General features: G+C 36.3%; 2 protein-coding genes and 1 long non-coding RNA gene across 3 annotated transcripts; 1 reads left to right on the plus strand and 2 right to left on the minus strand.

Annotated features, from left to right (window-relative positions):
- The first annotated feature begins 24,802 nt into the window (after positions 1–24,802).
- On the plus strand, positions 24,803–36,392 carry LOC120074377 (extradiol ring-cleavage dioxygenase-like). The gene is made up of 4 exons (XM_039027478.1): positions 24,803–25,195; positions 25,983–26,359; positions 26,817–27,075; positions 36,153–36,392. The coding sequence occupies exons 1-3, from the start codon at positions 24,959–24,961 to the stop codon at positions 27,031–27,033; spliced, it is 831 nt and encodes a 276-aa protein (XP_038883406.1). The 5' UTR covers positions 24,803–24,958; the 3' UTR covers positions 27,034–27,075; positions 36,153–36,392.
- A 14,115-nt stretch (positions 36,393–50,507) lies between these two features.
- Positions 50,508–52,621, minus strand: LOC120072524. Its single transcript, XR_005480513.1, has 2 exons — positions 52,371–52,621; positions 50,508–50,938 (listed from the first exon to the last, which is right to left on the minus strand). It is a non-coding gene; the product is annotated as an uncharacterized LOC120072524 (long non-coding RNA).
- Positions 52,622–54,637: 2,016 nt separating this feature from the next.
- LOC120073294 (PHD finger protein At1g33420) lies at positions 54,638–59,886 on the minus strand. Its single transcript, XM_039026047.1, has 5 exons — positions 59,262–59,886; positions 58,287–58,413; positions 57,506–57,721; positions 55,826–56,434; positions 54,638–55,712 (listed from the first exon to the last, which is right to left on the minus strand). Exons 1-5 carry the CDS (start codon positions 59,635–59,637, stop codon positions 54,914–54,916), a joined length of 2,127 nt encoding a protein of 708 aa, XP_038881975.1. The 5' UTR covers positions 59,638–59,886; the 3' UTR covers positions 54,638–54,913.
- Positions 59,887–72,089: the final 12,203 nt, after the last annotated feature.

Below are 72,089 nucleotides of genomic sequence, written 5' to 3' on the forward strand. Positions count from 1 at the left end.
ACTTATGTTCATTAGAGGGATCAGTAGTACTTAAGAAGTTAGATGTAACTACAGGGGCAAAATGGTAAATTGGCCCAGCTGTACATATGAGCTATCTGTGAAGGGTTATCGCACTGTTGATTGGTTGATATGGACACAAAATATACTTGTAGTGAGGACAGTACAGCTATCGGTCTTTAGTGGAGTGCCCGTCAGTTAACGAATGGTAGATCCCGTGACTAAAGAGTTTAGTCAATTATTCACGTATGTTGGAGCTTCAAGCTATAGGTTCATAAGGTCCCCTTGGTAGCTTAATGGATTCAAGTTGAGAATTAATTCTTAGGGTTGATTTAAAATGTTCAAATTGACAAGAGAAAATTCAATTATATTGATATAATTGGTGTGATATATGAGATACATCAAGTGGGGGATTAATGCAAATATGATTTACATTCAGTACCATAAGAAAGAAAAAGAACTATGGTTTATATGTTTCATGAGATGAAATATTAAAACTATAGGTTATAAATATAATAAGGTAAGTTGGTTAACATATTTATTTATAATAATAATAATTATTTGATAATTACCTCTTTTTCTCTAATAACCAATTGAGTGGGAGGTTATTGGTGATTTTATGGTAACTGTGAGATAAAAGAAAATATATTTTCCTAAAATTAGAAGTTAGTTGATTCAAAAAGAAACTCACACTAAGGCTATCAAGTGAAATTGTTTCACTAAGCAATAGCTAGTAGAGAGACTAAACGCTCGTGGATCAAAACTATACGATAGTTTTTTCAGCTGGTTGATGCTTGAATTTTATGAAGTGGAAATTATGGATGATATGTGTTGGTGGATTGCGTTGTGCACTCAAGTTTCCCCAGAGGAATCCAAGTGTAAATTCCTCTGAGTTTCCTAGTAAGTCCAGGGTCGAACACAGGGACTTGTGAAAATAGTTGCGTTGGAGATTTTTATGAAAACTTGCGGTAACCAGTTGAATAAATAAGTGTTGGGTTGTTGTTGCATTAATGAAAATAATACCGAATGCGACAGAGTTCGAAAAGAGTTGGTAAACAGGAAATACGATGAATATGCGGTGAATGGGTTGAGAAGGGTTTCGGCTAACACTCCCTAGGACGCATTCATGCCTTGCGATCATGCAACATGCATACAATAGTAAACCACCTCTCGGTGTGAATGCCACGGCTTCTAAGGCTAGAACACATGCGATAAATATGCTATAAGTCTACAGGGTTTACACATAAACCTCTATCTTTATTTATGCGATGACAACATAACATTCACACAAATATGCGACCACATAATATCATTCCTATTCCTAGGATGCATGCGATGCAAGTTGACAAACAGAGCTTATCTCTAAGTCCCTATCTCTTGTTTATGCAAGCCTAATCTTGCTCTTTCGAGTCCAGATTCTAACCTAGCTCTCTCGAGACATTAGGTTCCTTTCTTTAGATTCTCTCTCGAGTAACTCTAAAGGGGTATTTTGCACAACATTAAAATAAGACAATCGCAAGCAATAATAACTTCACTAGATCATGTTTAGCTTAGTTCCTCTCAACCCATTCAACTAGTTTAGCTACTCATGTATATTAAGAGAGTGAGTAGATGTAGAAATAGAACTTCCATTGAATAGATATAAGATGAAGTACAGAATAACAATGCAAGTATAGTAAAGAGCCTGGAGCAATTTCTTGCTGCCAGGCGTTACACTGTTTCTACTCGTGCTCTAAAGATAGTCTCGCTTTCCCGAGAGTCAGCCCGCTCTCTGCTCTTACGCCCCAAGGTTATCTCTCGAGCTACCTTGGACAATCTTCGGCGTCACCACTCTTCTCTTGCCCCACCGTAAAGTGGAAAATAAAACTATGAATAAAGGTATCAACTTGTAATGGTGATGAGGTAATCGACTGCTTAACCCCTTCTCTGAAGAATGCACTTGGTATTTTTAGGCATCAAAGGTGAAAGATGGCTTCTCTCTCCTAGTTGTACAGATGGGACAGCTTTAATTCCTGACTGATGCGCCAGATAATTGTCACCGATAAAGCTAGATATACTTTATGACCGTTATCGGCTGTCAACTTAATTTGGATTCGATTGCCATCAGCTTTCTGTCCCATTGATCTTAATTTTCCTTTCGTCCGGATGCGCCCACCATGTTGCGTTGATTCTTCTTGGGTGAATGTCTGCGAGCACGATCAACACAAAGTCTTGCGGTGAAGTTGCTCGACCAATGTATTCCTATGATCGCATTCTTTGCATTGCGTTAACGCATTATTCTGCACAAAAATATAAAGATCAACTGCTCTAATGCATTGGATGCATGTGACCGCAATATTATAGAATTTATGCTTGATGGACGTAATTTAACATATTTCATCAACGCAATCGAACATTGTTTAATGATTTAGCACTATGATACCGTGCATTTCTGCCCGTTATCACACCCCCAAATTTAAATAATGCTTGTCTTCAAGCATAAGCTAAAGATTCCTTTTGCAAGTTAGCCGCAAAGTTCTTTCCCTAGATTTCTCAAGGATACTTCGTTCAAATCCTATATGCCAGAATTTTCTTAAGTCTTATTTAAATCTCTTCCTAAAATACTTCTAAGACTTAGGGATTGCAAGCTTAACTTTCAAAAGGATTTTACTGAGTTTTGGAACATTGCATGATTTATTTCAAAAAGAAAATTTTTCACCGGGGTGCCAAATGATTTATCCTTGCACAAAAATTTTCTTCATTGCTATTTTTTTCTGACCTTGCGTCGATCCGAGTGCCTTGCCTTCGTTTTTGCTTGCCCCAATGGGTGTCATGAAGACATCCAACTATGAGCAATGCACTCTTTCTCAGACTAAACTCATACCAACTTGGTAGTGGAGTTGCGGTCATTTATTTATGCGTTGATCCTGGTGACTTACTTCTCGTTTTGGCTTCCTCTTTCTGCAATTAACATTGGTTTTCCATTGCGTTGACAGTGGAGTTGTTATTAAATTTATATATTATATATATATTTTTTTTTTAGCAAGGCGAGAACAAATACCCTCCTCAAATTTAAAATACGGTAATGTCCTCATTGCCCAAAAAAATAAGAATAAGTCATGTGATGGCTCATAGAATCGTTGTAAAGAAAATTTGAAACGAAAGCTAGCAAACCCTAACAACAAGAAAATATTTCATGAGTGACTATCCTAAGATTTACGTTGACTCTAGTATAATCGAAAGAGATAGAAGCATATTTTTCGGCGCAAAAATTTGAAGGATAAGGAAGAGTACACCCCAAATTTAGCGTTGTCGCCCGCATTGTATTGACGCATCCATCTTGCGGCGATCATTCTTCATCGGGTTGCAGTGATGGAATAAGATAAGTGCTGCTTTGCGTAACATTTCTTGCAATCCAGCGCCTCGATCGTTGTAAAGGAAAACAAGAGAGGGTCAAATATATTTTAAACAAAATAAAAGCATTTTTTTTTTTAGAAATAGAAGTGAAAAATGAAAAGATAGTAAAGTAAGGATAATTCGAGTAGTGGAAAAAGAGTTGAAGACTCGAGATTTCCAAAACTTTGCGTCCCTGATAAATTGCAATCATCTGATAATGTAGGGACCACCTACTTCCTTCTTCATTTAAGGTTTCTTAATTCCATGGAGTCGACTTGGTGATACCAGTCTTCTCCATGGTATGCCTTTACTCGCTGCCCATTGACCTTGAATATGTTGGTTCCGTCGTTATTTGATAATTCCACTGCGCCATGCGAAAGTACTTGTCGAATTATGAACGGTCTGGACCAACGAGACTTTAGCTTTCCTGGGAAGAGTCGCATACGTTAATTGAAAAGCAAGACTTTCTACCCAACTTGGAGGTTCTTACTGCATATGCGTTGATCATGCCAGCGCTTGGTGCGCTCTTTATAAATTTTCACATTTTCATGTGTTGTTCCTCCACTCTTCTAGCTCGACCAGTTGCACTTTCCACGCTTCCCCTACTTTCTTCAAATCGAAATTCAGTTTCTTGACTGCCCACAATGCTTTATATTCCAGCTCCAAAAGCAAGTGACATGCCTTGCCGAATACTAATGGATAAGGGGACATACCTATAGGTGTTTTAAATGCGGTCTGGTATGCCCATAACGCATCATCAAGCTTCATTGCCCAATCCTTCCGCTAAGGTTTAACTACCTTCTCAAGTATCAATTTAATTTCCCGATTGGACACTTCAGCTTGGCAATTTGTTTGCAGATGGTATGCGGTGGCCACTTTGTGGAGGATATTGTACTTGCACAGCAACTCCTTGATATTGTGGTCAACAAAGTGTGATCCTTCATCACTTATGATGGCACGGGGAGTGCCAAAACGCGTGAAAAATATTTTTCTTCAGGAACTGGGAGACTACTACCGCATCACTTGCAGTGCATGCAACTGCCTCTACCCACTTGGAGACATAGTCAACGGCTAATAGAATATAGTGCTTACTGTATGAAGGAGGGAATGGTCCTATGAAATCAATCCCCCATACGTCAAATAGTTTCAGCTCCAAGATAGTATTCATTGGCATTGCGTTCTTCCATGAAATGTTATCGGTGCGTTGACACCGATCACATTTCATTGTGTAGTCAGCAGCATCCTTAAATAATGAAGGCTAGAAGAATCCACTTTGTAAAACTTTGGCTGCAGTAAGTTGTCCTCCAAAGTGCCCTCCATATGGCAAATCATGATACTGCGATAATATGTATTGTTGATCAGCATCTGGGACGCATAATCGAATGATTTGATCTGCACCTCTTTTATACAGATTCAGCTCATCCCAATAATAGTGTCTGCATTCATTCTTGAGCTTCTTCTGTTGATGGTAGGTGCAATCTTCAGGAAATTGTTCACAAACCAAATAATTAATGATGTCCACATACCAGGGCAGTTCTTCTATGCGAAACAGCTACTCGTCTGGGAACACGACACTCACTTCAGATTCATTGCGGTCAACCTCAGGAATTTCTAATCTGGATAAATGATCTGCAACTTGATTCTCTGTCCCCTTCCGATCAATTATCTTGATATCAAATTCTTGAAAGAGGAGAACCCATCTGATCAACCTCGACTTTGCATCCTTTTTTGTTATCAAATATTTGATTGTCGAGTGGTCAGTGTGAATGAGTACCTTGGTTCCCAATAGATATGCCCGGAATTTTTCCAATGCAAAAATCACAGCCAGGAGCTCTTTTTCAATGGTGGTACAATTAAGTTGAGCAAGGTTCAGAGTCTTACTCGCATATGCGATGGGGTGCAAAATAGTTTTCTTCTTTCACTCTAATACAGCTCCCATCGCATACCTACTTGCGTCGCACATGAGTTCGAATGGGAGTGCCCAATCCGGTGCAATCAAGACGGGTGCGATAAACAGCGCATCTTTTAAAATTTTGAATGCGTTGAGGCAATTGTTGTCAAATTCAAACTTCCTGTCTGCCTCTAACAACGCACTCAGTGGTCTTGCTGTTTTAGAAAAGTCCTTGACGAATCGTCTATAGAATCCGACATGCCTCAAGAAGCTTCGCACAACCTTCACATTGGTTGGAGGTGGAAGCTTTTCAATTGCGTCAATCTTTGCTTTGTCCACCTCCAACCCTTCTCAGTAGACTTTGTGTCCCAACACTATTCCCTCCTTCACCATGAAGTGACATTTTTCCCAATTGAGCACCAGGTTCGTCTCTTCACATCTTTTCAAAATTTTCTCCAAATTGGCCTGGCAGACTTCATAAGTGTTCCCATAAATGAAGAAGTCATCCATAAATATTTCTACTGAGTCCTCGAGATAATCTGAAAAGATCGCCATCATGCACCTCTGGAACGTGCTTGGCGCATTGCAGAGGCCAAACGACATGCAGCGAAAAGCAAATGTCCCATATGGGCGGGTGAATGTGGTCTTATCTTGGTCTTCAGGAGCTATCATGATCTGATTATACCTGGCATATCCATCCAAGAAGCAATAAAAATCGTTCCCTACTAATCTGTCCAGCATTTGATCGATGAATGGCAAAGGGAAGTGATCTTTCTTTGTGGCCGCATTCAATTTGCGATAGTCCATGCAGATGCGCCATCCAATGATGGTCCTTTGCGGTATTAATTCATTGTTCTCATTTGGGACTACTGTCATTCGTCCCTTCTTCGGCACACATTGCACGGGGCTGACCCACGTGCTATCTACAATGGGATAGATAATGCCCGCATCCAGCCACTTGATAATCTCCTTTTTGACGACCTCCTTCATCGCAGGGTTAAGTCTGCGTTGATTTTCAATGGTTTCTTTGTGGTCGTCCTCAAGACGAATGTGGTGCATGCAGTACGTGGGGCTAATTCCTCTGATATCAATGAGCGTCCAGCCGATTGCTCGCACATGCTTTTTGAGAATGCTCATCAACGCATTCTCTTGATCTGCGTTAAGTGTGGAGGAAATTATCACTGGTAGCTTCTCATTCTGCCCCAGGAATGTGTACTTTAAATGTGTTGGTAGGGTTTTCAATTCAACTGTTGGTGGTTCCACGAGAGAAGGTTGCGTTATTTTTCTTTCTTCTTTCGGCTCTTCTTTTTGCGTTGCGATCAATCCTTCTTCTTTGTTTGTTTTTTCTACGATTGCATTACAGGCAACTACGGATGCGTTTGCATCTTTCTCTTCTTCACACTCTTCATCAGAATTTTCTTCTTCAATCAAATTCAGGTCATCTTCAGAATCTGGTAGGTCTTCCTCATCAGGAAATTTCATGGCACAAATTATGTTAAATTTGAGCTTCTGTCCGTTTATGCTTAAAGTGATTTTTCCCTTGTGCACATCAATTTGAGCACGACCCGTTGATAGGAAAGGTTGCCCCAAAATGATGGGTACTCTTTATTGGCCTCATAATCTAGGATGATGAAGTCAGCTGGCAAAATAAATTTGTCAATCGTGATCAGCACGTCCTTCACCTTACCCTTTGGATGAACCAGAGATCTATCGGCCAGTTGGAGAGTCACGGATGTAGGCGTAAGTTGCCCCACATTTAATTGTCGAAAGATTGACTATGGCATCAAATTTATACTGGCCCCCAAGTCACATAGGGCTTGCCCAATATAGAGTCCTCCTAAGGAGCAAGGAATAGTGAAGCTCCCAGGATCGCTCATCTTCGGTGGGATAATAAATTTGGAACTTTGCGTTAATGCCACCGTGGAAAATTTTCCAGCACCTCTCTTCTTAGTTACCATGTCCTTCAGAAACTTGGCATAGGCAGGCATTTCCTCAATCGCTTCACTGAAAAGAATATTAACATGTAATTTTTTTAATATAGACAAGAAGCGTTGGTGTTGTACCTCTTCATTTTTCTTCTTCCTTAGCCAAGGAAGAGTGGTAACTGAACTTTCACGGTTCCCTTTTCATTTTATTTTGAGGTTGACGCAACCTCAGGTTCTACCGCTTCATTTTCCTTCTCTTCTTCTTGCGTTGCCGCAATTTCAGGCTCAGCTGCGATGGAAATTGTTCTACTCTGGTCCTTTCTTCCTCCTTCCACGGTCTTTCCACTGCATAATGTCACAACCTGACATTGCTCCTTACCTGATCCCCCTGGGTTGCGTGGAAGCTTGGTTGAACTTGGTAACGCCCCTTGCGGTCTACTTTTGAGCTTATTCACCATCTGACCCATTTGTAATTCAAGGTTGCGGATGGAGTAGCCTGACTTTGACGCACTGTCTCGTTTTTCTCTATGTATTGCTTCAATAGGCTTTCTAGAGAAGAAGATTGTTTTGGTTGTTGTGAGCTACTTGCTTGGTTGCTCTGTTGACCGTTACTACGTTGAAAGAATCCTTGTGGCCCTTCTTTTTGCGCCACAAATTGAAAATTTTGTTGTTGATTCTTCCAAGAAAAATTGGGGTGGTTTTTCCACCCAGGGTTGTAGGTGTTGGAAAAGGGGTTGTTCTTTACAAAATATACAGACTGTGGATTTTGTGGGCAATCTTCCATTGCATGCCCATCACCGTAAGTCGCACACCTTGCGGTGTTTTGACTTATTGCGTTAATCTGCCCATCTTGTAGTCATAGGTTGTTGATCGTCATTCCTTGAATCAAATTCATCATTGCGGTCATTGGTTTTGCAATGAGACAATAGCATCGTTATTTGCGTTAGAATCCTTGAGTCTTAATCTATGGTTACTCTCCCTCCAGTCTTCATGATTCTTAGAGATGCGGTCCAGGATATTTTTTGTCTCATCATAAGTCTTGTCAAGCAGACCACCAGCTGTTGCTGCATTAGCAGCAGTCTGCGAAGCAAGATTCAAACCGTGGTAGAAAATTTCCATTTACAGGCAATCTGGTAGCCCATTATGCAGATAGTCTCGGACCAACCTTTTAAACCTCGCCCAAGCATCGTTGAGTGATTCGTCCATATCTTGTTCAAAATTGGTAATAAGCTTTCTTCGTCTTGCATTCTCGGTAGGTGGAAAATATTTCTTTATAAACTTCTCCACCACTTGCTCCCAAGAAATGATCTCTCCTGGTTCGAGCGAATAAGCCCATTTCCTAGCCTGATCATAGAGAGAAAATGGGAAAACGTTAGTCGAACTTCTTCAGCAGAGATGTTCGGGAACACAAAAGTATTGTAGATTTCAATAAAACTTCAGAGATGGGCATGCGGATCCTCACCACACCTTCCTCCGAATTGACCTACAGCCTGAATCATCTGCAGCATCACCGATTTCATTTCAAATCTACTTCCGTCTAAGGTAGGCCTCATGATTCTCAGAGAGAAATCATTGAGGTTTGGCGATGCATAGTCCCTAATGGGGCTATTGCGATCGTTTGCCAACAAAATCGGATTTGCCATGACATTGTTGTTGTTTAGTGCTTCATTCCTAGACTGCTCTGCCATCTCTTCTTTATCGGATTGTAGTTGTTATTGGTAGTCTCTTAGTCTCCTTTGAAATTTTCTCTCAATCTCCGGGTCATAGTTCGCTAAAGATTGAGAGTTCTACAAAGAAATCACAAAAATTACCGTTAACAACTATTTTGCCGAAGTCCCTGACAACGGCGCCAAAAACTTGATGCTTGAATTTTATGAAGTGGAAATTATGGATGATATGTGTTGGTGGATTGTGTTGTGCACTCAAGTTTCCCTAGAGGAATCCAAGCGTAAATTCCTCTGAGTTTTCTGGTAAGTCCAAGGTCGAACACAGGGACTTGTGAAAATAGTTGCGTTGGAGATTTTTATGAAAACTTGCGGTAACCAATTGAATAAATAAGTGTTGGGTTGTTGTTGTGTAATGAAAATAATAACGAATGTGGCAGAGTTCAGAAAGGGTTGGTAAACGGGAAATACGATGAATATGCAATGAACGGGTCGAGAAGGGTTTCGGCTAACACTCCCTAGGACACGTTCATGCCTTGCGATCATGCATGCATACAATAGTAAACCACCTCTCGGTGTGAATGCCACGTTTTCTAAGGCTAGAAACGCATTGCGATACAAATCTAACAGGAGTTTACACACTAAATCCCTTTAGTGATCTTTAATTTTATAAATGACAATCATGACATTTCACACAATAATGCGACCACAATAATAACGAATCTCCCTTAATTCCTGGAGGCATAGGGATGTAAGTGACAAACGCGAGAGCTTATCTCTCAATCACCTTATTCTGCTGTTTATGCCAAGCCTAAATCTTGCTTCCTTTCGAGTCCAAGGATTCTATCATCCAGAATCTCTCGAGACATTAAGGTTTCTTCTTTAGATTCTCTCTCGAGTTAACTCTAAAGGGGGTATTTTGCACAACATAAACAGACAATCGAAGCAATGAACTCCTAGATCAAATGTTAGCGGTTAGTTCTAGCTCAATGCATTCCAACTAGTTTTAGCTACTCAATTGGCGTATTAAGTAGAGGGAGTCAAGTTTAGATTAAAATATGAACTTTGATTGAATTAGTATAAATGTAGTTAAGTACAAAGATATAACAATGGTCAAGTATAGTATATATGAGCTTGATAGTCAATTTCTTTCTTCTCAGGCATTACACTGTTTCTACTCTCGTGCTCTAAAGATAGTCCGTTTTCCCGAGAAATCAGCCCGTCTCTGCTCTACGCCACAAGGTTATCTCCTCGAGCTACCTTGGACAATCTCCGGCGTCACCCTTAATCTCTTCCTCTTGCCCGCTGCGTAAAGTGGAAAATAAAACTATGAACAGAGGTATCAACTTGTTAATGAGTGATGAGGTGAAGTCGATCTTGCTTAACACCCTTCTCTGAAAAATGCACTTGGTATTATAGGGTATGCAAAAGTAGAAAGGCGGCTCTCTCCTTCTGACTTGTCAGATTGAACAGGCTTTTAATTCATGGACTGATACACTGGATAAGCTGGCACCGATAAAGCTGGATGTACTTTGTGACTGTTATCGACTGTCAACTTAATTTGGATCCGACTGCCATCAACTTTCTGTCCCATCGATTTTAATTGTTCTTTCGTCCAGATGCGCCCACCATGTTGTGGTGATTCTTCTTGGGTGAATGTTTGCGAGCACGATCAATGCAAAGTCTTGCGGTGAAGTTGCGCTCGACCAATGTATTCCTATGATCGCATTCTTTGTATTGCGTTAATGCATTATTCTGCACAAAAGTATAAAGATGAACTGCTCTAATGCATTGGACGCATGTGACCGCAATATTATAGAATTTATGCTTGATGGATGCAATTTAACATATTTCATCAATGCAATTCAATATTGTTTAATGATTTAGCACTATGATAACGTGCATTTCTACCCGTTATCACTAGTCATAGCTAAACGATCGTTTGGCATTGTCTATATGATAGGCTGCCATCTTCTACACGATTGAGCACATCATCTATATGATAGACTATGTCATCTCCCACTTGCTCAATCGTCTACACGATTATTGTTCCTCCAGTCTCTTCCTCTAACTAAGATCATATAGAGCCCACAACTTTTTGATTCTCACACCGAGAATACCAAGGTAACCATTGTTGTGGTGTCCTCACTCAACTCAATTGATATCGAGATTCTGGAGGCCATTCATTAGGTTCGTGTGGTTTATGTGGTGTCTGCTGTGGATGGTGTTGTGTTGCGGTCGTTGTGTTCGAGCGTTCTTGTATTGCTGTCTTGGATGCTTGGAGTTTGATCCAGGGAGTTTGAAGAATGAATCATCAAAGGTATGATACTTTATCCCTTGATTATCTTAAAGCATGCTGTAATTTATAGTTGTTACATGACCTGTTAGTTTCCATTACTTGTACTGTAATTGTGTATGTTCAATTTCGAACGAAATTTGGAACGATCATTCCACTGCTCATGAAAATCCTCATGTCTAATTTCCTTCATAAGTAACCCCATTACTGAGATCAGGCTAAGCATCTACGTCATCTAGATGCCACTCTCTAATGGGACATGCATAAACCTCTACTTTCTATGGAATAACCATCTAGTGGATAATTGAACCTGCCCTACTGTAACGACCCGACTTCCTAGGACTCAAGCTAGGCCGTTAGTAAACGCATGCATGCATGAAAGTTAAAACGATATCCTTTTTATAGTGAAATAAATGCTAAATAAATAAAGTCATTTAAAAGATCTTCATTAAATTCAAACATAAAAATCAAATGATAAGGTACCCATAAGTCATAAATGGAAATAAATAAGTCTGAAAAAAAAATCTCAAACGATAAGTTTCAAATGTCAAGACCGAAAGTTAAAAACATCAAAGAACTCTTAAAACATGAGTGGAAGTGTTAAAACTAGTCCCTAGTGGCTCATTCATGGATTCCTCTTGTCATTTGTCGGCGCGTTCCTACCCTTACCTGAAACATAAAAATGAGAAATGGTAAGTATAAAATACTCAGTAAGTAACCCCACTACTAAGGTCAGGCTAGGCATCTATGTCCTCTAGATGTCTATCTCTGGTAGAACGTAAACATTCTCCTAGTCCTCATGGGACACATACATACATGAATAACTTAATTTCATTCTACTGTAGTTAAGTATACCCACTACCTCTCGTAAGTCTCGTAGGACCCACAACCTCTGGTGAACCCCGAAGAAGACACCACCTCCAGTAAATCCCGAAGGAAACACAACCTCTGATGAATCCCAAACGAAAGCACCACCTCTAGTGAATCCCGAAGGAAACATAACTTCTGGTGGACCTCACAGAAAACCACCACCTCTAGTGAATCCCGAAGGAAACACAACCTCTGGTGAATCCCGAAAGAAACACAACCTCTGGTGGATCCCGAAGGAAACCACCACCTCTAGTGAATCCTGAAGTAAAGCACCACCTTTAGTGAATCCTAAAGGACACACAACCTCTAGTGGGCATCTAACTAATCAGTGAGGATACTATCACGATCTCAACATCACAAGTATCATAACATGGTTCTATAACATACATATAAATCTCATCATCATGGTTCTATAACATACATATACATCTCGTCATCCTAGTCCTATAACATACATATACATCTCATCATCATGGTTCTATAACATACATATACATCTCGTCATCCTAGTCCCATAACCTACATTTATATCTCATCATCCTCAGATCAAATAGAAACTCATAGAATAATAATATACTGAAATCATGCTAGCACTCAAATATCTCTATGTGCATCTAGTCTTTTAAATCCTCGTATCAGCAAGGCATACCTAAACATCAAACCATCATCAAATCCTCAGTAAATCATAACTACATTGCCTGGCACGTGGGCAGTTCCAGTAGTAAGATTACTTACCTCGATACTAGATTCAGATTTCGATCCAAGCGACAATTTTCAATAATCAATCTTTGAATTCAATTCCCCATGAAGCTTGAGCACAACCACCCTCAAGATTCCAATCTCCAAAATCTTCCTTCAATCAGACCCTGCTTCCAACTTTTAATCCCTTTCTCTATTAAAATTTTATATTCACAGAGAATTTAACTAACCCCCTTCCACAATAAAATTAATTATTGACAATAATTAAAATTATATTTGTGTGACATAACCCTCTTCCAAAATGAATTTAATTCTTGACATTAATTTCAAATTAAATTTGTGTGACATAACCCCCTTCCTTTGAAATTAATTCTTGACATTAATTTCAAATTAAATTTGTGTGACATAACCTCTTCCAAAGTGAAATTAATTATTGATATTAATTTCAAATTAAATTTGTGTGACATAACCCATTCCAAAATGAAATTAATTCTTGACATTAATTTCCAATTAAATTTGTGTGACATAAAGTCCAATTCCACAATTTCTCTCTAATTAAACAATTAAATTGAAACATCCCTTTCTTAATAATTGAATCTCAGTAATCCAATTAAATTTTCAAAATTGAAAAATGATCTTGGATATTACAAAATACTGAAATTACATTACGAAAAAAATTTTAGGATGTTACATTCTTCCCTCCTTAAAGAACTTTTGTCCTCGAAAGTCATTCCTGAAAAAGCTCTGGGTACTAGGCCCTCATCTCATCCTCTCAGTCCCAGGTAGCCTCCTTGAACTGGTGATTCTATCACAGGACTTTCACAAATGCTATCTCCCTTTTGTGCAATGTCTTTACATCTCCGGTGAGAATTTCTACAGGCTTATCCTCGTAGCTTAAGTTGTCATTCAACTACAATGGCTTAGAGTGAACTCCATGGCATGGATCTATCACATACTTTTTCAGCATCGAAACATGGAAGACCTTATGAACTGAAGAAAGTGATGGAAGCAATGACAATTGGTAAGCTACGAGACCAATTCGCTCCAAGACCTCGAAAGGTCCAATGAACCTCGGGCTCAGCTTCCCTTTCCTTCCAAACCTCATAACACCCTTCATAGGTGCCACCTTTAAGAACACTTTATCACAAGTCTCAAATTCAAGGTCCTTACGTCTCATGTCGGCATAGCTTTTCTGTCTGTTCTAAGCTATTTACATACAAGCCCTGATCTTCTGAATTACCTCATTCGTGGCTTACAGCAGCTCAGGTCCTAGCAATTTCCTCTCTTCTACCTCATCCCAACACACAGGAGACCTGCAGCTCTTCCCATAGAGGCCTTTAAACGGCGACATGCCAATGGTAACCGGATAACTGTTATTATGCGAATTCCATCAAATGGAGGTTAGAATCTCAACTCCTTGAAAACTCTAACGCACAAGTACACAACATTTTCAATGTCTTGTTCAAACATTCTTTATGGCCATCAATTTGTGGGTGAAAAGTTATACTAAAATCCAATCGAGTACCCAATGCTAACTGGAAACTCTTCCAAAAACGAGGGTCGTTGTTTGACATAGCTAAAACTAGTATTATTGGAAGGAAAATTAAGGACGGATGGGGTTATACATGCAATCATGCATTAGACATGGCTTAAGCTATGCGTTTATGCCCATGCGTCTGAGGTCATGCATCGGAATGAAAATGCATTAATCTAGTATGCATTGACCACGCATTCCTATCACAAGTTTTCTTACGCCCACGCCAAGTATAACGCTAATGCAAGTTTCTCGGGTAATCTGAGGTCGAATACAAGGACTTGTCACTCAATAATGCTTGTGAAGCAATGCGTTTGAGGCGATGAATAAAAATAAAAAGAAGTTTAATGGATATACACACTACTACTACTTCTAACTAAACAGATAGAGCAATAAGAGACTTGTGATGAGAATAGGTAGATACACAACAACCGTTAATGCATAGTAATGTTTATTATCTTAAATCGCCCGAGTAATCCCAGCTCATTGCACTAACGCATTAAACACCTCTCGGTGGTCAGCCGCATGACTATATCTCTATAGTGTATGGTTGCGTCGAGCATAAGATTGTGCCTATCTCTAGGAACAATGCATACTTTGCTTTAGTGCGTTCCATCTCTTACCTTCTTAGGCAGTTAGACGCGACTATTTAACTTATAGACAAGCAATGCAACAACCCATAGACAAGCGTTGCTACAGCCTTTCACTAAGCAAAGAGGATTAACTCACTATACTCGTACAACGCAGACCTCTCGGTGGGTTGTTACATGCATCCTATCTTTAGGCTACACGATTAAGTATGCGATCGCCTTTGATACATAAATGCTGAAGATAAACAATGATAGAGATAAAAATGATGAAGAAGATGGCATTGAAGGAATCAAGAGATGCATTGATTTCAAATTGTCTTAATATCTTAAGCTAAAATGTAATACAATACAGAGGTTAGAAGAGAAATGAAGGACTCTACGTCAAGGCTGCCGGTGGGTGGCCATTGGTAAATGGGAGATGTCTCTCTCGAAGCTCTATCTCCAACGAAAAGCTCTGGTCGTCACTCGGTCTTGTTTGTGGAGGTGAAGAATTCTCACTGAAAATCTTGTTCAAGCTCTCATCTATGATCGCAAACCTCTGCCTTGAGGCAGAAGTTCGGATGTCTTGAAATAAAGGTCTAAAAGGCTATTTATAGAGTTTAAATGACGACAGCTATCATGATTGCGTTATAGCTCACTGCTGCTTTTGTCGCGGTATGGGAAATGTCACATCGTTTTATCTTGTTGATATTCCCAAGGTATGCGTCCGAGCTTGCTTCAACTGAAGTATCAACACGTTCTACCCATCTTGCAATCGTCCTTTTAATATGGTTGTCACTCCATGGTCGCAATTTCCAATTAATCACCACATTCGCTTGATCACTGTAACTTTCATGTGATGGATGCATTCGATCCCTACAACTTCCATGCGATGGACGCATTTGATTACCGCAACTTCCATGCGATGGACGCATGCAATCCAACTTTCAGCGCATGCGTTTGTCTTTGCGATCGCATGGCTTCAGTGCATGCGTTTTTCTGCGATTTCTTATTTCAAACACATGCATTTGATTCTTGCGGTAGCTACAAAAATAGACACTTTGGCATGGTATAACATATAATATTGGAGTCAGTGAGGATTTAGGTGCTAATTGACGCAAAACTAAATTTTTCACAAATTCTAAGTATTATCACCACATTTTCTACTTATTAGCCCTCATGATTCTAAATAAAAGGCTTATAATAACTGACATTTCTGCCAGTTATCACACCCCCAAACTTAGAATCATGCTTGTCCTCAAGCATGCATCATACTTAACAAATTCTTACCTCACCTTCCGTCATTTCTTTGCGATGACCAGCCTCTCAGAATATAATTAACTCATACCTCTAACCATGGCTGCAATGCTCTCCTCTACTTTAGCTGCTTCTTCAAAGAGATGTTTTCTATATTGAAATTTGGCAAGCCTTTGCTCAAAAACTTTTTATTCATTCACCGCAACTTTGCGTTCAGCTCTTGAGAATGCGTTCGTTCAAAACAATTGCAGATTATGCGATTACTTACTCAAATGCGATGTTAAATCTAGTTACGCTCTTCATTTTGGCTTACCCCCACGTGTGTCATGCGGGCATCCAACCTCGGTTGCGTTCCATATTCAACTCAACTCATGTCTTGCTTAACTTGGCTTGCGTCCGACAGAGGAGTTGCGCTTATGCATTGATCCTGGTGACTTACCTTCATTTTGGCTTGTCCCCACGGGTGTCATGCGGACATCCAACTATGGGTAAATGCCTTTTACAACTTAACTCTTATCAACATCGGTTTCCCCATTGTATTGATAGTGGAGTTATTATTTTTAAAAAAAAAAAATTGAAGGGAATGACTGCAATGTAATGAACCCAATTCTCCGAGACCACGGCTACCCCTAAACCTAGAGGGTGGCAACATTCTCACTGCAAGCTAAAAAAAAACTCAACAGGAATGTGATGACAAATGTTTGAGCAAGGGTTTGCACAAAATAAAACTATAGACTTTTCCAATTTGAAGAAGCTATTAAAAGTATGGAGACCCTTGCGATACTAGTTAAAGGATGCGGTGAATTATTTGTACCATTATAGATGCATTGCAAAGAACCGCAATCAGACGAGGAGAATTTCAAAAAGATAATGCGTAAAAGATAACAAGAACAGAACCTTAAGTAGAACAACGCATGCGACAATGCGTTGGAATTCATGTGATTGAAGCCATGTGTTGAAGGATGTAGAGGATTCTTTCGTTGTAATTGCTACCGAGGAGAGTTATTATCGCACCTACAAAGAGCAAACGCACCACAACCAAGGAAGCAGCCGCATATCCAAAATAACAATAATTAAAGATAATAAAATAAACTAAGAAAGAAATGTAAAGATAGAGTAGAAGACGTCCTTGGAGAAATTGGAGTGTTGTCACCACAAGGATTCTCCCATGCAGGAGATGGCTCTCAACTGCTTGGGTCAAGGGGCTCGCCCTGACCATTGGAGCTTCCAACAATTGTTGGACGCATGATGGTTGACAGCATCTAACTGCTTTCAGCTCATGTGACGGATAGCCTTTCTATCTCGGGGTCAATATTTGACTTTCAACGCATGCCTATACTTCAAATATTATTTGCAGCTTGGTCGCACAATCTACAATACGCCTAAGATTGAAAGGGTGCCTGCGAAAACACAAAACTTCACAAAACATTAGCTGCCAAATCCCCGGCAACAGCGCCAAAAACTTGTTGGAAGGAAAATTAGGGACGGATGGGGTTGTACATGCAATCATGCGTTAGACATGGCTTAAGCTATGCGTTTATGCCCATGCGTCTGAGGTCATGCATCAGAATGAAAATGCATTAATCTAGTATGCATTGACCACGCATTCCTATCACAAGTTTTCTTACGCCCACGCCAAGTATAACGCTAACGCAAGTTTCTCGGGTAATCCGAGGTCAAATACAAGGACTTGTCACTCAATAATGCTTGTGAAGCAATGCGTTTGAGGCGATGAATAAAAATAAAAAGAAGTTTAATGGATATACACACTACTTCTATTCCAAACTAAACAGATAGAGCAATAGGAGACTTGCGATGAGAATAGGTAGATACACAACAACCGTTAATGCATAGTAATGTTTATTATCTTAAATCGCCCGGGTAATCCCAGCTCATTGCACTAACACATCGAACACCTCTCGGTGGTCAGCCACATGACTATATCTCTATAGTGCATGGTTGCGTCGAGCATAAGATTGTGCCTATCTCTAAGAACAATGCATACTTTTCTTTAATGCATTCCATCTCTTACCTTCTCAGGCAGTTAGACGCGACTATTTAACTTATAGACAAGCAATGCAAGAACCAATAGACAAGCGTTGCTACAGCCTTTCACCAAGCAAAGAGGATTAATTCACTATACTCGCACAACGCACACCTCTCGGTGGGTTGCTACATGCGTCCTATCTCTAGGCTACACGATTAAGTATGCAATCGCCTTTGATAAATAAACGTTGAAGATAAACAATGATAGAGATAAAGATGATGAAGAAGATGGCATTGAAGGAATCAAGTGATGCATTGATTTCAAATTGTCTTAATATCTTAAGCTAAAATTTAATACAATACAAAGGTTAGAAGAGAAATGAAGGACTCTGTGTCAAGGCTGCCGGTGGTGCCATGGATGAATGGTGGAGATGTCTCTCTCGAGCTCTATCTCCGGCGAAAGCTCCGGTCGTCACTCGGTCTTGTTTGTGGAGGTGAAGAATTCTCACTAAAAATCTTGTACAAGCTCTCATCTGTGATTGCAAACCTCTGCCTTGAGGCAGAAGTTCGGATGTCTTGAAATGAAGGTCTAAAAGGCTATTTATAGAGTTTAAACGCTGACAGCTATCATGATTGCGTTATGGCTCACTGCTACTTTTGTTGCGGTATGGGAAATGTCACATCGTCTTATCTTGTTGATACTCCCAAGGTATGCGTTTGAGCTTACTTCAGCTGAAGTATCAACGCGTTCTACCCATCTTGCAATCGTCTTTCTAATATGGTTGTCACTCCGTGGCTGCAATTTCCAATTGATCACCCCATTCGCTTGGTCACTGCAACTTTCATGCGATGGGTGCATTCGATCACCGCAACTTCCATGCGATGGATACATTTGATCACCACAACTTTCATGTGATGGACGCATTTGATCACCGCAACTTCCATGTGATGGATGCATTCGATCACCGCAACTTCCATACGATGGACGCATGCGATCAAACTTTCAGCGCATGCGTTTGTCTTTGCGATCACCTGGCTTCAGCACATGCGTTTGTCTTTGCAATCGCCTGGCTTCAGCGCATGCGTTTGTCTACGACTGCTTATTTCAAATGCATGCATTTGATTCCTGCGATAGCTACAAAAATAGACACTTTGGCATAGAGTAACGCATAATATTGGGGTCAGTGAGGATTTAGGTGCTAATCTAAAAAAAACTAAATTTTCCGCAAATTCTAAGTATTATCATCGCATTTTCCTACTTATTAGCCCTCATGATTCTAAATAAAAGGCTTATAATAACTAGCGTTTCTGCCAGTTATCAAGTATCAAAAGAGGTGTAACAACCCCTTCCATATATAACTATGAAACTTAAGATGTTAAAAACCAACAATACTTTAACACGTTCAAGCTGAGAAAACTTTATATGTGTAGTGAAGAAACTGGTCATGCTATATAATGCGTCATCTGAAGATACGTACCAGAACAAATCTGGTCAACTGAAATTTTCTTCTACTCTAGAAGCGCCGACTGTGATGTCTTTCTTAGGGTCTACATGTCTAAGAATAACTCTGTCTAATAAAGTCTCACATTCATGAGAAACTCATCATGAGGCTCTATACCATCATGGGTTATAAAACTTGCTTGAACCAATCCTCATATTATTCTTTAGCCTTAAAACAATCACATATCATTACTTAGACCCTGTTGCGGATGAGTCTAAAATTCCCTCTGAAAATGAGGTTTTGAAGTCCCTGAACGCTAAAGTATCAGTCAATTGATAACACATTTTCATAACCTCGTAATAACCATAATTGATCCCTGACGTTAGTTTTTACGATAAAACCTTCTTGATTAATAAGTCATAGCTTGAATTACTCGTACTCCCTAAAGCTAGTTAACTCATTGCCTATGCAAGGGAAAACATACTATCCTGTACTGCTCTAAACCCACCCATAGCAACTTCTTGTTATCAACTCAACTTTCTTACCAGTCTATCCTTTATGCCAATGGTGATATTGGAAGACCCAACTTACTTACTTTTGTTCATATACCACTTTTGTCTATGTAACGACCCGACCCCCTAGGACCTAGGTAAGGTCGTTACTAAAATAAATGCATGCAAAAAATTTAAAATAACGCTCAATCATTTGAAATAAATTCTAATTAAAAACAAGAGAAGTTCAAAAGACATTTATTAAATGCAGTTGTTAAAAACAATAATAGGGTACCCATAAATCATAAAGGTTAATAAGTACATATGAAAACAATTCTTAATAATAAGTTTAAAACATCAAAACTAAACATTAATGGAAACATGAAAAGAACTCTAAATCTCATGATGCGGAAGCGTAAAAACTAGTCCCAGTGGCCCGATCATAAATTTCGCTGCGCCATCGCCAGTGCATCTCTACCCTTACCTGAAACATCAACATAAGAAAGAATGAGTATAAAATACATCCCACCACTGGGGTCAGGCTAGGCATCTATGTCCTTTAGATACTCACATATGGCACATAAATACATGTAACATATAAGAGACTGAGTCCTATCCTAATGTAGTTAAGTATGCCCACAAAACTGGTGAATCCCGAAGGAAACACAAAACTGGTGAATCCCAAAGGAAACACAAACTGGTGAATCCCGAAGGAAACACAAAACTGGTGAATCCCGAAGGAAACACAAACTGGTGAATCCCGAAGGAAACACAAATTGGTGAGCATCTAACTAATCAATGAGGATATTCACACAGTCTTAACGTGCTAAAATTCAACATTGTACGGTCCTAAAGCACACGTAAAAATCCTTAATATCATGGCTACATAACATACCCATAATTCTTAACAACATATTATACATCATCCATGTATAACTTATATCATAAATCCACAACATACAAGTATGCCTCAACGCCAGCAGATTAGACATCGACATATGAAAACACATACTATCACATACTAACGATCAAGCACTTACGTGTGTATGTAAACAAATCAGAATTTGTGCCAGAACATACTTTGATTCAAGTCATACTGTCAATCATCATGCTAACATTTACCATAACATACACTTATCATGTTAGCATACAACTAGAGCCTGGCCCGTGGGCAGTGCCAGTGATAAGATTACTTAACTCGAAGTCAAGTTCAGATATTAATCCAAGCTAATGCTCTTCAACAAAATAAACCTTGAATTAAGTCCCCTAATACAGACATAATACTAAATTTTAAATTCTTGGAACCAAGATCCATACATATAAATTAAATTTTGGGATCACCAATGAACTTACCCAACGAAACTTGATCAACCAACATTCGCGAGATTTCGACTCAAAATTTCCTCTTAGCAGATTTTAGAACCCAAAGGACGACGACTTGGAACCTTCGAGAAACTAAAACCAAACTCTCCATCAGTCCAACAACCAAAAGTGCCTAATAATCAACAACAAGGGTCACAACGCTTACCAAAAGTACTTGCCGAACGAACTTGAATCCGCTAAACAGCACGCTGCGCACTCCAAAGTACTCTAATCTTGGATCTGGATTCCAAATATAGAGATAACAAATTTTTAACCCAAAATCCAAATGGGTAATCAAACTAGATCAACCAAAATCTTGCCCAAAAAATAATCAATCGCTTACTCAAAGCACAAGTCTAGTGGTGTAGGCGGGTCCTGGCGACGAACAGGGCTGGCGGCGTTGGAAGCAACCGGCAGCGACGCGGTGGGCAGCGGAGAGCGACAGCTCGAATCTGGGCATACTGAGAGATGCGGTGCAGAGAGGCAGCAAGGAAGCAGAAAACGGGGGGGCTGGGGCTCGCATGAGTGAGGGAGAAAGTGAGGGGGGGTCCTTTTTATTTTTAAAAAAATACTACTACTACTACTAATAATAATAATAATGATAATGATAATATAAAATAATAATAATAATAATAATAAAAGGAAAATAGTTTAACTCTAATTAGATCCTTTCCTTAACCCACTTTATACTATTTAATTCCTTTTTTTTTCCAAAAATAATTAATTTCTACCATAACTTTTCGCATGAATAATTTTTTAATAAATTCCACGACAACACTTAAATCCTCGCATTTATACTTTAAATTCAGAATTCCAAACATGCCCTTCAACTAAGGACAATTACTGAAAAGGGAAAAGTTTTACATTATTAATAAATAAATAAAAAGGTGTGGGATGTTACAGTCTACCTCGAGCTAGATTAATTTCCTTTTTCAATCAAATTGATGGTCTTGCAAGTTCATGATTCGAACTTACACACTATGTCAAAATCCCTTAAATCTTATTAATGCCTTCAATGGTTTACCTTTTAACTAATGAAGCCTCAACATACCATGTCAATAGTTCTTGAACATATACTGTTACTAATAACTCCATTTTAACTTATCTCTTCTCAAGCTTTTATTTCGGTAACAGATTCTTGTGTTAAAAAAAAAGATTCCATATCGATCACCTATGTAAGCTATCTTTCCATCCAACTAATATTCTCCTAAAGTTCCATATGATAATGAGATATTTTTCTTTTACACCAAAACAAATTCCTTGTAATCCCTCATATCATGCCACCAAACCATACTTAACTAGGAATTTTGAACACATTAAATTCTTTTCTCTTTCCAAAAGAGTAAACTTTCTTGGATACTTTTTTTACCATTTTTCATGTAGAATATAATCTCTTTACTAAAGTATATTTTACTTAACTCCTCCATAAATCTTATCTCTCTCACTAAGAATATTCATCTTGTAGAATTTTCCTTTGCCAATTTTCATGCTTTTAAACTCCAAAACTTTCTTTGTCTAACTTTGATTTCCTCATCACAATAAGGCTATGGATTTAATTAATCTAAGTACTCTAAAATAATCCTTCAACCTAAACAAATAACACTTTGCTTTATCCCCTTTAAGTCTAAACTGATGTCCAACTATTTTGGCTTCCTTTAATGATATCAACTTAGCTAGATATTCCAAAAGAATCCTTCATATCACTACACATACTGTACCTAGTCCATCAAATCGTAGTATTACCAAAGTGATTATGACTTATTAATCCTTTTCAAGATTCCTCTCAAAATTTTGGTTTTAATATCTCAGAACCTTTAATAAATCCATATTCTCCTCTTTTTCCCATTCTTATCCATAAAACAACTTTTAACCTTATACTTGAGTATGTGGCCTGTGAAGGAATTTATTTATACTAAAACCAATTGCACTACTCAACAAAAAAAATATAATACTAGTCCTTAATGAATTCTTATCTAGACAATTTTGTTCCTTGGCTTAAACATTTAAATACCTTTATTCCAAACTTCGCTCAAAGATTCAAATAAATTATGCGCTCAAAGATTCGAATAAATTATGCACTCCAAAGCTTCAGAAACTTATTGAATAGTACACTTACGACTTTTAAAAACTTGAATTGATACTCCAAATCAAATAAAAATTTGGCAAGGGGCGGTGACTGGCGGACGCACAATGACGAACGACTAAAAAAATATGAAAGTAACAGAGATGTTTTTATCTAATTGAACTCTTTTTGGAATAAAGTGAATGGTTTGGAATAAAGTGGATGATTGTATTTATAGAGGAATAGTAATCCTAATCCTAAATTATTTTAGATTCCATAACTTGAAGTAGTAGATAGATTAGATTTTCCTTCTTTGAATAAGACATTTTCTCTAATTAGGAAATCCACATTTTAATTAATTAGAAAATCCATAATCTAATTAATTTAAATTAAATCCAAATTTCTCTTATCAACTCAATTTAAGTTAATTATCTACTATAATTTGGATCCAAACTCCAAAATTAAAGAGGATAAAATTTAGAACCACAATTTCCCCTTTCCTTCTTAAATTTCAAATTCCTTTTAATTTCCAAAATCCTAATTCTTTTCCTTTTCTTAATTTTCAAATATTTATCTAAAATAATCCAAAAATTCCAAATCTCTTATCAAATTGATCTTAAACCAATTAAATTCTCCAATTAATTTAATTTTTTCTCCTAACTAAAATTAAAGGGAACATACAATCCAATAGTTGAGACAAAAACATTCTTCCAAATATTTAATCTATTTAAAAACATACTTTCCCCAAAATAAATTAATCTAATTTTTCCTTAAATTGAATTACAATCCCAATTCTTTATAAATATCTTTTGAATTAATTATCTTATCTCCCAAAATTTATCAAAATAACGTTCAAATATTTTAAGATAATTTAATACAAATTATCTGGAAAATCCGGGATGTTACATAATATTACTTTGTTTTTGTGCTATTCTAGTGAGATTTTTGGATAAAAATAATATTATTTTAAGGTAATTATTATATAGTCTATGTTTGAGAACACAAACTGTTTTATTATGAGTTATAATAGTTTACATTTGTAGTGCAGACTATTTTAATTAAACAGTAAACACAGAAATAAAGAAGGAATTTGAAATGACAATAATATGGTTGATGGTAGGTTATAATAGTTAGAAATACCAACAATTATAATGAGAACATATTGAAATCGGGGCGAAAACACCCCTTAAAAATTTGGAATTTAAATCAATACATGTCTATTATTATAGAGTTGTATATAACATCCAAAGTTTAAAAACATAAATATGTATTTGTCCAAAATTAATTTCTAAAAGTCAAAGTCATTGTATGAAAAAAAAAAAGAAAAAAAAAAAAAGTTGCGTCATGTGTGAGTTGTATTGAACCACAAGGTCAAGAACGCGTAATTTTGCAAAAAGCATCGGGCAGTACCAAACCAACCACCTACCCCCGAAGTATAAACCTACCATTTTTCGCCTAATTGACGTTCAAAATTTCAATCAAATTCAGAATTAATTGAATCCCCAATCCAATTTCATCTCCGTCTCCATCTCCATCTCATGGCTTTGAACGACACTTTTTACCTCTCCCATGGATCTCCCATGATGAGCATCGATGATAGCATTAAAGCAAGGCAGTTCTTCAAATCTTGGAAGGACAGTGCTTTTGTGGCAAAACCCAAAGCCATTCTCTGCATTTCTGGCCATTACGACACCACTTATCCCACTGTCAATGTCGTTTCCGGCTCCAACGATACCATCTACGACTTCTATGGCTTTCCTTCCTCTATGTACAAGGTACTTTTCTTTTCTAACTTGTTTACACTCTCTTCTTTGACTATTATTAATCATTCTTTTGATTTATAACCATTTCTTTCTTTTCTTCCTCTTGGTTTTGGATTCTTTCCCCCCTTTTTCAAATGATCTCCTCTTGTTTTTGTTTATGGAAATTGTTAGATTTATCGTATTCTTGATTAACCATTTTTTTCTTTTAATTTTTTCTTAATTATGCCACTTTTTTTTCCTTCCATTTCATTATTTGCTTAGTTTCCTACAAGTTTCTTTTCTTCTTTATAATTGACTTTTCTTTTCTTTGCAAGTTTTTATCCTTTAGAAATACTTAGGTGTTGGGAGCAAGAATTAGCTACACCTAACCACTACTCTTTTATTTTGTTTATGTGTAGTTCTAAACTTTTATTTTATTACTAAAAAAACTATTTTATCCTTTCAGCAATAACTTTTTCTTTAAGAAAAATAATAATGAAGGCAAAGACATATACCACCATTAATATTTCTTTATAAATATTTTATTATATTTGTAAATAAGTTAGTAAAACATCCCTTTCTTTTATTATATCCCATGCTGATATCTATTATTCGAATGAAACAAACTTGCATATGTCAAGCGCTTTTAAACTAATCTATACAAAGAAAAATGAAAAAAAAACCCTTGAAAATTAAAGTAATTTATCAGGATATGAAAATTCATAGATAGAAAATGAGATTTAAAGGAGCTGTTTCTTGGCCTCCTCTTTAATTTGTGGGTAAAATCACAGTTAGCTAGCATATTATCCATGAAAAACAGTTAAAATATCCGGCACCGGGAGCTCCGGCGCTAGCGAAGAGGGTGAAAGAGGCTCTGATAAGGGCCGGATTCGAGCGAGTCGATGAAGAGCGAGGACGGGGACTGGACCATGGAGCATGGGTTCCTCTAATGTTCATGTATCCAGAAGCAGACGTCCCAGTTTGCCAACTTTCAGTACAATCACACTTAAATGGAACACATCATTACAACTTGGGCAAAGCATTGGCTCCTCTTAAAGATGAAGGAATTCTCATAATTGGGTCAGGAAGTGCTACACACAACCTTAGAACTCTCAATCGCAGTGGAAAGCCTTCAGCCATTGCCCCATGGGCTCTTGAGTTTGATGATTGGCTCAAAGATGCTCTCCTTCAAGGAAGGTACGACGATTTTTTTTTTTTTTTTTTTTTTTTGCAGTTGTAAATATAGTAATCAGATCTAAAGTGTTAGTACATATAAAACAATGTAAAAAAATTTATAGATATAACAAACTTTAGACTGACCCTAAAAGTCTATTATGCTATATTTACAGTATTTCCCAGTGAAGTTACCTTTTTATTCTTCTTTGGGATATACATGTAGTTCTTATGTTTAGGTTAAACTATAAATTTGGTTTCATAGTTTGGAGAATGTTGAAATTTAATCTCTATGGTTTAATAAAACCTTCCTAAATAGTCCATGAGATATGAATTATTTATGAAACATTGTCAAATCATAAGAACTAAATTCAAACTTTCTCCAAACTATAAGGATCAAATATGTAATTTAACCTCGTATTTATTGGTTACAAATATGAGATGAGATCATTTAGAAGAAGAATATTATTTGGTGTTGAAGGTACAATGACGTGAACGAATACGAGAAGAAGGCTCCACATGCAAGAATGGCACATCCGAATCCGGACCACCTTTTCCCCCTGCATGTTGCGATCGGAGCAGCGGGAGGCGACCCGAAAGCGAAGCTTATCCACCATAGCTGGGACCTTGGAACCATGTCCTACGCCTCCTACCAATTCACAGACTCTTCTCCCACCCACCAATCACAAGAATTATAAACATCAACAACCCCTCCAAATCTCCGTTGTTTATACGATAAGGTGTGTGTTGAATCCTCTCCTTTTGAGTTTTCTTCAAATGTAGCACATGGTATACTTTGGTTATAATATTGTGCTGTTTATTTCTGTTGGATATTCATATAATATATATGTTTGGATGTATTTAATATTTTAAAATATTAAATTTTATTGTTTATTTATTTACTTTTTTAAGGAGTCAATTCCACCTTCCTTTCATAGTACATTCTCGTGTATAATTAGTGGAAAATGTGTTGCTTTCTCCCAGTTTTCAGACTTTTATTTCTATCGTTTTTCTTTCTTTTTTTTTTTAAAATGAAGATTGAGAGTTAATTTCATGAGAGCATCCAAGTAATAAGGGTTTCGTAAAAAATTTTAGCTGCTATACAAAATCTCTAGATCGTTGTATGTTTGGGGTGGAGTGTCAGATAACTCAAGTGCAATGGGGCACATCTTGGAGGAAGAACATAGTATGAGGGGTGTCTTGCTGGACTGTTGGTGTTCTTCAGCCGATTCGTATTTGCAGGGCAAATGGATGGTCTGTTTAAGAAGATTATAGGGCCGAGGAGTGAAGGTGGAGGAGCTTTCACCGCATCTCCGAGCGTGCATGTATGCTAGCCAGTTGCCGGAAGGATTGTAATGAACTCCATGGAAGGAGAGTTTCGTCCAACTCTCCGTGACACCGACGAGGAGCTCGTTTGAACTCACCAGTGGCGTCTCTCTCTTAGGCCCTGCAGTCGTGAATCAACTCCTGCATTGTGGATTTCTCGTCCAGATCCTCCTCAATAATCAGATATAGATTTGGAGGGTTTCGACTGAAGCTATACAAGCCGCATAAATGTCCTGTGCGCTTGAAGGTGGTGGGATTTGGGCAATCACTGCTGCGATTTTAGATGGAGATGGAGATGCCTGCAGTCAAATGGATAATCTGTTTTAAGATTATCTCAATGGAGGGTATTATGGATTTTAATCAAATCGAGTGGCAAGTTAAAATTATTATATTTGTTGAAAAAGAGAGAAGAAAAGAATACAAGATTTACGTGGAAAACCCTAGATCAAGGAGAAAAAACTACGATAGAGGCTGATTTTCTGATAATAGAAACTAATTTTTTGAGAATAGGCTAAATAAATAAACTAGTGGGAAGCCCTAGGGTACATAAAATTATTAAAATACCCCTAGGGTTACAAGCTCTTGGAGAACGGTACATACAATTACTAAAATACCCCTAGGGTTACAAACACCTTAGAGAACCACACCCCAAAAATTAGCTATTCGGGTGGGAGAACCAAGCACACTTAAGTACCACATTGGTCATCCCATTCTACCTTGGTTCCTAACAATACCTAATCCCCGGAAAGCCGATGTCTTGGCGGTTGCTCCGACGGTACTTCACTCGGCCACACTCGGTCATAACTCTCCACCGGTTCCACTCCGAAACGTTGACAACTGGCTCTGATACCATTGTTAGGTACTTAAGCACTTTGGAGAATCACACCCCAAAAGCTAGCTATTGGGGTGGGAGAGCCATGCTCACTTAAGTACTACATTGGTCATCCCATTCTAACTAATGTAGAACAAAGGCATCCCATACTACCTTGGTTCCTAACACATGTTGAACAGGATTATTCGCAATACTTATTGTTGCCTTATTATCACAGAACAGGTTCATTGGGAGCTCATTACAAGATTTGACAAAACTTTCATCAACTAGATTTCTTCACATATCCCTAAACTCATGGCTTGATACTTAGCTTCAGTACTACTTCTGGTCATAACTCCTTGTTTCTTGCTCCTCCAAGTCACTAGATTACCCCAGACAAATGTGTAATACCCAGATGTTGATTTTCTATCAACAACATACCCTACCCAATTAGAATCAGTGTAGGCTTCAATGCAACATTTATTATACTTCTTGAACATTAACCCCTTACCTAGTGTTTCTTTCAGATATTGTAGGATGCGTTCAACTGCTATCATGTGTTCCTCATAAGGAGCCTGCATAAACTGACTGGCAACACTAACTGCATATGATATATCGGGTCTCCTGTGAGATAAGTATATCAATTTTCCAACTAACCGCTAATACCTTTCTTTATTAATTGGGACACTGTTACCTGTATTACTGAGCTTTGAATTATATTCAACTGGGGTGTCAACAGGTTTGCATCCAGTCATTCCTGTTTCCTTTAGGAGGTCAATAGTGTATTTCCATTGGGACACTGAGATTCCATCCCTTGACCGAGCTACTTCCATTCCGAGAAAGTATCTTAACTTCCCAAGGTCTTTATTCTCAAATTATTTGGCCATCTTTGCTTTGAGTTTCACAATTTCATCATCATCATCACCAGAGAGCATAGTATCGTCAACGTATACGATGAGAACTGCAACCTTCCCTGAAGTTGACTTCTTTATAAACAAAGTGCGATCTGAGTGCCCTTGGGTATATCCTTGTCCTTTGAAAAAGGTGGCAAATCTGTCAAACCAGGCCCTCGGAGACTGTTTCAACCCATATAGTGACTTTCTCAGCCGATAGACTCGCTGTTTGAACTTATCTTCAAATCCAAGAGGAGGATTCATGTAGACTTCCTCCTCAAGTTCTCCATGAGAAAGGCATTCTTTACATCAAGTTGATGCAGGGGCCAATCTCTGTTAACTGCAACTGATAGCAATACTTGGATTAGAGTTTAGCGACGGGAGAGAATGTCTCGGAGTAATCTACACCAAAGGTTTAAGTAAATCCTTTGGCAACTAACCTTGCCTTGTATCAGTCAACCGTTCCATCTGACTTATACTTTATAGTGAAGACCCATTTGCACCCAACTATCTTGTGCCCTTTAGGTAGGATCACTTGGTCCCACGTTCCGTTTTTCTCAAGAGCCCTCATCTTCTTTATAACAGCAGCCTTCCATACTTTAGTTTTCATTGCTTCCTGTATGCTACTCGATATCACCTCTATATCTAAACTGGTGGTAAAGGCCCAAAATTCAAATGTCAGGTTACTGTACGTCATGTAACTATGCATAGGGTACCTTGTACATGACCGAATACCTTTCTTCAGGGCTATTGGAAGATTAAGAGAAGCATCATGCTCTTCCAAACTGTTAGAATTCCCACTGTGATCAATAGTCTCCTCTGCCTGGGTTTCATCTTCAGAAGTCCCCTCTAAACCATCATCTCTAGTATCATTCACATTTTCTAGAACTGTTTCTAGATCACTATTCACCATCGTCTTCCCATCTGCTATAGCAATGTTGTTAGCACCTTTTTCTCCTTTTTCCTCCCTGCATTCGTTAGTCTCAGCACAAGTATCAATCTCATTAATTTCAGGAATACACGTATCTAATGCCGGGTTTGACTCATGGATCGGAGCCAGAGATGCAACAGGTGGCGTTGTTTCCTTCCTGAGATTCTCCCTATAGTATGTTATCTATGGGACTTGAATGGTAGGGAGGATAAGACCGACATGTTAGGGAATCGGAGGTGACTCGAAGGGAACTGTATCCAGTTAGCCTCTTTACTAGATGTCTCCCCTTGAAGATGGCTAACGGGAAAGAAGGGTTGATCCTCAAGGAAGGTGATATCCATGGAAACAAAATATTTGCGAGAAGATGGGTGGTAACATTTATACCCACGCTAATGGATCGGATACCCAACAAAGACACATTTTTTTAGCACGGGGGTTGAATTTCGTGCAGTTTGGACCGTGAGAGTGAACAAAGGTAACACAGGTAAATACTCGAAGGGGTACATCTAAGACTAAACGAGTAGTTGGGTAGGACTCTTTCAAATAGTCTACCAGATTTTGAAAGTTAAGGACTCGGGAAGGCATTTGGTTTATTAAGTGAGCGATAGTAAGGATAGCATCCCGCCATAGATAAGACAGGGGTGATGTGAATAGCATTAAAGACCTGGCAACTTCCACCAAATGACAATTTTTTCTTTCGGCTACCCCATTTTTCTGGGGAGTGTACGCACACAAACTTTGGTGGATAATCCCTTTGGATGAAAGGAAGTCCTGGAAGGAAGTGTTAAAGAATTCTCGCCCATTGTCACTTCTCAAAATACCATTCCTTGCATTAAATTGGGTTTACAAAGTGGCATAGAATTGTTGGAATACATATGACACCTCGGACTTATCAGTGAGAAGAAAGACCCAAGTAAACCGAGTGTGATCATCTATAAAGGTGACAACCCAGCGTTTCCCTATAGAGGTTGTGGTTGGTGAGGGACCTCAAACATCACTGTGAACTAAGGTGAAGGGTTTGGATGGTTTATAGGGTCGGGAGTGGAAAGAGACACGACTCTGTTTGGCACGAATACAAACATCACAATTTAAAGAAGACATTAATATTGCGAAATAAATGTGGAAACAAGTATTTCATGTATTGAAAATTTGGATGTCCTAAGCGGTAATGCCATAACAAAAAATCATTCTCAGAAGTAAAAAAATTTAAAGAGACAAGGCTAGTCCTATAATCATTCCTAGAGGAAGCATCATCAGACATAAAGTAAAGTCCCCTATCGTGCCGAGTAGTGTCAATCGTCGTCCCGGAGCTCAGATCCTGAAATAAAATAGAGTCGGTGAAAAAATTGCCTGACAACTTATATCTCTTGTACTTTTATTGATGGATAACAAATTATATGATATTTTAGGAACATGCAATACATCCCGCAATACCAAACCCTCGAACGAAGATAAATGCCCTTTTCCTGCAACAGGTGCAAATGACCCATCTGCAATCCTAATTTGTTCGTTACCAGCACTTGGACAATATGAAAGAAACTGATTAGAAGTACCAGTAAGATGATCTGTTGCCCCTGAGTCAACAATCTATGGTTTTTTACCATTAATACTAATAAGACCAAAAGACGGGATAGTACCTGACTGGGCGATGGCACTGACTCCAACTATACTTAGGTTGGTCGTATTGTCTGCTGAGGGTTGATGTCGAGGGTTTTCATTCGTTGAGTCACTCACAAGGGATGTCTAGGGGTTGATTTGTCATATGACTGGCGATGTTTACTGTTCGGGGGCCATCCATGTAGCTTCCAACACTGGTTCTTTGTATGCCACGACTTTTTACAATGTTCACAGACAGGAGTGGGCTTCTTATCGCCATCAGTGCTGGAGGACTTAGTGGCAAAAGCAGCAGCATTTGTAGAGGTAATTACTGGGTTATTCAAGTGCTCCAGACGTATTTCTGACTTCCATGAGAGAAGGAGTAGGGTGTTGCCCCAAAATCCAACTCCGAACGGCATCAAACTTCGAATTTAGTCCAGCAAGGAAGTCATAGACATAGCCAGCTTCTTCAATTTTTGCATACTGTACTACGTCATGTGCACATTTCCAAACTATCTCCCTACAAAGATCCATCTCTTGCCACAAAAGAGACATTTTATTGAAATAGGACGTTACGTCCATAGTTCCTTGCTTGTATTCATGTGCCTATTTTCGTAACGTATAAAGTCGGGTTGCATTCTGCCTCTTTGAATAAAGTTATTGAATAGCATCCCAAATATCTTTGGCAGTTGCAGTATAGAGTAACGGTCTGCCAATCTGGGGTTCCATACTATTAATCAGAATAGATCTCAACAGCGAGTCTTCCCCGTTCCAGATCCATTCCTGAGGGTCTCCTGGTACGGGGTTAGGTATCTCTCCAATCAAGTACCCAAATTTATGACATTCTTCCAAGGCCATTCTGATGGAATGAGACCAGGAAAAGTAGTTCTGGCCATTTAGTTTTTCTCCAGTAATAAATCTTGCAGAATTTCCCATGGATCTAGACAAGATATTTGTAGTGGGTAAAATAGGGAAAAAAAGTTACTGGGTTTTTAGAATATATTGGTATGTTGGCCAATAATTCTGGTTGAGAGTTCGTCCCAAGAATCGTTTCAAAATCTGCAATCTACTGTTGGAGATGGGCAAAACGCCGTTGGAGATCATTTGTAGACCCTCGGCAAGGTTGATGTGCAGACCCGACTGCCGATGCCATCGGAGTAGACCACTGGATTGAAGAGTCAATTGAAAAACTCGTGCAGAAGACCGACGCATAGGGATTGACCGACCTCTCCCAGGATGACTCGACCATAGAGGGCACCGTCGTCTGGGTTCGCCAGCTGGATCACCGCGACCAGCTATTGCTGTCCATGAATCATCGCGCCTAGTTGGATCGACCGACGAGGACGTGCTACTAGAGTCAAGCGGCAGGGTCTGGAATGCGCTGGGGTCGAGTGGCTGGAGTTGCGGTTGTTTGGCTGGGGTCGAGCGACGATCGGACGGGATCTATCCGGCTGGGAATGAGCAGCTAGAATTAGGTGGGCTAAGGTTGAGGTCCTACACTGATTCGATGATTTTTGGCAATGCGGCTTGGAGGTATTGTTCCACGGCTTCTCGAATGGCTTTAGTGATGTCGGCGTTTATGGTCCCACTAATTCCAATGGAGGTTGCTGATGGAGAATCTGGTCTATTCTCATCGATGATGGTTAGGGTTTCGTCGTCATGCTCTGATACCATGTTGAAAAAGAGAGAAAAAAAGAACAATAGATTTACGTGGAAAACCCTAGATCAGGGAGAAAAAATCACGATAGAGACTGGTTTTTAATTATTGAAATTGATACACAAAGTACAAGAGAATAGGCCAAATAAATAGACTAGTAGGAAGCCCTAGGGTACATACAATTACTAAAATACCCCTAGGATTACAAGCTATTTTTCGACAATATTTAATTATTTTTATTGTTTTGGAAATAAAATAATAATTTTTATTATTATACTAAATATCTGTTAAATTATATCATGTGGTTTTGAAAAATTGTTTGTTAAATTTAACAGAATCCATATATGTGATGTTGAGATGAATTCCAGAGTGATTGAACTTGGTTGTTGAAGTCCTTCCGTTCATATTCTCTATGTTCTCTAGTAAAGTATTTAGGTTATAGGGTTGAATATATAAATAGTAAAATTTAAGTTTTCATTTGAATAAATAGCAATATTTTTTTAAATTGTAAAAATAGTAAAACGGATTATAAAATTAGAAAATAATGATTAACAATTGTCAAAACTACCCCACATGGAATTCTAAATGTGTGAGAGTTTCAAAACGGTTTGAAAACAACAAATGCACTCTACCATGACAACTATCCCACACTAAACAATGCATTCTAACAAAGTGTCTAATCCATGTGTACAAGAAATAAACTGCTTTTTTCGATACAGACTTGCTCCTAAAAGTAAACATACTCTAGTGTGAATACAAGAATGAAAGGAATCAAAATCTTAGAAATCAACGATTTCGTATTGCCCTCAAGAGATTGGGAAGATCAATGTCTACTAATTCATTATTCAAATACCGTGTATTTCCAGTGTTCGGGAACAGATGAGACATGGTCAACCACTAGTGTAAACCTCGAATTCTACTTTTCCTATATAAATATGTTTAGCTATGAGGAGGTTATACTAGTTATTTGATAAATGGAAATTTACGGTGTAACTACAGGAATTACAAATAAAGGGGAAAAAATAGAAAGAAAAAAAAAAAAAAAGAGAAGAAGAAAGAAGAGACTTAAGAGAGGTAGCTGAGTTTGGCTGGAAGCACTACTGGATGAGGTGGCGATTTGACCTTTGAACATGGGAGGCGGCAGGAAGTATAAAAGGAAGAGGAACTTCAGAAACTCGGTTTTGGAAAATGACTTGAGCAAATTAAGTGAGATCGGTACCATTCGAAAGCTAGGAGAATCTAGTTTTTGAAGTTGCTTTTCCGGAGAAAGATCTCACAAGGAGAAGAACAAAAAGTGAAGAATTTGCAGAAGGAGCAAATTATCGGATTAATCAAGGCCTAGAGTGAAGATTGAAAGCTTCAAGCCAAATTAAAATAATTTGGGGCTGAGATTTTAAGGTAAGAAAGCTAACTCAATTATAAACAAGTTTGTAGAATGAAGTTTCTTAAAAAGAGTCCTGGATTTTGAGTTATGAATTTTTGAAGTTGAAATAGGAAATTGGTGCGTAAACAAGCAGTTGCTTAAGAAGATTAAGCAAGCGGCTCACTAGATAAGGAAATGAGCGAGATAAGGAAGAGGTGGATCTCGCTAAGGATGAAAATCTCGTTGGTTTTGTGTTGAGTCTCGCTCAAGAAGAGAATCTCACTAGAAAGTGGTAAATCTCGCTAGAAAGTGGCAAATCTTGCTAGAAAGTGGTAAATCTCGCTCATGAGGATGATCTCGCTCATGAGGGTGATCTCGCTCATGATGATCATCTCGCTAGTAATGCTGATTTTGTTGATGAAAGTTTCATTAGTAAGCAAACTATGTGAAGCATTTTGATGAGAATTCTAAGGAATCTAACCGGGAATTATGTCCTTTTAGGCCAAGAGGAGCTAAGAGAGGCATATAATCCGTTAAGAGTCTCGACGAGCTGTGAGTGACTAAAATGAACTTAATGCTTTCAATGTTTATGTATAAAAGACCATGTAAGTTACAATGATGTTGATGATGAATTTATAATTTCTCAAGCAACAAATGTTTAATGAATAGCATAGCGTATCTTCTCCAGCTTGTACATGTTTTAACACATGCCAAGGTATGTTGTGAATTCACTACAAAAGTTAAGTTCCTATGATGAAGCATGCGTTTTTGGAGGAAGGCTATGATAGAATAAGTCTTTATGTAAATAGTATACAAATAAGTTTAATTTGATGCTAGAAAATAACATGGTACTGAAGGACACGGAGAAGGTATCTCGCTAATAGTACCTAAGGTGTTGACGGTACTTAGAAAACTCCACGTGCACGTAGGTAGTTCTGAATCAGAGGCTGAAATATGGGTCTCCTAGGCCATATACCAGCAAAAAGAGGCTGAAGTATGGGTTTCTTGGCCGGTGACAGACGTTGGGATCTAGAGCAATGTATGCTCGTTCTCAACTAAGGAGTAATGATGTTTAATGATGTTTAAAAATGTTATTCAATGTTTATGTGTAGAAGAGATTGCTTGAGATGCTCATTGATTTATTTACATGTTTATAATGATGTGATGCATGGTGTAATATGATTTTATAGTCACTCACTGGGCTACTAGCTCACAGATTTTCTATGTTTTCGTTTTCCAGGTAGCGGTCAGATTCCTCAAGGTTGATCCTGCTGCTACTTGCCACTGAAAGGCTCGGCTTGTTAAGAAGAATTTAGGTTGATGGTCTATCTATGTACACATGTTTTGAGAGGGATTAAGGCTTTGTTAGTGAAGTTTGGGCTCAACTGTAAATATCTTACCTGTAGATGTTATGTCATGACTGTTTACATGTGATTATATAAACTTATGCAGAACCTTATGGAGACGTGTTGTATGTGTTCATTAATAATGTTTAACAGGTTGGTATTCAGGTTAGAGGGTTAAGGTTGTAAGTGGGGCTAGTAACTACTGTCATCACATCTTCTTCCAAATTAAGAGGGTAATCTGGGAGGGGTGTGACAACAACACATAAATCAATTTGGCAGAACTCTGATAAAACTGACATCAACCACAAAATATCTTTATCTGCAACAATTCTAATAATATTCGAACTGACAGAGCCAATCCATTACATTGTCAAATGAGATATAGTTAATTTACCCGATGGAAAAAGTTTATCTTGGTTATATTCCAAAAATTGTTGGAACTATGAATTTGATGGAATATGCACCTAAAAATTTTGAAAATCATGGTAATGAGAATATTCATCCCATTGACCATAGGGAGGAGTCTAATCGGTTGTAAAGTCATAACAAAAACAGTAGCTTGTTAAAGAAACCACAACAAAACCTAAATCGATAAACACTTTGTGTGAATAAAAAGAGTTATAGTCATTTTTTACGAAGTGATCTTTCTTTTTTTCAAATCATTAAAATAATAGCGAAAACAGTATATAAAACTAATTTATTAAGAATATGAGAATGTACAGCTAATTTATTAACATTATATGTATAAAATTATGAAAAACAATTCAAAGATTTGAATAAAATTGAATACATATAAACTAATGAAAAACCATTCAATGATTTGAATAAAATATATGGATAAAATAAAATTTAATAATATATGGATATTTAAAATATAAATTTGGTAGAAAAATCAGAATATTTAATTAAGGTGAGATTAATTCGAAAAATGGTTAAACATAATCTAAAATAATAATAAAATATTGAGATTATGTCAACTACATGAGCAAAATTAGGAGGGCAGTTGTTGTTAAGGAACATGACCCTGTTTTTTATTCTACCATTACCTAGTATTTGTAGTTTCATCAATTTGGGGGACTTTTTAAAACTGACATCAACCCCAAAATATCTATCTTCAACAAAATTCAAATTAGAAGAACCAATATAGTAGTACATTGTCAAACTTTATATAGTTAACTCAACGGATGGAAAAATTTTATCTTAGATGTATTCCACAGATTATTGGAACAATAAATTTGATGGAATATGCACCTCAAAATTTCAAAAATCATGGTCGTGAGAATTTTCTTCCCATCAATAACCTAAATTGATTAACACTTTGTCTGAGTAACAAAAATTATGAACAGTTTTTTACGAATTGATATTTCTTTTTTTCAAAACGTTAAAATAATAGCAAAAATCGTATATAAAACTAATTTATTATAAATATGAGAATGTACAACTAATTTCTTAACAATGTATGTATAAAATATGAAGAACAATTCAAAATTTTGAATAAAATTGAATAGATATAAAGTAACGAAAAATCATTCAATGATTTGAATAAAATATATGAATAAAATAAAATATAATAATATATGAATATTTAAAATATAAATTTGGTAGAAAAATCTAGAAATTTAATTAGGGTGAGATTAATTCAAAAAGTGGTTAAATAGAATCTAAAATAATAATAAAATATGGAGATTATGTAAACTACATGAGCAAAATTAGGAGGGTAGTTGTTGTTAAGGAATATCAACAATTACCCTTTATACATAACTCGGCCCTCGGCCCTGATTTTTATTCTACTAGTATTTGTAGTTTCATCAATTTTAGGACTAAATTTTTACCTTGAATATATTCCACAAATTGTTGGAACAATGAATTTGATGGAATATGCGACTCAAAATTTCGAAAATCATGGTAGTGAGAATTCTCTTCCCATTGACCATTAAAGGGGAGTCTAATCCATTGTAAAGCAATAGCAAATATAGTAACTTGTTAAAGAAATCACAATAAAACCTAAATCTATGAACACTTTGTGTGAGTAATAAAAGTTATCGCCATCTTTTTACGAAGTGATATTTCTTTTTTTTCCAAATTATAAAATAATAGCAAAAACAGTATATAAAACTAATTTATTAAGAATATGAGAATGTCCAGCAAATTTATTAATAATGTATGTATAATATTATGAAAAATAATTCAAAGATTTGAATAAAATTGAATACGTATAAACAACTAATGAAAAACCATTCAAAGATTTGAATAAAATATATGGATAAAATAAAATTTAATAATATATGGATAATTAAAATATAAATTTGGTAGAAAAATTTGGATATTTGATTAAGGTGAGATTAACTCGAAAAGTGGTTAAATAAAATCTAAAATAATAATAAAATATGGAGATTATGTTAAGTACATGACCAAAATTAGGACGGCAATTGTTGTTAAGGAATACCAGTAATTACCCTGTATACATAACTCGACTATGTTTTTACAAAATATATTTATCTTCAACAATATTTGAATTGGAAGAACTAATCTGTTGTCAAACGAGATATAGTTAACTCGATGGAGGGAAAAATTTTAAAATCGATGAACATATTTCTTTTTAAAATAATAGCAAAAATCATATATAAAACTAATTTATAATGAATATGAGAATGTACAACTAATTTATTAACAATGTATATATAAAATATGAAAAACAATTCAATGATTTGAATATATCAACCACAAAATATCTTTATCTTCAACAATATTCGAATTGGCAGAACCAATCCGGTATATTGTCAAACGAAATATAGTTAACTTAGCAGAGGGAAAATTTTACTTTGGATATATTCCACAAATTGTTGGAACGATGAATTTGATGGAATGTGTGCCTCAAAATTTCGAAAATCATGGTAGTACGAATTTTCATCCCATCGACCATCAAAGAGGAGTCTAATCCGTTTGTAAAGTCATAACAAAAATAATAGCTTGTTAAATACACAAACAAAACCTAACTTGATGAACACTTTGTATGAGTAACAAAAGTTAGACCTTTTTTTACGAAGTGATATTTATTTTTTCCAAATCGTTAAAATAATAGTAAAAACCGTATATAAAACTAATTTATTAAGAATATGAGAATGTACAGCTAATTTATTAACATTGTATGTATAAAATATGAAAAATAATTCAAAGATTTGAATAAAATTGAATACGTATAAAGTAACAAAAAATCATTCAATGATTTGAATAAAATATATGGATAAAATAAAATTTAATAATATATGGATATTTAAAATATAAATTTGGTAGAAAAATCGGGTTATTTAATTAAGATGAGACTAATTGGAAAAGTGGTTAAACATAATCTAAAATAATAATAAAATATGGAGATTATGTCAATTACATGAGAAAAATTAGGAGAGCAGTTGTTGTTAAGGTATATCAGTAATTACGCTCGACCCTGTTTTTTATTCTACAATTATCTAGTATTTGTAGTTTCATCAATTTTGGGGACTCTGTTAAACTGACATCAACCACAAAATATCTTTATCTTTAACATTATTCGAATTGGCAGAACCAATCTAGTATATTGTCAAACAAAATATAGTTAACTCAGCAGAAGGAAAAATTTTACCTTGGATATATTCCACAAATGTTTGGAATGATAAATTTGATAGAATATGTGCCTCAAAATTTCGAAAATCATGGTAGTGAGAATTTTCTTCCCATCGACCATTAAAGGGGAGTCTAATCCGTTGTAAAACCATAGAAAAAACAGTAGTTTGTTAAATAAACCACAACAAAACATGAATCGATGAACACTTTGTGTGAGTAACAAAAGTTATGGTCATTGTTTACGAAGTGATATTTTTTTTTCCAAATCGTTAAAATAATAGCAAAAACAATATATAAAACTAATTTTTTTAAGAATATGAGAAATATACAGTCAATTTAGTAAGAATGTATATAAAAAAATATGAAAAACAATTCAAAGATTTGAATAAAATTTAATATCACTACAAGAATTTTGAGCTTTAATGTCGGGTTAAAAAAAGTGAAATCGGATGTATAATGTCGGATTTTTTTTTTTTTTTTGAAAAGCGGATCTTTAATGTCAGTTTTAAACCAACATTGTAGGAGTATTTTTAATGTCGGTTTAAAACCGACATTAAAGACCCGCTTAATTTATCCTCTCACTTTCTATTTTTCCCCCATTTTTTTCATTTTTCCCTCTTCACTCTCCCCCTATTTTCTTTTTCCTCTCATTCTCACACTTCCCTCTTCAGACCTTTCTTTCTCACTTCTCTCTTCCAAACCCTTGCCATTCGTCCGTCAATCGTGGGTGAAGAGTCTGTCATGGTGTAGATCTGGCTTCCGTGCAGGTCTATTCGTCGTGCAACCCGGATCTGCTGCTCGTTCTGTCGAAGCGTCACAGCTAACCCGGATCTGATTGTGGATAAAGCTCGTTCTGTCAAAGCACACAGCTCAGATCTGCTGCTCCCTTCAGTTATTTTTCTGTGTCTTATACTCTCAATTTGATAAATAAGCACCCATACACTAATCATGTGTCTCCAGATCTGAAGTTCATATTCCCATGTGGTTGTGTTCCGCCGTTCGTCGTTCGATTTTCTTTGTCGTTGTTCCGTCGTCGTTCGTCGTTCGATTTTCCTCGCTGTGTGTATTCAGATCTGCCATCGTTCGCCTTTATCAACCCCGCTACCGTCTAAATCAGTATGCTCTTCTTCTTTTTCCTCTCTTAAACTCACAACAATTTTTGTTCTTATGTTTACGCCTCTCATTGTTGTGTAAATGTCTCAATAAAAGGCGTTGGGTAGACGATCGTGTAGCAAATGAGCAGTGCTACACGATAAGGTAGACGATCGTCTAGTTAAGTGAACGGTACTACATGATGAAGTAGGCGATCGTGTAGGAAGGCACTGGACGATCGTGTAACAATGTAGGGAGCTAACAAGAGGTAGGCGATCATGTAGGTGGGCACTGGACAATCGTGTAGCAATGCGGGGAGCTAAAACGATGAGGTAGACAATCGTGTAGGCCGTCGTTGGATGATCGTGTAGCAATGCGGGAGCTAAACGATGAGGTAGACGATCGTATAACAGATGTGTGGAGCTAAGCGATGCGCTAGACGATCGTGTAGATATGCGCGCGGCGTTAAACGATGAGAAGTGATGCATTGGACGATCGGGATATATGATAGGCAAAGTACTGCACGATTAGTGTAACCGCTAGACGATAAGCGTAGAAACTGAACGATAACGCTAGACGATAGCACTAGACGATAGTGTTGAGCGTTAAAGCGATGCGCAGCCGCTAAGCGATAGACTACACTATGGCACTACGCGATGGGCGTGAGTGCTAGATGATAAGCAGACGTGCTACACGATAGGCAGAATGCTAAGCGATAGGCGGATACGTTAGACGATAAGGCATCAGCCTAAACGATGGAGATAAACGATGGGCGCGGTAGCTAAACAATAGGCTATGCGCGAGATCGTTGAGAGGAGATCATTTACTAAACGATTGAGCTACACGATGGGTCGTTAGAGCTAAGCGATAGATGCAAGATTTAAAGGATGGAAGCTAGTGCAACCGGAGAAGCAATCCTTTTCAAATACTCTAAGCAGAGAGACCGCCTGAAGGTATGTGCATAATTGAGAGCATGTAGATAAATATGTTTTTATTTGTTGATGCTACCGTTGACTGTTAAAGTAACCTTTGAAGACTATGGATTTGGATGCATTCCCTTTAAATGTGAATTTGGTAAAGATTCTATTTTATATTCATAGTCTCTTGTTGCTTTAGGAGATAGCTGTAGGTATAGCGTCTTTGAGATGTTTTGGAAGTTGTACTCTACATATGAATATTGACTAGAGTCTCTGCTATATTATGGCAGTTATAGATTCTCCTAGAGTAAAAAGCATTTTGATTGGTTTAAGAACATGTGCATTATGCTAATTAAATACTCTAAAAGAATGTTTGACTCACATTTTTAATAAGTTTTAGTTGATGAGTCCAGCTTCATCATTATGCTGCCAAAAATTTTTCATCGTCTTCGTATCTCATATCTAAGTAATCAAGCTTCTCTTCTTCAAGATCTTGAAAAAGAAGATTCTCTCATTTATTCAACTATTGAGTTTTCTTGTTTTGCAGGTGCAATAAAGGAGTAAAGATTTAGTATCGCAACCTCTTTATGCTTTTTCTTAGGGAACTCTAGATCCAACACATTCACTACAAGAATTTTGCCTTGAATGGACCATTTATACACATTCCTAATAAACACGGTTAGTTGAATATGAATTCTGATCACATTTTCACTTTCAATCCTTTGTCTTAAACCTTTTTTGTTTGTGATCCTTTGAACAACAGTGGTCAGACAAAGATACCTATAACCAAACACTATTGAACCTGGGGGGATCTGTTCAAGAAGAATTATGAAGGGATCCATACTTACCAAGTGGAGAGGGACAGTAAACTCATAATGTTTGTATTACTTGTAATTTGTGTTTTCAAGAGCTGAATTATTGTACGACCTTTTAAATTATAATTTTATAGCAGAATTTGTGGATTAAATATAATAGATTTTCAATCTATACATAAATAATATGTCATAGCTACAGTGTTCGATGATGATGTGTCATGTTATACTTTTCGACCGAAAAAATGGATTCGGCAACGGAATTTTAAAAAATGAACAATAATTGATAAAACGGACAGATTATGTGCTTCAATGTCGGTTTAAAGGGCTTCATTTGATTCTTGGGCTTCAGTTGCAACCGACATTAAAGGGCTTTAATGTCGGTTGAAAATTTCATTAAGGGGCTTTAATATCGATTGCAACCGACATTAAAGACAGTATTATTAAAGCCCTTTAATGTCAGTTTAAAACCGACATTAAAGGGCTTTAATAACATTAAAGCCCGAAATTCTTCTAGTATATGTATAAAGTAATGAAAAACCATTCAAATATTTGAATAAAATATATGAATAAAATATAATTTAATAATATATGAATATTTAAAATATAATTTAGTAGAAAAATCTGGACTTTTAATTAAGATGAGATTAATTCGAAAAGTGGTGAGACGGAATCTAAAATAATAATAAAATAGGAAGATTATGTTAACTACATGAGCAAAATTAGGAGGGCAGTTGTTCTTGAGGAATATCAGCAATTACTCTATATATATAACTCGATCCTATTTTTTATTCTACAATTACCTAGTATTTGTAATTTCATCAACTAACAACTACTATGAACTAGACAAGAGCAAGTCAAGGATTTAAGAATTTGTGATCATATGCATGTCACATGAGTTGCCAAAAATCTTATTCTCTAGCGGTTTTGCCAATTTTCAAAAAGAAACCTTAAATTTTGTCATACGCTCCAATCCCTCTAGGTTATAATTAACCAATTTGGAGATAAGTTACAGTCTCGGTATATATTTCTAGATAATTAATTTAAATTGGTAATTAATTATATATTGTGTATATCTGGCTTCCCATAAATTTGAATTGAGAATATTTTGATAGATTATCTCCAAATTTTTGTTAATTTAACTTGTAGATGTGTATATAGTTGTGTTCCATGTATGTAGGCCTAAGATGTTGAGCCTCTGCAATTTTCTCTAGTATACAACTTAAATTGGTTAAGCTTTGTTCTTTCATTTTTATCTTATATATTTTGAGCTTATATATACTAAAGATGTTTATATAAGTGGATGTAAAATATTTATTTCATTGTTGTGTTGAAGCATTATATATACTTTGTTGTTCTACTTTTACATTCTCATCTATATTGTTCAAAACCTTTTTATTTGTAGATGAGTTGGAAGATAGAGAACATTCCTCTATTAAAACAAATTTTAAATCATCATATGCTAGTATGTTTGATTTTCATGTTGAATGATTAAAACCGTTAATTAAATTGGAAGCAAGTAATTTTGAAGAATTCGACATGCTGAAATTTTAAACAAATTCTAATTAGTAAAATGCAATTAAACCCAATTCAATTTTTAGCAAAAGAAATAATATACTCAAATTTCATTATTTATTTGCAACCATACTATACTGAGTCAGAATAAGTGCTACCGAGGGAAAATCAAGTACTCCTTCACTAAAGCAAGACATTCTTGACTAAATACTATCTCCAGAATAACTCTTATTCTTATAGTCATTTAGTTACCGTTTTCGGTCAAAAATTACTGACACTTAGTAATTCTATAAGTGTAACCCTCCATTTTCAGATTTCAGAGATCGCCTCCAACAGTGCTACCAAATTGAAGTGTCAAAGTTGGGAATAGTCCTAAGAAATCTTAGCCATTTATGGAGTTTAAGTTGTTCTGAATCCCATGTTACAACACTTCGAGGGGATAGGCATCATTAAAGAATAGCAAAGGTTGCCTAAAGTCAACAAGCAGGCACAACATAGGAATCTCACGATCCAAAACAATGAAAGAGACCGCCAGGACACATTGACACATATCCTTCATCCACTTACTATGAACTACTTCCCCGACTCACCTTGATCTTGATCCATGCAAACACTTTCTGAATGGAGATCACTCCCAGGTTGACACGAAACGAAGCATGAATCTCACGGTGTGAACTCTTAGGGATGTGAGAGCTAAAATCATTATATATTTAATTTTACTATGAACTACTTCCCCTATTCACCTTGATGTTGACTCATGCAAATACTTTCCGAGTGGAGGTCACTCCCAGGGTGACATGAAATGAAGCATGAATCTCATGGTGTGAACTCTTAGGGACGTGAGAGCTAAGAATAACATATCGTATATGTTATTGATCTCTCAGTGAAGTGTTCTAACAACATATCATATATGTTATTATTCTCCCACTGAAGTGTTCTACTTGTTTGGGTATACTTTTACTTAGGTTTATTCTGGCTAATTAAACAACCTAAGTCTATGTGGTTTATCCAAGTATAATGTTTATAAATGGATTTAACCTACAATGTCTAGGTGATAAATCGATTTTATTACCTCACACCACTCACACATGCTCATAAAACCGATTAACAACGCTCAATTATTCGGCCATAATCCCCAGGTAGGAGGTGTTTCGTAGACCGTCAACTTAAATACCTTCAGCCTAAGACAGGATTATATACCGGGATGAGTTTGTAACTGTGTTTTATAAGATAACGACCTATTTTAACTATTAAAACAAGTGGTTAACCTACGTGAGCATACAAAGTATCTTTGTTATGGATTTTAATGTCTAATCCAATTTTATAATAACTTATAAAATAATAAACATGTTTTGTATCCATAACATACATCAAAGGCATTCAAACTTTAATATAACACTTTATTGAACTTTAATACACAATTGAAAGTCTTCTACACGAATAGTGAAGAGCCTGTTGGGATTGGTGTCCTAATTCTCCCAAAGTCTCATAGTTTGTAAACTATACACATTGCTATGAATAAAATAAGAGTTATTTTATTTTACATTTATTCATATCCAATAAACAAAGCTCCATGGTTATTGTATGTAAACTTAAGTATGTCTATGAGATATACAAGTGGATCATGCCTTAAGTGATAACCTAAATAGGTTTGTAGTATATGGATTAAAGAGGGATACCTGATCCTTGTGACACTACGGATACGGCCCACTTTGTAGAGGCTTACAAGTGTTGTGAACTACTACAGATGGTAGATCCTAACCATTCATGTAGAGACATGCGAGCGAGGGTGTCCTATACAAAGAGTTTGTATAAGATCAGACCATGAGATGACTAGTCTCTTTATATAATGTCATTGATACTTGAGACGTACATCTCACCTAAACGACCATAGGTGACATGACCTCAATCCTAAGTGTTTTGGGAACTCCTGCCTTTGAGGGCAGTTCTTTGATTAGTATGGGTGAGAGTGGCTAGATTACCAACTCAACATGCCTACTTTTTTTTTAATTTGTCTGATTTGGGAGCTGGGAACTTAGTTACACAAGATGGAATTCACTCCTTCCCTAGAGCAGAGGTAAGTAGATAGATTACTCCCTTAAGGGCTGATTCCGAGGCTTGAACAAAGTGGCCACAGCTTCTCTTTGGAAGAGAGGACTTAGTCATAGTAGGACTATGACTTATGTTCATTAGAGGGATCAATGGTACTTAAGGAGTTAGATGTAACTACAGGGGCATAACGGTTATTGGCCCAACTGTACTTACGATCGATCTGTGAGGATTATTGCACTGTTGATTGGTTGATATGGACACATAATATATTTGTAGTAAGAAGAGTTCAACTGTCTGTCTTTAGTTGAGTGCCTGGCAGTTAACGGATGGTGGATCCCGTGACTAAAAAATTTAGTCAGTTATTTACGTACCATTGGAGCTTCGAGCTACAAGTCCATAAGGTCCTCTTGGTAGCTCAATGGATTCAAGTTGAGAATCAGTTCTTGGTGTTGATTTAAAATGTTCAAATTGACAAGAGGAAATTTGATTATATATGATATGATCGATGTGATGTATGAGATACATCAAGTGGAGGATTAATGTAAATGAAATCTACATTAAGTATCATGAAATAGAAAAAGAACTATGGTTTATATGTTTCATGAGATGAAATACTAAAACTATAGGTTATAAATATACTATGGTAAGTTGGTTATAATATTTATTTATAATAATATTAATTATTGGATAATTATATCTTTTTCTCTAATAACCAATTGAGTGGAAGGTTATTGGTAGTTTCATGGTAATCGTGAGATAAAAGGAAAAATGTTTTCCTAAATTTAGTAGTTGTTGAATTGAGATTTTCCATTCTCAGAAAAACTCATGGTTGGCTGTCAAGTAAATTAGATTCACTAAACGATAACTGAAGAGAGACTATACGATCGTGGAGTGACATTACATGATAGTTCACTCAACTGGCCATTAGCTAAATGATCATGGAGCTTTTGCTAAACGATCGCAGAGCATTTGTTAAACTATTGGGCATCGTTAATACGATAGACTCTTGCCATCTCCCACTTCCTCAATCGTTTACACGATTATTCTTCCTTCGGTCTCGTCCTCTAACCAAGTCCACACAGATCCCACACTTCTGGATTCTCATACCGAGAATACCAAGGTAGCCATTATGGTGGTGTCATACTCAACTCGACGTATTCGATGTTTTGGAAGCCGTTCGTTGAGTTTGCGGTGTTCATGTGGTGGTTGCTGATTGATCGTGCTATGTTGTGGTCTTAGTGTTCAAGCGTTCGAGATTACTGTCTTGCTGATTGCACGAGCGTTCGTGATCGAGAGGAGTTTGAAGATGAGTTTTCAAAGGTGTGTATAATTCTTTCCTTTGATGATCTTAAAAGCATGTTGTAATTTCGTTTTATTGCATGACCAATTAGTTTCCGTTTGATGATTGTAATTGTTAATGTTCAAATACGAATAGGATTTGGAATGATCATTTCACTACTCATGGAAACCCTCACATCCGATTTTCTTCAGCCCCACCCTCTCATTCGCTCGAGAGAGACTCGATTTGATGATTGTATCTCAAACCAATTGTTCATTAGAGGATCAGTATGACTTGGACAAGAGGTAATCTTAGGGGTAAAACAGCTATTGACCCAGTCGTTATTACGAACAATTTGTGTAGAGTTAACTTACTAATCATTGTTATATCGAGTGGACACAATATATCTACTGTGAGGGGAGTGCAACTACTGAGTTTCAATGGAGTGACCTTGTAATTAACGAATGGGGATAGCCAATTAATCTCAAATCATTGGAGTCCATGATCTGTAGGTCCATTAGGTCCCCTTACTAGCTCACAAACGGAATAAACCTTAGAATAGCGTGATGAGTTAATTTGAAACATTCAAATTCGAATTGTGGGAACTAGTAATTATATATGATATAATTACGTGGTTAATTATTGAATTAAACGAAATTGGAGAATCGGATAATATTTAAATATGATTTAAATATTAAATTCTTGAATAGGAATTCATGGTAGTGGAATTGGTATTTAATTAATTTAATATATTAAATTAAGAGAATTAATTAAATTATTTAATTAATTATTAATTTTATTTGAAAAAATAATTAATTGAATTAATTTTTGTAAAATTAATAATTCTTTCAATTTAATTAAAAGAATTAAAACTGAAAATAGGTTTTTGTTTGTAAAATTAATGGAGTGAATTCCATCTTGCACCCTATGTCCCCAGCTTTCTACCCGATCTTACTCATCCTGAATAAACAGGAATTCATAGTTAACTCAAGATTAAGGTTAAGTTACCTAGGTCATCGCTTTGAAATAGTTAGTCTTTAAATAGTAAACAATATTAGAAAGTAAGAGTGATTTATTTCTTTATTTGATCTTATGCAAACTCATTTCATATGACGCCCACTCCTCATGTCACTGAACGAATTAGGATCACTTCATTTGTAGTCCTTTACAACGATTGTACAACTACAAAGTGGGTTGCATCCAATAGTGTTACTTGAATAAAGTACCCAACTTTATTCGTATACTATAGACCATTTTGACTATTTGCTGAACTCGATCTACTCTTATGTCTCCATATAAAGTTCAAGTATTCATATAATAGTCATAGATCTTTAGTTTATTAGATTTAGTTTTTACAAGTGCAACTTACCTATTCAATAATAGTTTTACTGAATAAACGTCAATAACATCTTTATTGATAATAGAATATGTTTAACATTACAAATCGCAAGTTTTAGGACATACAACTCAACATACTCTCACTTGGACTAAAACTCAATATATAAATTAAACCCCAACTTAAACTTAAACATTACACTTATCCCTATAACAATTTTCAACCCAATATAAGAATATGAAAATGAACTTTATTCAATCCTCCCTACCACCCCCCCTTCCCCAATATAGAACTTAAAACTCAACTGAGAACATTAACGAATTGAAACAAACCAACTCATATTTACATATCTCAAACTCAATATAGAACTTATGTGGAAACTTAAACTTAAACATAATTATACATTTGTCCCTATAACAATTTTAAATCCAACATAAGAACATTAAAAAATCTCCCCTCCCCACCACCACCCACATCTCAAAATTAATCTCAAACTCAAAATAAACTTAAACATAACTATACATCTACTCCTATACCAATTTTAAACCCAACATAAGAACATTGACAAATATAAATGAACTTCATTCAATCCCACACACACACTTTAACCTCAAACTTAATATAGCATATTCTCATCTCAAAATTATTTTCAAACTCAATATAAAACTTAAAACTAAACTTCAGAACATTAACTATACTTTACATAACTATACGTTTATGTTGTTACCATAACTGCAGAATAACAACATACACGGTCTTCTAATTAGTTTACTACGAAAGTTGAAGAACTCATACCTAGTTCGATTTATCTTTCATGAGTTGTAAGATCATAGCTTTCATATCATCCATCTCAATTTGTCTTCTTTCTTCCAATTCGTCCAATCTAGCCAATCTAGTCTTTAAGGATTGTATCTCTTGTTGTTACTCCTCTATAACTTTCAAGGAGGATGCACTTGACAATAATTTATTTTTTCTTGATCTTTTACACTTTGGTGTCCTACCAAGACCCACTCCTGTGCCCAACACCTGCTCACATATTTCTTCTTCCAATATTGGTTTAGAACCTTCTTGGGTGGAGGCTTCTCTTAGCTCGACCATTTGACTGTACATCAATAATTAAGACTAATAATTATAGGATAACTATATATAAATGAAGTTACATTGAGGAATAAAAACTTACATATGCATCATTAACAGCCTAATTAACAAATCCCAATGTTTTTTTAATTTAACCCTCTTTCGACGCTTGTAAAACCATCAGGATACGTACGTTCTCCCGACAATGGTTTGAAACACCGTTGGGATAACTCTAATAAAAAATTTTCAACCTTTCTTTAAAAGTCGATGCCTCGTCTATACCATCGGGATAGGCACTATCTCCTAACGCTATAATTTTAGCATCAGGAGAGGCCAGCAAATCTTTTCCCTAACGCAGTTTATGCCGACGATCCAAGAAAACGACATCGGGATAGTCGATTTGTCCCGATGCTATTCAAGTTTTTTTTGGGAGATTTTTTTTCTAGCGCCACAAAAAACATCGGGAAAAATGAGTTCTCCCGACACTTTTTTCTGCGTTGGAAAAAGTTTCGTTGGGAGAAACCAAAATTCTTGTAGTGAATGAAATCAAAGGAATAAACAAATACATCTTCCGCAAGTATCATATGATTTATCTAGTATAATTCTTGTCAAATCGAGCATAGCTCGATTGGCATACAAGTTTGTTTGAAACAACGAGATATGTAGTTTGAATCTCCTTACTTTTAATTGAACTAATTTTTTTAAAAAAATAATTATATAATTCTTGGGATTCCACTCATTTTTAAACCACCTAAGGTTTGTTCCTAAATAAAAAATTAAAAAAACCCCACCTAAGGTTGAAAGATTTTCTTTTATCAACCAATTCTTACACAAGCCATTTTGGTCCAACAACATTTTAACCCTAAGCTCCACTTTCGTCCACACAGGGATTCCAATCCAACCATCTTTGTAAAACTAAATTTTGGTCCTTCTTCATGCAAAGAAGTTGAAGCCGTGTGAACATATCAGCTCTCCAAGTGTAGTTGTTTCTGTGGGCCACCTGTCCAAAGTCATGACAGGTTTCATTTCAAAAGTGAGTATAGAATTTTCACATTACTTGAAACAACACTTTCTATTGAGAAATTATTTAACTAAAATGTGCAAAAATTGGTCAACTGCAGTATTTCAATATAGGTATAAAATGAGGGCAAGTTTTTGGAGCGATTCTTAAGTCGATTATCCCACCCAAAAACACCTCTCAACTAATTATTAAAAAATAATTTTAATTTTTTCTAAAATCAAACATAAATATTATAAAAAAAAATAATAATTTTGACAATAACAAAAGTGATTTTGATCATGCCAAAATCATTTCAAAACATACCTTTAATGATTCAATGTTTAATTTCACATTTGTAAGTGTATTTTTTATACTATTAAAATGAATTTTGAATTATTAAAGCACTTTTTGAATAATTTTAAGAATGACAAAACTTATTTAAATCATTTTAGAATTACTATCAAACATATTACGTTCAATAATCATATAATAGGCTATAAATCTCGGACAAAATTGTATTGAGAAATCCCAAAATTATCGATTCTTTTGGTTTTCTCGGTTCAATTTTTTCCCGATGAACAACGAGATCATGTTTTCACCATAGAAATCTGTCCGAGATGAACCGAAATCCACATTATTTTGTCAAATATCTTTGCTAAATTTGATTTTTTTTTTCCAAAAATTTAAGAATGACATGACAAGATCCACTTGGAGAATCCATTTAGATAATTGGTACATCCATTTATAAATTTGGAAGATAATTGAAATAAAACTGGGTGAAAGTTTTGAAAATGTTAATATAAGATTTGATAAAGATAACAAAACTTGAAGAAGATTTCAAGAGGTAAGATTTAGTATAAAATTTGGAAAGATTACTTAATATTTGGAAAATTAACCTCAAATTTCATTTCACGCAAAATTTCGAAATAATCGATAAGATGATAAAATTAACTTTTTATTCAAATATCGGTGGTCAATCTCAATCGAGATGGACTGATAAAAATTATTGTAACGAGTTTTCAAAAATAGTGCTAGATTTGAAAGATGAAAACTTCTAGGTGCTAATTCTCACAAATTTTCATCTTTTATCCGACATAAGTTCGGATTTGATTTGATTAGATAAAAGTTCACTCTATCTTAGATTTATTTTCACTAAAATTTAGTCAGTTTCTTCATGTCCAAATTTAGTCCTAACACTATTTTGATTATTAAATAGCTAATGGAAAATTAAAAAAATATATATATTATCGTTCTCATTTGAAATAGAAAATAATGAAGGAATCGAAATTTCTCAGATGAAGCGTGTGAACTCATGTGCCCATGAAATTCATTTTGAAAAATTTGGAAAACAAAAAATAACAAAAAAAAAAAAAAAGATAAAACATATATTTACAAGCATGCTATAGAGGGAAGAAGACATATCCTTAAAGACCTTCTTCAATATTTTCTGGACGAATTTCTTGTAAACTTTCTTCAAGAATTTCTTCTCCGCAATCTTACAAACAGCCACGAATAAGAACACCATGATTGAGTCTTTCTTGTCATTATTCAACCAGAATTGAGATTGTGAGATCTCAACTTTGGAGAAGGGAAGAACAATTTTTACAAAAGCAAATGGTTATGTAAAAATTCCTTCCGAGAGATATGAGATTTTTCTTGAGAGAATTTTCTTTATAGAGAGTTCTTGCATATTCAAAATCAACATAACACCACATAAAAAATTCTGCAAAATTTTCTTTTAAGTGAAAGTGATGGATGGGGTGGGAGTTAACTCCCCTCCGCTCAACTGTGGGAGTTATTCCAATTTTAATTTATTTAATATATATTTAATTTAATTTAATATATTATTAAATAAATATCAATTACTTAATAAATTAATTTAAATTTCATTTCAATCATATTCAAATAATATCCTCTCATATAACCTATAGTTTTCATATGAATCTCATTTATATTAATTAATATTTTAATCTAACATTTATCTTTTTCATACAATAAAGTATAATTTTAAATCTTATTCAAAATTAACTTTATATTATAATGTATCCATACATTATATTAATTGTATCTCATATAATGAATTTTCCTATTTAATTTGAACAATTCAAATTAATCTAAAATAAATTATTCTTGTTTTGTCATTAGTGAGCTAGCAAGGGGATTTATGGACTTACAGATTAGAAGCTCGATTAATTAATTGAACTGACCTTATGGACCTACAAATTAGAAGTTCAATTAATTAATTAAACTCTTTAATTAAATTAATCAACATCATTAACTGCAGGTCACTCCACTAAAGACACGCAACTGCACTATTCGCACTATACATATATTTCTATGTCCACGGATATAACCAATCAACAGTAAGTCGACCCTTCACAAATCACTCGTAATTACAACTTGGTCAAATTACCGTTTTACCCCTGTAATTATATCTAACTCCTTAAGTCTCACTAATCCTCTAATAAACAACTTCTTATGGTCTAACACTAAACAAAATCCTCCCGGGCTAGTGAGAGGGAGGGATCTTATTGTTCAAGACCCGAAGTCAGCACTTAATAATTCATACTTATCCTAAAGATGAGAATGTGTAGCTATATTCCCAACTCCCTATTTAGACAGATCCCCAAAATAGTATACTTATTAAGTCAGCGAGAGTCGGGTCTCTCACCCATAGAAAACAAATGACTACCTCATAGATAGAAGTTCATAACTCACTCGAGATTGAGGTCGAGTTACCTATGGTCATCTTATGAAATGTTAATCTCTTTAGTCAACAGTATTATAAAGAGAAATTAATCATTTCGCGATTCGATCTCATAGAAACTCTTTGTATATGATACCCTCACTCGCATGTCTCTACATGGACTATTAAGATCAAATTGTTTGTAACACTTTGCAACTCTTGTAACAATTATTGTTTGTAACACTTGGATAAGGCATCTAACCTTATTCATATACGATAGACAATTTAAATTATTAGTTGAATATGATCGATCTATACGTCTATCATATACTGTTCAAGTTTTATAAGGTAATCTTGGATATTTTTTTAGTGAATAATTACGTATATAAAAAAAACGTTATTAATTACGAAATTTTATAATATACATCCCAACAAATAACACTTTAAACCAAAATATTATTTTATATTTTCTCGATTAAAAAGCACTTGAACCTGAATTTTTACATAAGTAACCAAGAAAGGACAAACTGTTTTATTAACTTCTATGTATAAATTTTACTAATTTTCATGTGATATTATGTATATTTTATTAATTAGTAGGGGGAGTGGAGTGCGAATTGCACTTTGTTTGGACCAGGAAATTTTGCAAACCCCACGAAAACATCAAATATATATTGTAAACCTTATACTTCCCAACTCCCCAAACTCTACAACAATTCCTCCCTAGAATTCACAATTCTCCTCAGACCCAGACATCCGTTAAGAATTATATCAATTAAAGTTTAAATTATTACACAATTAATTTAAACAATCATATTAAAGTTGTAATAGTTTCAATCAAACAGAAAATCATTCATAGATCTGTTTTGGAGCGTTAGGTCAAATTAACAAAATATATAATTAAAGTTGAACAAGGTTTTTAAATATACAATATTTGTGGCATCAAAATCAAAAAGCACCACATCACGACCACACAACATATCAAACATCAAACATCAACATCACCACTAGAATTTGAGAGTAAGGGAGTTTCATTTCAACTCATTCTTTTTCCTTTTTGTTTTTTTTTTCGGTTGCGTGGTCATAAATCCCAAGTTTCGCCATCAGGTGAACATGTACAAGAATAACAAAACGAGGAAACAAATCTAATCAGAGATTTTGGCCCAAACTTACATGTACACATTCACTAGGCCCTAACAAACCCCAATCTTCTTCTATTTCTCGTCCTTCTCCCTCACCCCCCAACAAAAAAACCAACTGAAACCAAAACTATATACAAAATACACTTCTCAATTAACATAGCCTAGTCTAAACAGAGTATCCGTCTCTGTTTCCCCATTAGTATTCATTGCGACAATTGAGCTTCTGCATTTATAACATACAAATTTCCCCGGTACATCATCAGAGTCTTGTATCCCTGAACATCTCGTATGCCGCCAAACACCGCATAAGTCACATGCTAGCATTCTCTCCCCATCGTCATCCTTGGCTCCACAACTACAATCGACTGTCCACCGCTCTACCCCTCTCTCCATTCGAAACCTGTTTAGTGCAATCTTCACTTGGCATCTTCCTCTGACACGGACCGACTCCGTTTGTCCAAACAACAGCTTGACCTGGGTGGAATCGTCTACACCCCCATGGTCGACTATCTCTTCTGCTTGAAACCTTCTGAACATCAAGTATACATCTTGAAAAGCTTTTGATGCTTCAAGCTTCAAGTCAGACATGGTAGCATTCGATGGAAGTATAACTAGTTCTGGAGGAGGTCTTGAGGAATTTTCTTTAGAGTCCTCCACGACTTCAACCTCACACAAGAGGCATATTGAAAAAGGATTCAACTTAGTCGACAGCTTCTCCGGTTTATAATCTTTTACGAACTGCTTGCAGTCTATGAGCTTCAAGGCTGAGCTCACCGCTGCTTCCCTAGTTGCCTGGGGCCCATAGTTCACCATAGAATTTGGATGAAGCATGGCATCGTACAGAAATCTCAAGTCCAACAGAAGATTTTCTTCAGATGGGTAGCTAGAGATGGATGACTCAGTGGAATCAGTGGCTGTATTCGATGAAACACTGCCCGGTTCAAGTCTGCATAATGACAAATACACCATTGAGAGACCGCAAACCATGAACAGAGCCTTGCACACCCGTACGAACAATAACATAAAAAAAGATCAAAGAAGAAAGACCATTTCATTTACCTGTATTCGAAAGCACCGGATTGAGGATTGCGTTGAGCATTAACAACCATCCCATCAGATGATACTTTCCCTCCAAGATTCTTAAGGCAATAATCAAGGAGTTCAGGTGGACCAGCTTTGCACACAGCACCACGAAGGGTGCGCCAAGTGACCCAATTCGACCCAGATACTGCATGCAAAACTTTCAGCATTGCTTCCTCAACACGTGTAACATCACTTCTTGTCCACGAGCACAAGACCTTGGACTGCTGCTTCTCATCCGAGACATCATTAATGGTTGATGATGACTTGCGAACATTATGAATTAAGCTCATCAGAAACCTGAAGAGATCTCTTACATGTACAAGCTTACGCTCTGACAAAGACTGATAATATAAAATTATATCCTGCAGGTGAGAACGAGGCTTCCGTCCTTGAGATGTAAAGATTGACAAAGGTAGGCTAGAGAGGGTTTCAACAGCCATTTTGTAGGCATCAGGAGTCACAGCAAAACTACCGGCACCAAATTCATAACCCCACTCGCCATACCATGGATGACCTTTGGTGATGGCATGAAGCAGCCGGTACTCAACCCCATACTTCTTGGACACATCCATTACGCTTACCTTCCTGCCGAAAGACATAACAAAAAATCAATTATTCCATGAATCCATGACAAGGAAGAATATGGCACTTTCACCATTTTCCGCACAGAAGATAGTATGCTCAATTTTATTTGGTTTTGGAACAAGGAACAATAATTCATTGATAAATAAAAAGAGAACACAGCCAACCAATGATTACAGAGCATAGATTAGGAAAAGAAAAAAAAAAAAAACTGAATTGATAGAAATAAAAGCAGAAAAAGTGAAAGACTGAAAATCACAGCCCACATAGGAAAAGCCCCAAGTTGTTACAAATGTCACTAAGAGGATAAGCAGGAAAATGTTTAAACAATAAACACCACTAAGAAGCTTTAATCTTGATAAATTCGTACTCTTTAGTTTCTTTCCAACAAAATATCTGAGAGAATAGTTTTTGCAGCATTAACCCATAACAACTGGGCTTTGGTGGGAAGAGCAGGCCCAAAAAGAACTTGGATAATATTAGATCTGCTATCCTCCCCAGAATGCAACAGATATTGAAGAGAATACGGCAGAGGGGTTGATTTTAAAAGAGAAACTATTGGAGTATACAAATACCAACGCAAAATATAGGGTACAACATTTCTCATCAACCTCAGATTAAATAACCCTAAAAGACTCAACTATAGGCAGGCACCATAGTCAACAGAATAGAATCTTTTCAATTACATCCTTAACAACCCACTAGGAATAAAACATAATGCTCCAATTCATGACCATGCATTGTGTGTGAGTACCTAATTTGTAAAAGAAAATTATAACTAGTAATACAAAGCTTTGTTCTTCGTTGGTTAGGTGGAAAGAGCGTTGAAATACGTTTCACTTAGCTTTATCAATCATGCATGGTTTGTCATATTAACCAGGATTCCAAATCAAACAAAGCTTAGAACTGAGAAGCTTACTACACTACTTTTTCTATAAACAAACTGAAAAGATAGCAAACAAATATATTCAGAGATTCATAAAGACAACGCAAATACTTGTTGACAATGTGAAGTGAACTGAAACAAGCTATAAATACTTAACCAAAAGGATTCACTCTAGGGATGCCTCTTACCTGACTCCAAGCATTTTACAAAACCGGTCCCAAAAATCCATGATATGGCATCCAGACAAGTGCTTTGAACCACCCTCTCTTCCATTGACCCTGAGTAGGTGCCCATAACCATTGGAGTGGACCACAGCATGTAAAAGATGGGTATTGTTCTCTAATTGCTGGTACACCCAGTCTTCCACATCCTCCGTGCTCGTTACATGATTGCACGACTTGCATCTAGAAATGCAAATATAACAAGGAACTCTTCAAAATCGTGAGAAAAACAAAAGCTAAAACAATGCTTTAGGCATAAGAGCCATAAATATCAAATTCTGCAAGACAAGAAATAGTTGATATGTCTGCCTATCATTCAACTATAACAATTTTACTTCTACACAACAAAATAAATAAGGAACTAAATTCAAACATAAGAAAATGAATTTTGTGAAGTGTTTATTTGGCAACACTGTTTAAATGGAAAGGAAAGCATGGCAGTTGTGATCCCAGAAATATTGTTCACCTTCTGCACTGTAATATTTGACTCATAGATTAAAGTTTGCTTATAAATCACGTGACATGGGCTAAGAATTCTGTAAATCATGAATCATCCAGCAAAAATTATATCTGAGCTCATCTATAGACGATGACGTGTCCATATCTAAGCTCAATTCTAGTCTAGAAAGCAATCACACAAACCCATTGAGCTAAACGGAAGAACAAAGGTAAAAATTAATGGAAAATCTGGATTGTTCAGTCCAGAATAAGCATAAACGAGGGAAAGGGGTGTGGTTAATGAGCTCACTTGGACTCAGAGAGATGCAAGACGTCTCCACAGCACATACATGGCTTATGATAACCTCCAATGGAGCTTCCATTAGCCTTTATTATGAAATGGTACCGTTTCGCGCACACAGGATGTGCACTCCACCCTAATCATTGCCATACAATTTCAAACAATTCACATAAATCATCAAACAAAACACCCTCTTGGGTGTTCTTGTACAGTAATCCATAAGGGTAATCATAACCCAAAAGTTAAAAATTTAAAACGTATAAAAAATTCAAGTGAGAATTTGATATTCGACAAGTTCCAAACTTAAAAAGATAAGCAATATGGGGACAGTGGAAAGAGAGATGAATGAAATAATTTTTTACTATGAAGAAAAAGAGGAACACGCAGCTACGTATTTTATCAGCCTTTTTCCGAGATGTGGGACATTGTATCCACAAACAAACAAGCCTCAATTTCCATGAAAATGACTCTCTTCATTTCCCAACTTCTCTCTGTTAAAGAAAAAGATCCCTCCCACCCACCACCCCACACTTTGAAAAGAAATACATAAATAATCTCTCCTTACAGTATAGTAATTCAAATTTATTTCTCTCATATCAATACTTAGACAACAAAATAAAATAAATTAATCAAAAAATAATTAAGAAAATAGTCAAAAGCGACCCCCCCCCCCAAAATAATAAAATAAAAAAAAAATCATCATCATGATCATTCATCACCCACTGGCTACTACAACACCGTACTCCCAAAGTTTCGAATTAGCTGTCACTCAAACATTATATCCAATTTCGTTTCCATCCGGCCACGTGTAAGACATCGAACGGTCATCCTCAACACCAATCAAATCAAGGGCCCCACAAAAGGAAAAAAATGAAACAATCCCCCATCTCAAAATCTCGGGAAATTATCGGCATCATCAGTCAAATTCGCGAGATTTTCAGAGATCACCATCGGAAAAGTGAGAGAGAAAGGAGAGAGACTCACCAACAACACGGCACTGATCGCAGTAAACGGATCTAGATCTGGGGACATCCTCCTCAACGATATCGAGATAAACAACGGCAGGTTGAGAATCAGGGCCGTCGACAAGGTCGCCGACGCGGAAGAGGATCTGCCATGTAAGAAGATGAGGGAACAAGGAAGAAGGAGGAGGAAGGAGAGCATGTTTAGAGAGGAAGGTGCGAACGTTGGTCCGGAAAGGAGCGGTGAAGAGATGGTCGTGGTCGTGGTCGTGGTCGGAATCATCAGAAGCGGCGGCGGCGGCGGTGGACATGGAGGAAGAAGGGAAGGAAAGGAAATCGTAGAGATCAGCAGTGACACGTCTCTTCATTCTCTTGAGAGGACGAGCGTTAACGACCATAGCTGAAAGGAAGGAAGAGAGAAACAGACGGCGGAGATTAGGGTTAGCGTTGTTAAGAGACTCAGAAAATCGGGGGAGAAACTGGAAGACCCAGCAATAGCGGTTTAGGGTTTTTTCTTTTCCTTTTTTTTTAAAAAAAATTTACTTCGGTTCGGGTTTTGTTTTGGGAATTGGAATTATTTGAAATTATTTGAAATTTGAACCGAAGAAAAAGAGAATGGAGAGTCGGTTTAGAGAGAGGGGGGGGGGAGGGGGGGGCGCGATTGCTTTTTTAATGATAAAAGAAAAAGTGAATTCGAAGAAGATGAGAGAGAAAGAAATGATTTTAACAAAAAGAAGGAGCGCTCTCTCTACGAGAATCATCTACCATACTCTTTTTTTTCCTTTTTTATTTTATTCGCTTTACTTTAATATTTTAATATTCTAGAGTTCTCTAAAAAAAATAATAGATTTTGTGGTCCAATTTTCAAATTTGGTTAAACTACATTTTTATCACTTACCCAGTTTGGTAACTCTTTCATTCTTTTTTAATTATTAGTCAAATCTCAAAAACAAAAATAAAATTTATTTTTAGGTCATATTTGATCATTATTTTATTTTTTATTTTTTAAAATTAAGCTTATTTACTCTCTGTTTCTTATAATGATTTATATTTTTTGAATTCAAAGTCAAATTTTAAAAACAAAAACAATATTTTAAAAATATTTTTTTTAGTTTTTATATTTTGGCTTGATTTTTCAAACCATTTCTAAAAAGTAAATAACAAATGAAGATGGAAATAGTGTGTATAGACTTAATTTTAAAAAAAAAATAAAAACCAAATAGTTACCAAATTGGGTTTTAGTGTTAGATGTATTTAAATAATAATACCTATAATTAAAATATGGTATATGTATGTGGGGTTAATATTTTATCACATTGTGTTATTTTATTAGATTAGGCCCATTATGCGATCTAATTAATTAAGACCCTAGATTCTTAATTGAGTATGAACTTAATGGGTAGATTAAGGTTTAATGACAACCCTAATTGAACTAGTATATAAAGAGATCTTAAGGTTATGGTTCCCAATACACCAAAATAATAAGCATTCACTCTTTCTTGAACCTCATCTAGAGAGAGATCCCACTAAGGAGTTGTTTGGTTTAATGTTTTAAAGATGCACAAGAATTAAGTATGCCTAGGAATAAGATTGTTGGTAATTAAGGATGGACTGTGTTTGGTTGTTGATAACTAGCAAAAATGTCAGTTATTATAAGCCTTTTATTTAGAATCATGAGGGCTAATAAGTAGAAAATGCGGTGATAATACTTAGAATTTGCGAAAAATTGAGTTTTGCGTCAATTAGCACCTAAATCCTCACTGGGCCCAATATTATGCGTTACTCCATGCCAAAATGTCTATTCTTGTAGCTATCGTAGGAATCAAACGCATGCATTTGAAATAAGCAATTACAGACAAACGCATGTGCTGAATCCTAGCGATCGCAAAGACAAACGCATGCGCTGAAAGTTGGATCGTATGTGATCATCACATGGAAGTTGCGGTGATCGTATGCACCCATCGCATGAAAGTTGCAGTGATCGTATGCGTCCAACGCATAGAAGTTGCAGTGATCATATGCATCCAATGCATGGAAGTTGCAGTAATCATATGCATCCATTGCAGGGAAGTTGCGGTGATCGTATGCGTCCATCGCATGGAAGTTGCGATGATCAAGCGAATGCGGTGATCAACTGGAAATTGCGGCCATAGAGTGACGACCATAATAGAAGGACGATCGCAAGATGGGTAGAACGCGTTGATGCTTCAGCTGAATCAAGCTCGGATGCATACCTTGGGAGTATCAACAAGATAAGGCGATATGATATTGCCCATACCGCAACAAAAGCATCAGTGAGCCATAACGCAATCATTATAGCTGTCGGCGTTTAAACTCTATAAATAGCCTTTTGGACCTTCATTTCAAGACATCCAAATTTCTGCCTCAAAGCAGAAGTTTGTGATCACAGATGAGAGCTTGAAAGAGATTTTCGTGAGAATTCTTCATCTCCACAACCCAGACCGAGTGACTATTGAAGCATTCGCCGGAGATAGAGCTCGAGAGAGACATCTCCACCATTCAACCATGGCACCACCGGCAGTCTTGACGCAGAGTCCTTCCTTTCTCTTCTAATTTCTGTGTTGTATTACATTTTAGCTTAAGTTTTTAAGATATTTTGTGATCAATGCAAATTTTAACTCCTTCATTGTCGTCTTCTTCATCATTTTCATCTCTATCATAGTTTATCTTCAGCGTTTATTTATCAAAGACAATCGCATGCTTAATCGTATAGCCTAGAAATAGGATGCATGAAGCAACCCACCGAGAGGTGTGCGTTGTGCAAGTATAGTGAGTTAATCCTCTTTGTTTAGTGAAAGGCTGTAGCAACGCCTGTCTATGGGATGTTGCATTGCTTGTCTATAAGTTAAATAGTCGCGTCTAACTGGCTGAGAAGGTAAGAGATGAAACGCACTAAAGCAAAGTTCGCATTGTTCCTAGAGATAGGCACAATCTTATGCTCGACGCAACCATGCAGTATAGAGATATAGTCATGCGGCTGACCACCGAGAGGTGTACGACGAGTTAGTGCAATGAGTTGGGATTACTCGGACGATTTAAGATAATAAACATTACTATGCATTAATGGTTGTTGTATCTCTACTTATTCTCATTGCAAGTCTTTTATTGCTCAATCTGTTTAGTTAGGAGTAGAAATAGTGTATACATCCAATTAACTTCTTTTTATTTTTCTTTTCATCGCCTCAAACATATTGCTTCACAAGAATTATTGAGTGACAAGTCCCTGTGTTCAACCTCGAATTACCCGAGAAACTTGCGTTTGCGTTATACTTGGTGCGAGCATAAGAAAACTTGTGATAGGAACGCATGATCATTGCATACTAGATTAGCGCATCTTCATTCAAACGCATGACCTCAGATGCATGGGTGCAAACGCATGAGCCATGTCTAACGCATGAATTCAAGTACAACCCCATCCGTCCTTAATAATAAAAATAAATAAATCGTTTCCTAAATTTCAACAGTTGTACATGGAAATGTCATCAAAATTTTATGGAAACAAATTAGCTTTATATTTTATTTATAAATTAATCATGGACTCCTCTACAAATTTTTTATAAATTAATTGATAAACAATAAATTCATTCAAAGTTTTGAGCAAAATTAATTATTTGACTATCAAGTAATAATATTAATTAAATAGCAAAATTAATTATTTAACTATCAAGTAATAATATTAATTAAATAATTAATTATAAATATTTGTAAAATAAGTAATTTATAATTAAAGTTACTTGATTACATAATTTTATGTATCAATTTATGAATCTATATAAATATGATGTATTAATTAATAAAACAATCAAAATCAAATTAAAAAATAAATATAACATTGATTAAAAAATAATAAATTATAATTAATCAAGGATAAACTAATTAATCAAAAAACAGTCTCATAAAATATTAATCATAATGATAATTAATTAACTACCAATATAACTTATTAATGAATTATAATTAAATTCAAATATTATAATTTAAAATTTAATATATGTTTCTAAATTATAAATTAATATTCATTAATCAATTTTAATAATATAAAATAAAATAATTCATGTATTAAAAGAGAAAGTGAGTGGGCATCAAGAAAACCAATACTTTTGGATAGGTATTATCCATGGGTATAAGGAATACATAGGAATTAGCTTATTCTCATGCCTAAAGCTTCAAAACTTGTACCAAACAAGGGGATATGTATCTCTTACCCATTTCTACCTTTATTTTCATCCCTATTCCCTCAATCCAAACACTCTTTAAAAGGGACATTCAGAGTTTTGGTTGAGGAAGACCATAGTCATCTTAAAGCTATCATCATCTTGAAGCTATCATCAATCTCTCAATGGAATCCGATATATTATTTATCCTTGACAATTTGGCATGGATGATCCTAGGGTTAATTTATTCAATATAGATTTGAAGTAATTATGCTAACAAGTGGTATCAGAGCCTTATATTCATGTTGGATTGTTGGTTTATTTTTTGTCTTCCATTGGGCTTGAGATTTGATTTTGGTATAATCTGTTTTACTATGTGAGGTAATGAATGCTATATGATACCTTATAAATGCGTGGTTTTATGTAATTAGACCTAAGTATAAATCTAACTAGAATCTTGGCAAGTCCAGGGTCGAACTCAGGGATTGTGTTCTATTGATGTGATGACAATGATTGTTTCGATCTTGACACAACTTGTTGTTAAATATGTGATGAGTTGATATACCTATTCTATCACTAATGCAGGTAAATAATGATGGATGTGATGAGGGGTCACAATTGTAAGTAAGCCTAAGCAGATAGATATAGATTCTTAATGAATAAAATAGGGTTAAGAGAAATATTCATTAATACTTCCTAAGCAAATGTATAAACCATGCGTTCAAGCAAATCACTCAAAATCATAAGCTACACTTCTCAGTGGATTTAGCCACAATGTCCTATTTCTAGGATGCATGCGATGAGTCTTTGATGCAAAAGATGTCTCTTTATTTTTAAAGTTAATCTCTTCTTGTTTCATGAGGTCTAAATCTTTTGCTTTTTCAAACATAGATTCATTCTATTTAGAGCAATCTCTCAACTTTCAAAATAGGTCATGAAGCATACATAAAACAAGTTGGACGCACGATTATGCTTTGCTTAATTCATGTTAGTCATAATTTTCTCAACCCATTTGGAAATTATTCATATTGATAAAAAGAAGTTTTTCAACGTTTTACACAATATTAGAGAAAAATAGATAGAGATAGAAAATCAAGTCGTGGGATGCAATTTCTTGCTCCTTCTAGCTCTGTAAATGACTGCTTCATAAATATCGTGCTGAAGGTGAAGTTTTCCCTTTTGTTTCAAGAAGAAATCTTGAGCTTTCACTCAAGATTTCATGAGGGTTCGAAAGGAAGTGTTTTTAAGTGAGGATTTTTGTAGAGTCTTCTCCAATGTCTTTGCTCACCTCTTTATATAGAAATTTCATTGAGTATTTATAGGCGTCAAGGAGTAACTTCTTCATGATTGTATCAACAGGATGTATTAATTTCCATACCCTGTTACACTGTCTACTCCGCGTCAGAAGTTCATTGGCTCTACCATGAAGCTTTCTTGTCAACTAACAACTTAGTCTTTGATTTGATTTCTACCACCCATGCATCATATCACCTTCTATTGCATGAGGTTATGCATTTCCAACTATGCGATTCCAATGTTGACGTCAAAATTTTCTTCTTGGTGGTATCTTGTGATCACATAAATAGATTTTTTGCATCCAAAAAGCACGTTTTTATATCTTTCGTGGATTGTGATATTTTGTATGCGTGTGATCGCATGATATAATTAATTTCATGATTTTCTTACCAAGCTGACACATTTTCTAAGATTTTTCCTAATTAATTTAGATAAAAAAAAAAAGGTAAAGTAACTTGTATTTCTACAAGTTATCCATAAAGATGTTTGAAGTTATAAAATAAATAAATAAAAATTAGAGGGCTGAAACTTTCATTGCACATGAAGTTCATGCCGACAATACACAAGAACAACAGAATCGGGGTTTCAAACGAAGCATTGCTAGTCTCGCCGGCAGAAGTGTAGTCGAATTTTCTCGACGTTGCAGGTGTTGTCGACTATTAGTTTTGAGGGTTTCGGTTGAAGCACTTGCCCGTGGTGGGTGTGCCATCTGTAGAGTCGATGGCTTTCGTGGGTTTTTTTTGGTTGCAACTTATGTCGGCAGTAGTTTTCCATTAATTACCCCTGCAGGTGTCGTCGACCATGGTGGATTCTCCAATGACAAGTTCGCCGACCATGGGTATCGGTTAAAAAATGATTGAAGGTTTCACTGGTGATTAAAGGATTCTTGTTTTTTGGGATTAATTGTCGCACTCCCTTCCGGATCACCCTCTGAACCCAAGAGGAGATGTGAGGACTACAAATGTTAACTCTCTTATGACATCTATCGTCCAACTAGACCTATTTTGCTTTTAACTTAAACACAATGTAAAATACGCACTCAACTACAATAATTAAACCAATAGACGTTGTTTATACACTACCCAACTTAAATACATAACTCCCAATGCATACATAAATTACAACCAGACTAAGCCTAATTCAAACATGAATTAAAGTACTAGTTCTAAATGAAACTCTAATGCAGTGGCAGATCAGGCTCTGGTAGACAAGGTACCTTGCAACCCTAGAACTCTTCTGCTACTAGTGGAAAGCATGAACTGGGAAGCCCAATGAGTGGTTCTTTTATATAAACATAAGGTTTTACTTCGGAAATACTTTTGAAATACGTTTGTAAGTAAGACCAGTTTAATAACCAAATCACTAAACAAATAAATCTTTCAAATCCATTTAAACATCAAATAAACCTTTTAAGACATCTCAGGAATTTCTTGAGCCAAATGGCCTACTTAGCAACTTCACAAGCCACTACATACTCAGCCTCCATGTGGAGTCTGCGATGCACCCCTGCTTGGTGCTTTGCCATACTATAACCTCTCCATTAAGAGTGAACACTGATCCTGAAGTGGATTTCTGAGAATCCCTATCAGTCTAAAAATCAAAGTTCGTGTATTTGTAAGGATCAAATCCTTAGAACCATACACAAGCATGTAGTCCCTCGTTCTCCATAGATACTTGAGGATGTTCTTAACAGCTATCCAATGATCATATCTTGAATTAGACTGATATCTATTGACTATCCCCCACTGCATAGCAGATGTCAGATTTAGTACATAATATCACATACATCAAACTGCCCACGACAGATGCATAGGGGACCCGTCTCATATCCTTAATATCTTGAGGTGTCTTAGAACATTGTTCCTTAGACAAAGTAACTCCATGCTTGAAAGGCAAAAGGCCCCTTATAGAGTTCTGCATCGAATACTTGATCAACATCTTGTCAATATACGATGTCTAAGATAATGCTAGCATTTTGTTCCTTCGATCTCGAAAGATCTGAATACCAAGAATCCTCTCCCAAGTCTTTCATTTGGAATTGGGTCGCTAGCCAGTTCTTAACTGTAGTCAGTAAGCCTACATCATTCCCAATTAATAGGATATCATTTACAAACAACACTAGGGAAACTACTGAAATGTTGATGATCTTCTTGGAGACACAAGGCTCATCAATATTCTGATTATAGCCATAAGATTTGATCGCGGTATCAAACCTTATATTCCATGATTGAGATGCCTGTTTCAGTCCATAAATGGACCGATTAAGCTTGCAAACCTATTACTCTTGATCTTAGACTATGAATCCCTCAGGCTACACCATATAAATGGTCTCCTTAAGATTGTAATTCAAAAAAGCAATCTTGACATCCATTTTCTATATCTCATAGTCATAATATGAGGCAATGGATAGGAGGATCTGGATAGACTTCAGCATGGCAACAAGCGAGAAAGTCTCCTCACAGTCGACTCCCTCTACCTAGGTATAACCCTTTGCCACCAGTCTAGCCTTGAAGGTTTGCACCTTCCCATCAGCACCCCGTTTTCTCTTATAGATCCATTTAGAACCTATAGGTTTAACCCTATCAGGTTGATCTACAAGATCCCAAACTGAATTGAAGTACATAGACTCCATTTCGATATCCATGGCTTTGATCCATTCATCTCTATCAACATCCTCCATTGCCTTCTTATAAGACGATGGATCCTCAACATCGCTATTAGCTACCATAGCTAGGATTTCAGTTAAACCCATATAGCGAATAGGTGGGTTCGCATCCCTCCCACTACGTTAAGGTTCTCTCAATACTTGACGTAGATTTGACTTACTAGATGAACCTACTTCAATAACTCTTGTTGAAGATTCAGTAGTTTCCTTGGAAAGCTCATTCAACATGAATTTACTTCTCGGTTTGTGCTACCTTATGTGGCCCTCCTCAAGAAAGGTAGCATTTTTTTTTATACAAATACTTTGTTTTCTTTAGGATCATAGAGATAACCACCTCTCATTCCCTTGGGGTAGCCTACAAATAGGCATAACCTTGAACGTGGTTCTAGTTTCTTAGGATTAACCTCAAGTACGTGTGCTAGGCAACCCCAGATTCTGAAATGATGTAAACTAGCTTTATGACCATTCCATAACTCTAGAGGTGTTCTAGCAACACTTTTGGAGGGAACATAGTTCAGGATATAAGCTGCAGTCTCCACTGCATAACCCCAAAATGAGTCAAGTAAGGAAGCGTAATTCATCATAGACCAAACCATGTCCAACAGAGTTTTATTTCTTCTCTCTGATATACCATTCTGCTGAGGTGTACCAGGTGTTCAGAGTTGGGAAACTATTCCATGTTCTATCAAATAGTTCTGAAAGGATGAATCCAAAAAATCTCCACCTCGATCAGATCGAAGTGTTTTAATCGTTCTATTTAATGCGTTTTCAACTTTAGCCTTAAATTCTTTGAACTTTTCAAAAGACTCAGACTTCTATTGCATTAAATAAACGTACCCATATCTAGAATAATCATCAGTGAAAGTGATGAAATATTCATAACCTCCCCTGGCTTTTACATTCATCGAACCACAAAGGTCTGAATGCACTAGCTCTAAAGGTTCTTTGGCCTTATGACCTTTTTCAGTAAAAGGCCTTTTAGTCATTTTGCCTTCAAGGCATGATAGGTAAAGAATTTTCTTCTAACTCACTTAGAAGTCCATTCTTCACCAACCTCTCAATCATATTGAGATTAATGTGTCCTAATCTTAGGTGCCAAAGTTGAGCATTTTCTTTCAGATGAATTCTAAGTTGTTTATTTTGAGTTACGATAGTTTTAAACATCTCTATCTTATGGAGGGCATTTGTTGCTAATGACCTTAGCACATATAAATTATTTTCCAGTTAAGCAGAATATATATCAACATCATTCTTAGTAATAAACACTTTATTAAAAGAAAAATGAAGTTGATATTTACATTCCAACAAACACTTTACAGACACTAAGTTCCTTTTTAAACCAGGAACAACAAATACATCATTCAAAATGAGAAATTTGTTCTGTAAAGTTAACCAGAAACCTTCCACTGTCACAGTTGAGACGTTGTGTCTGGTTCCAACTCGCATCGTTATCTCACCAGCACCAAGCTGCCGCTAGGAACTAATTCCCTAAAATGAAGAACAAACATGGTTAGTAGCCCCAGAGTCAATAATCCAAACAGAATCATCATTCTCCACTAAACAAGTCTCCAAAACAAGCAAATCATATTATCTTGTTTGGCCTTGTTCTTCTCTGCCAAATATCTAGGGCAGTTTCTCTTCCAGTGCCCGTCCTGATTACAATGGAAACATTTTCCTTTGTCAACCCTCACTGGTTGTCTACCCCTTAGAGCAGCAGGTTGTGGGTTAGCAGGTGCTTTCCCGTTACCACCCTTATTCTTCTCCACTTTTTGGTGTCGGAAGAAGAGGGTGCAGACTTAGTTCTAGAGGTCGAACCTTTGTGAAACTTTTTATATGATGAAGCAACATTTGCTTCACCCTTTTTCTCCTTTTCAGTAAGGATTGGAAATTCTGCAACTCGTTGAGTAGAGTTGTAAGGTTGTAGTCAATTCTGTTCAAAACAACATTACTACGAAAGTGAAGGAAGCTATTTTGCAAGGATCCTAGAATAATGCTAACCTAGTTGGCCTCATTGATGCTAGACCCGTTCATCTTAGTCACGTTGAAGTGGATCATCATATTAAGAACATGTTCTCGAAAAGATGACCCATCTTGCATTCATGAGTTGAAGATGTACTTGAGAGCATCGTGCCTGAACTATGTGGATGGTTGTCCGAACATCCCCAACAGGGACTCTATGATCTCACATGCAGTGACCATAGGCTCATGCTTCTTGGCCAAAACTTCGTTAAGGCTGGCCAAGATATACGTTCGGGCTTTCTTGTTTGCCTGTGTCCATCGCTTATATGCTTCCCGAACATTTCGAGGAGTGGTAGGAGATGGAATAGGAGGACACTCCTCTGTCAGGACGAAACAGAGATCGTCGATGATTAAAATTGTGTTTGTTGTATTTTTCCAACTAGCGTAATTTTTTCCAATTAATTTATCTGCGGCAAGCAAACTTAAGGTCACGGTAGCCATAATTAAATTTTTGAACAATGAACAAAATCGATTAAGTCTACTTGTATTAAACCAATTTTAGAAAACCAATCATGTTTTAGCAAAATAATCTAGTGTACCTTAAGTGACATCTATTTTGCAATGATGCTTTAGTAAGGTTGGACAAAAGTCACCATAGGGTGATCAAGTGCCCCTTCACTGAAATGAGACATTCTCAACCATTAGATAGAAACAACTCCTTGTAACTGAATCTAATAGTCACCATTGTTCGGTCCATAATTTGTTAACATCCTTAACAGTTCTGTGTAAATGTAACCCCTCATTTTAGGTCCTAGAGTCCCGCCCTAATGAGCCAACCTTAAGGAAAAGTCAATTAGGACAAGAGAATAAAGCAACCCTATCCATTTCTGGAGATCAAATAAAGAGTTATGCAAAACTGCCATTCTTTAGGGGGACACCTACGATTCCACGAGGCGATGCATAAAACTTTATCCAACATAATGAGAGAGACCGAGGGATATGTTGTCACACGTTCTGCTCCCACTTACTATGAACATTTTCTCCATTCACCTTGGTATTGACCTACCCAAATGACACCCGTAGAGGGACACCCATGGTGTCTGAGGTCGAGCATAGATCTCACGATGTGAACTTTTTGGGAGAAACGTGTAAAGATTAAAGTGAAGTATCATATACTCCATTTTCCTCCCACTGACTATTCTACCTGTTAGGGATGATGCCTTAAACTCTCATATCTTGTAGTTTGTAAACATAGTTTTGAACAAACGTTTGTGATGTATAATATATGATATTTTCTTCACTTATTGTCTATGAACATTAGATGTTTTATTTGCTTTACCATAAACCAATAAACTAATATCCCTGGTTGGCGTTTGTAACTTAAGCATGTATGTAGAGACATACAAGTGGATCATGCCATAAATGATAACCAAAATGGTCTGTAGTATATGGATATAGGAGGGAAACCTTATCCTGGTAATGATATGAATGCGACTCGCTTTGTAGAATAGTTACAAGTGTTGTGACTTGCTACAGATGGTCTGATCCTGATCATTCATGTGGGGACATGCTCGCAGGGGCGTCCTATACAAAGATTTTATATAAGACCAGACAACGAAGTGTGATAGTCTTGTTATATAATGCCGTTTATGACAGAAACTTCACTTCATTATGATGACCATAGGTAACATGACCTCAATCCTGAGTGAGTTGGAAACTTCTGCCTTTGAGGGCGATCCTTTGATTTGCATGTGTGCGAGTGGCTAGATCGCCGACTAAAACTTACCACTTTGGGGATTCGTCTGATTTGGGAGTTAGGAACTCAGCTACACAAGATAGAATTCACTTCTTCCCCGAAGCAGGGTAAGTAGATAGATTCCTCTCTTAAGGGCTAATTCTGGGGCTTGAACGATGTGGTGTTGTGAGGGTTTAGAAAATTATTATCTTTATCTATATGGACAATGATGCATATGAATGCAATGCAAGTTCATGTCCCCAACTATTGCACTAATGAATGAATGAAAGTGCTCTATATGCACTCAAGTGCTTTGCAATAAGGATATTATGCAATACTACATCCTAAGTGTATGCGTTGAAAGTGATATGCTCGTAGTATGCGATGAAGTAGTGCGTGTCACAAGTTTCCTTGCACTGAAACCAAGTATAATTCCAATGCAAGTTTCTCAGAATGATCCAAGGTCGAACATGGGGATTGTTGTCGTTAAATGCGATACTAATGTGATATATGAGACTGGTAATAATAAAGAATAAAGAATTTTGGTTTTGCAGAAATATAAATTGCGCTGAAAGTAAAATGCGTTGATAAAGTAAATTTCTAAACTACTATGATACAGGGGTCGAGGACTGGCTGTGAAGTTGTACAAAAGAATCTATGAATGCGATGGCAAGTCTTATGAATGAGGCAGAAAGAGAATGAGTAAAGAGTAAAAACATCGCAAGTTCATCAATCGCGTTAAGGACACAACTAAGGTTCTACTTTCCCTTGGCGTACACCTTTCAGTGATCGGCTGCGTTCCCATACGTCTATGGTGAAACAGAGATGAACGTGATGAACGCAAGGTTGTTTCCATCTCTGGAAATACTTATCGCTTTAGTTAACGCATTCTTCCAACCTTCTCTCGATAGGCGGAATAACATCTTCACTTCTGCTCTCATAGGTGAAGATGCCGTCGAGCATGCTTTAACTAAACTTAATTGATTACCTTAACACAGATTAACTCACTCGCTTAATTAT

Source organism: Benincasa hispida, chromosome 3, assembly GCF_009727055.1.
Source record: "Benincasa hispida cultivar B227 chromosome 3, ASM972705v1, whole genome shotgun sequence".
Taxonomy (NCBI): Eukaryota; Viridiplantae; Streptophyta; class Magnoliopsida; order Cucurbitales; family Cucurbitaceae; genus Benincasa; species Benincasa hispida.

Coding starts and splice junctions, on each gene's coding strand:
- LOC120073294 (XM_039026047.1), bottom strand. CDS start 59,637: ATGGTCGTTAACGCTCGTCCTCTCAAGAGAATGAAGAGACGTGTCACT. Junction 57,722..58,286: donor TTGCATCTCTCTGAGTCCAA/GTGAGCTCATTA, acceptor TTGCATTTCTAG/ATGCAAGTCGTGCAATCATG. Junction 55,713..55,825: donor TCCGGTGCTTTCGAATACAG/GTAAATGAAATG, acceptor GTCATTATGCAG/ACTTGAACCGGGCAGTGTTT.
- LOC120074377 (XM_039027478.1), top strand. CDS start 24,959: ATGGCTTTGAACGACACTTTTTACCTCTCCCATGGATCTCCCATGATG. Junction 25,196..25,982: donor TTCCTTCCTCTATGTACAAG/GTACTTTTCTTT, acceptor CATGAAAAACAG/TTAAAATATCCGGCACCGGG. Junction 26,360..26,816: donor GATGCTCTCCTTCAAGGAAG/GTACGACGATTT, acceptor TTGGTGTTGAAG/GTACAATGACGTGAACGAAT.